This window comes from Perca flavescens, chromosome 2, assembly GCF_004354835.1.
Source record: "Perca flavescens isolate YP-PL-M2 chromosome 2, PFLA_1.0, whole genome shotgun sequence".
In the NCBI taxonomy this organism is placed as follows: domain Eukaryota; kingdom Metazoa; phylum Chordata; class Actinopteri; order Perciformes; family Percidae; genus Perca; species Perca flavescens.
The window spans coordinates 34,695,390-34,765,810 of NC_041332.1; the positions used below are offsets into that span (position 1 = coordinate 34,695,390).

Sequence of the window (70,421 nt, forward strand, 5' to 3'; positions counted from 1 at the left end):
GACACTGGGAGAGTCATTTCGAAGCAATGAGCCAGAAAACGTGGAGCCGCCACTGCCATTCATCCTCCTAAGCACGACACTCAGTCACCACCACGCCAAAATCGCATTCATCTCTGAGAGAATGGCTCTGGCTTAATAACATGTATGGCAGAACACTCATATTATAAAAACAGCCCATATTGAATGCACTGACTCATATTCATGAAAACAAAAATAGAAAAGTGGATTGGGATTGTGCGATACTGGCGGTGCAGCTCTCTCCTGCTCCACTTACACTGAAATTGATTTAAAAGAATAATTTGTGCATTTGTAAAACCATGATATAATAAAAAAGATAATAAATAGTAGGCTATGCCGTGCATATCTGATTGATTGTTTTATTGATCACCACAGGGTTCAGCAGGACACTGTCTTCCTGGAGCCGAGGTTGCAGACATACATGCCAAAGTTCTAGACCTGATACCCTCATTTCCCACATCCATCGAACGCATCGTGGTCCATTGTGGACACAATGACACATCTTACCACGAAACTGAACGCACAAGGCGAGATTTTAACATTCTCATACACACTTTAAAGAACACTGGAAAGTCGAAATTTTTATTTCAGGTCCACTCTCCTCTCTACGTCGCGGAAAAGACCTTTTTAGCAGACTATTCCAACTTCGTACCTGGCTAGAGTCTACATGTAGCAAACACAATATAGGTTTTATTGACAATTTTCATCTGTTTTGGAAACGTGGCTCGCTGTTTGGCAGGGATGGTATTCATCCCAGTGCATGGGGCAACCAAATTCTCAGTGGGAATCTGCAGTATGCCCTGCAAACACAGACCCGTGATTGACTGTGTACATTTGAGGGAGATGTGCACATGCGCACTCCCACACACCACCTCTCTCCACAAACTAGCTCCATCATTCCAGTCAGAATCAGTAACAGACAAACCAAATTGGTGAAGAGTCTGAAGACACTATGTAAGAACTTCACTGCTAAGACAGTGAATTTAGTACCCATCCCTTGTCAGCCGCAGTCTATCACAAAAAAGGACACAGCTAATACATTTAACAAACTGACACTTGCCCTACTAAACATTAGATCTTTGGCAGGAAAATCCTTTTTTAATCAATGATCTTATTATTAAGCACAACCTTGATTTTTTGTTCCTAACTGAAACTTGGTTGGACAATAATAACAGTGCTACAGTAATCATTGAGTCAGCTCCTCTGAATTTTCACTTCATGACTGAGAATAGACTTAATAAGAAAGATGGTGGAGTCGCTATTTTGTTTAATGACTCATTTAAGGCAATTTTGCTAGTTTTGAACATGTGGCTCTTTAGCTGAGGTCCTCTCCTCAAGCTATATTTCTTAATATCTACAGGCCAGCTAAATACTGTGCAGCCTTTTTTGAAGATTTTGCTGAACTGCTGTCTGCGATCTGTATTGATTTTGATTGTGTGATTATTGCTGGCGATTTTAACATTCATGTTGACAATCCCCAGGACAGAGGAACTATGTTGTGTTTTTGAGAACTATGGACTGACTCAGCATGTGACACAGGCCACACACAATAAGGGACACACCTTAGACTTGATTATCTCCAAGGGTCTGAACATTTCCAGTGTTGAGGTGACTGATGTTGCTTTATCTGACCATTCCTGTCTTTTCTTTAATGGCATTTTCTCTGTAAAAAAAAGTGCTCAAACAAAGGTAATCAAAAAATGGTATATCACTGAGAACACCAGTGAGTCATTTGTTCAGCTTTTCTCCTCCACACCTGCTCTTTCAGGGGTCTCAGTCACCGAGCTTGTAGATCATTTTAATTGTAAAATTACAAAAATGATTGATGCCATTGTCCCCATTAAGGACAAAACTGTCTCTTTTAAAAAATAAATCTCCATGGAGAAATGCCACATTGGTAAGAGCAGAAAAAAGGGAGTGCCGAAAATCTGAACGTAGATGGCTTCCGTATCAAGCACAGGTCCGGTGTTGTCACAGAGACCAAGCAATATAAATTCCTTTATGACACAATTTCATATGATCAACCACAATAACCTGGAGGACATTATACAACAATTAAAAACCTCCTCCGTTGCCTCGATATTTTACAAACAAATGTTTATAAAAATGTTTTTAACTGTTTGGCTTCAGATCTCCTACATATTATAAACACATCTCTTCTTACAGGTATTTTCCCAGAGGCCCCTAAAAACTGCAGTCATCAAGCCTCTTTTAAAAAAGAACAATCTAGACACATCACTAATGAGCAACTATAGGCCAATATCAAACCTTCCATTTTTAAGTAAAATCATTGAAAAAGCGTTTTTTCGACAACTCACCCTTTTTTTGTCAGTAAACAACAGTTTTGATGCTTTCCAATCAGGTTTCCGACCACACCACAGCACTGAGACGGCTCTTGTAAAAGTCTTTAATGACATCCACTCTAACACAGATAGTGAAGAAAAACCTCAGTCTTGGTGTTACTTGATTTTAGTGCGGCATTTGACACGGTCGACCATGACATACTAGTAGATCGACTGAAAAACTGGGTTGGCCTTTCTGGATCGGTTCTTAACTGGTTTGAATCATATCTAAAGAACCATTCCACTGGCTCAGATTATGGAAAACAACAAGATATATCACCATAGCTATGCTGACGACACACAACTTTATATAACTTTAACGCCAGGGGACTATAGTCCAATACGAAAACTGACTAATTGCATTGAACAAATCAACAACTGGATGTGCCAACATTTTCTTAAATGAAATTGAAAATGAAATGAAGAAAAAACTGAGGTGGTTGTTTTTGGAGCAAAAGAAGAGAAACTGAAAGTCAGTGCACAGCTTCAAACGGCCCTTTTTTAAAAACAACAGACAAAGCAAAAAATCTTGGTGTTGTCATGGACTCGGACTTGAATTTTAACAGTCACATAAAGACAATAACAAAATCAGCCTATTACCATTTTTAGAATATATCAAGGATTAGAGGACTTATGTCTCAACAGAATTTGGAAAAACTTGTCCATGTGTTTATCTTTAGTAGACTCGACTACTGTAACAGCGTCCTTACAGGTCTTCCTAAAAAACGAATTAGACAGCTGCAGCTGATTCAGAATTCTGCAGCAAGAGTTCTCACTAGGACAAAAAAAATGGATCATATCACTCCGGTTCTAAAGACTTTACATTGGCTTCCTGTGCCTCAAAGAATTGATTTCAAAATACTTATGCTGGTTTATAAATCCCTAAATGGCTTAGGACCAAAATATATCTCAGATCTGTTAGTGCATTATGAACCACCCAGACCTCTCAGGTCGTCTGGAACAGGTCTGCTCGTGGTCCCCAGAGTCAGAACCAAACAGGGGGAAGCAGCGTTCAGTTTTTATGCTCCACATATCTGGAACTAAATACCAGAAAACTGCAGGTCCGCCCCAACTCTCAGCTCTTTTAAATCAAGGCTGAAGACCTTTCTTTTTGATGATGCTTTTCGTTCATTCTTTTACCGAAAAGTGAATTTTATTCTTGTATTTCATTTTGTATCAAATTTGTAAATTTTATTTTGGGATTTTTATTCTCATATTAACTGTTATACTGAACTATATTTTTATTTATGTATCTTATATGGTATTAAATTTGTATTCATTAATATTTGTATTCTTATTTTAATCCCTATTTTGCTCTTTGTTCTTTAATGATTAATGTTTTGTGTAAAGCACTTTGAGTTGCCTTGTGCTGAAATGTGCTATATAAATAAAATTGCCTTGCCTTGCCTTACAAAAACCCCGACAAGAGGATCACATACCAAATTAAGCACAGGATCAAAAAATCCAAAAGAAGACATTTTGAAATATTCAACTTACACGACAGAGATGTACTCTTTCTTAGCAGACAACCAAAAGAAATCAAATTATTTAATTGCATTTTTTTTTATATTGGACCCCCAAGGTTACATAGGAAAAAGTAAAAAAATTTAAAAATAAATACAATTTAAGTAAATCATAAACCAATCATTTTAAGATGCTGCTAAACCCCTTTCTCTGTACATGTACAGTACAGGCCAAAAGTTTGGACACACCTTGTCATTCAAATGTGTTTCCTTTTATTTTCATGACTTTCATGTATTTGCATTGTAGATCCCCCCCTAAAGGCATCAAAACTATGAATGAACACATATGGAATTATGTACTTAACAAAAAAGTGTGAAATAACTGAAAACATGTCTTATATTTTAGATTCTTCAAAGTAGCCACCCTTTGCTTTTTTATTAATAAGGAAAAATATTCCACTAATTAACCCTGACAAGGCACACCTGTGAAGTGAAAACCATTTCAGGTGACTACCTCATGAAGCTCATTGAGAGAACACCAAGGGTTTGCAGAGTTATCAAAAAAAGCAAAGGGTGGCTACTTTGAGGAATCTAAAATATAAGACATGTTTTCAGTTATTTCACACTTTTTTGTTAAGTACATAATTCCATATGTGTTCATTCATAGTTTTGATGCCTTCAGTGAGAATCTACAATGTAAATAGTCATGAAAATAAAGAAACCCATTGAATGAGAAGGTGTGTCCAAACTTTTGGCCTGTACTGTATGACTGTTTCTCCACCCAGGATAATAACAACATCATCACATATGCCAATGATACAACTATCGTTGGCCTTATCAAAGGATATGAGTCACCATATATATATATATATATATATATATATATATATATATATATATGTTTTTGTGTCCCCGTGAAACATCATCTTCTGTGGCTGCCAAGAACAGTGAGATTTCCTGAAAATGTTTTTGACATGCCCATCTTACTGAGGATGCATTGTATGCGATCTTGTAGGAACCACCATACAGCACTGGTATCCCAACATTCATTTCAGCATTCAAGCAAGGATCGGGTCTCTGGTAGGTACAGAGACAGACCGGGTCTAAGGGGAGGACAAACACCTGGTCCTTAACATAGACAAAACAAAAGAACTGATTCTGGACAGGAGGTAGCACCCCCACCCCCCCGTGCAGCCTCTTAACATCAAGGGACCCGAAGTGCATCGTGCTGACAGCTATACACCTTTACATCTCTGCAGACCTGAGCTGGGCCAAAAACACTAAAAAAAAGCACAGTTGTACTTCATCACAACGCTGAAGAAGACCAGACTTCTCGCCCAGGCACTTTCACAGCAGCTTCTTTCCAGCCGCTGTCAGACTTGCACAGGACATTAAAGTGGGAAGGCCATATCACACCCCACACCTGCAATAATAGCTGTGGAAAAAATAATAATTCAGTGTGCAATAACAGAATGTGAAAAATCTCAGGTCAATGTCTGTATTCACAAGCAGTTTTTATAGTGTATGTTTCTGGTGCACTTTTGCAATTTTATATACCTTACAGCGGTTTTGTCTTTTACATTGTTCTTCTACTTTATATATTTTTTATATCTATGTAGTTTCATTTTGTATTTTTTTAGCGCTGACTCAAAGAAAATCCCAATTTACCTGTACGGCCCAGTACCTGTGCAAAAAAATGGCAATCAACATTGATTCTATTCTGTTCTGACTACATGCACGGCAGTAAAGTGTCACATCACTTATCCCTCTCCAAGTAGGACATCTTGTAATTGCCTGAATTGAATATTCATGTTCCAGCTACCAGCCCTACTCCACTTTCTCGTGCTCTCTACAAATAATCAAAAATACCATTTCATTTCCCCAGTCAGCCCCGGGTCATGTGCTGACGATGAGATGGAAAACACAGCGTGTCGTTAAGCTGCCAGCTAATCAGTGTTGGCTAGTAATCCCCCCCTCTTTCCGTCATGTCTTCCAAACGGCCCCTTCCCTCCCTCCCTCCCTCCCTCCCTCCCTCCCACCACTACCTCCACTTCTGCTGCTGCTGTAGTCAGCCTGAGAGATGGATGGCACAGTCCTAATCACCCCCTGCAGTGCTCTGTCAGCATGGCTGCAGGCCGCTCTTAACATTTACACCACATGATCACACACGCACACACACGATAAACACAAGCCAATAAGTGCGAAAATCTACACTCACTCCTCTCCCTTTCTCTTTTCTCATCCTTCAGCTTCCCTCCCTCCCAGCCTCCCTGTGCCGTGCCCAAGGCCCGGCACACACCACCACTCCTCTCGCTGTCACCTTGGATGGATGCAGTGGGATGCGGCTATGTCCTGAGGGCTCAGGGAGGTAGTCCTCCTCCGCCTCTTTCTCTCCCTCCGCCTCCTCACACAGCGCCTTCCTGCCTGTTATCTCCAGGCGTGGAGTCTCATCAGCCTGCACAGTAGCTCTGGCTTCCAGCTGTCTCACCACCACAGGAGCCAGGAGGGAGGCCGCTCCTACATATCAGCAGCCTCTCATGTGGTCGACTTCAAGGCCCCTCTCAGGCAAGCTTTCAGTCAAGCCTACATTGAGGCACACGCACACACAAAACAAACAAACAAACACACACAGTGGTTTGCATTCAGAGTGTAAAAAGTAAGAAGTGTAGATTTTAGCGTGACACTCAGATCGTTCCAGAGCAGCTACAATGGAAACATGTTCCGGTATCTGAAATATGAACAAGTGTCAGTCCCTCTGAATCAAAGACTAGGGCTCATTCTACAATTTAACTCTTTAACCTTAAACATTCACGCAGGGGGGAAAATCGGTCATGAATGAGGCACAGAAACTAGATCTTCCCTAAGAGCAGCCTCAGTAGACCAGGGTCTCTATTTATCGAAAAGCTAAAAGTGAAATTTTGAACTGAAGTGAAAGACCCAAGTCAAACCTTCCTGAAGATTTCTGGTGGTACCTCCTAAAGACAGGACGCCCCTGTGGAGGATGACTGGAGTGGCGTGTAGGACATCCCATAGAACAACTCTGGGAACGCTAAATCGGTGCAAGGGCACGAAACGGAGCAAACTCGGTCCACTGAGGAAGAGTGAGAGATTAGGCTGAAAGTTGTATAAAGGCTTCTGTGTAAAATAAGAAAAATAATCTCCGGTGATGAGGGGCCACAGGGGCCCAGGTTCCCTGCACGTTAAGTGGATAATTGTGAAGGAATATATCAACTCAGCCTTGTGTCAAACTCCTGTTTTAAGGGCTTTATGATTTCAGTTTTTAATCGTACAATATGGGGCATATTCCTCATTAAAGTTGTGTTAAATCAAATCACCAGGAAACTAACACAGATTCATTATTATTCCGGCTATTGGTTGCACTGGACTTATGGGACTTTATACACATTGCACAGAGGGAGGTAGGTTGAGTAACAACATTACATTTTTGCCCCCTAACAGGTTAATCTGGCCCTGATTTAAGCTTTGATTTAGAAACTACATGTATTTGACAGAAAGCACGTGTTACAAACTGGAGGCATTTACCAGAGAGGGAAAGTCCATGAAACATTGCATTATGGGAAGTGTACGATCCAGCATTTTTAGAGCTTGACACACAAGGTTATATCTCGGGCCTTTTTTTAGCTTTAATTTTGACAGTTCTGAGTTTGAATGTGTCTCTCACACGTCACACCACTTGAAACCACTGGAGTACTCTATGAATGTATAAATGTGTGTACCTGCTCTGCATCGCTAAAGCTGTGAGTACAAAAACAGCTGCCATCTGTGCAACTCTCATTTTATCCATAGACTAACTTACATACAGGCTGGGGTTTGCCACCCCTGCTACAGTGTGGTGTTACATGACAAGACATTTCTGAACCTTATTCAAGATGCTTTTCCAGAAGACTTTGATGATATCATTAACGGGAGCTACACCCAAAACATTTATGCAACACTCGAGCACTTTTCCCACTTCTGTCCCCCTACAGGTTGGAAGCGGAATTGTCCATTACCGCTGTCGTAATGTCTCATTATGTCTCATTCGAACTACAGATCCGCTACTCGATCTGGCAAACAGCGGTAATGGACAATTTCTGAAGCAGAAAAAGTGCTTAAGTCAAGGGGGTAAGTCTCTCCTCGGAACGCGTAGCTCCTATGGCGCCATTTTGATGCTAACGAGCCATCACCTCCCGTTAGCATCCCATTGACTGCCATTCATTTTGGCGTCACTTTGACAGCAAATAACATTACATCTGAAGCGTTTAAAGACTCTATTTGTACATTGTTTATTTTTAAAGAAACACGAAAATGTATAAAAGACTCCATTACCTTGTATTCCACGTTATGGCTCCGTAGCAGACGGTTTTGTAAAAAAAAACATTGTGTCATAACCACAAGACTGACTGTCGCATAGTAGAGGACAGTATAGTACAGGAGAAGCTCGCAGGCAGTTTCGACTTACATTAGCTGTTTAATTTAATTACTAATGTTAACTAGCATGTTAGTGATCAATAATTAGCCTGTGCCTATGTTATCTCCTTACATATACCTACGCTCTCCGTCTCTATAAAATTGGGAATGATTGAGATTTCTCTTGGCTCAGCTACCAGAAGACTTCCAACTTTCAGACACGTTGTTCGCGTCACATCTACGTCGTCTCTCTCAGTTGGAGGCTGCTCAGTAACGCTCAGCCAGCACCGGAAAAGTGACTTCTAATATCCTTCACTGGTCTCCGTCCAGAGACACGGGGTCTGTTGGTCCATTTTATATACTGTCTATGGCTTTAGTGTGTCTGCAGTTGTGAAGGGAGTGCCACCATTAGAGTTAGTCCTCCAACAGGAGACAGGATGGCTGGGTCACCTGTGGCCTCAACGTTTTGAAGAAAATTTGGATCGTGCAACAAGGTAGGCCTGCTTGTTTTTTTTTGGGAGAATGATTGTAAAGATTTACAAAGAATATGTTTACAGCATTTCCTCTCTAACTGGGACATTTTGGGACTGATTGGTGGGATTGCTGTGGACGAAGTACACGCGGTGATACACTGGTAAGAGCCAATGAATCAGCTAATTTAAATAGCTCACCTCACTGTATTGTGTGAGCAGTTAACTTCATTTAATATTGTATGTGGTGTGCGGGGTGCAAATGTTCCACCAAAACACGTTCCTTCCTGAGACTATTTTGCAGAGCCACCGTCCCTGCGTCCGGAGCTTAGCGCCGCCCAAGATGATTGTGAACGGTTTAAAGAAATGCAAACAACTCAGATTGTTGTTTTTCTCCTATCCTAAAATCTATGTGTGGTGTAACCAGACCTTACTCCGGCAACGCGATGCTACCTGTGGGCAAACTTTTAGATGCACAATGTTTCTTGCGAATAAACAAGTTCAGCCCAATCATTCAACTGCTAATAAATAGGAATGTAAAATTGAATAACTGAACCACAGTTTTTCTTAAAATATATTGTGAATTTCAGTCTCTCATTTTATGCAGCTGCGTGGGTCCAAAAAGCCTGCAGGCACATAGAGGTTCATATATATACATATATATATGTACTTTTCATATTTATTTCCATGAACTATTTTCAGCAGCAGTCATCCTGCCATCATGCGTATTCTTGTTCTTAAGATACCTGAAACTCTCTGATCTTTGCCAGCCAGTATCTCTCTGAAGCAGCTCCCTTTTTAAAGTCCTCCTGCTGTACACTGAGCTCGTTTTAGCAGCTCCTTTTCTAACGGGGGGGGGCTCCTTTTTGAAAACCTCCTCTGGCGGCCAGCTGCTGTCTGAAGCTCCTCTCCGCAGACAGCTCTCTCTGGAAGCTCCTCTCCAGAGTGTCACATTCGGATGTCCACTCGTCCTTTTTTCCAGTTCAGAGTTCCACCTTCTGGCTCAGAAGGGCCAGGTCCTGATGGTGGGCTTTTGTGTGGGGCTCCTAGCAGGTTCCCACCCTCTTGAAGTCCTTCTCTTTCACTTTCAGCTGTCCCTCCTTCTGCCGCCTGTCCTCCATCCCCTGCTGCTTTGCCACCTCTCTCAAAATCTCTGCCAATAATGGCTTTTAAAACCAACTGTTGAGTTTCTCAAATTCTTACATCCAAACACCTTGATCCTTGTGAGGGTGAATATTTTGCTGAAGGGTGCAGATCTTTCAGCATCAGTTGTTTCCTTTCCTTACAGGCCTGTTAAAAGAATAAAGAATTCCTGTTATGGATCATGAAAAGTGTTTCATTTTGATGGGTTAGTAACAGATAAGAGGAAATAAATAATATGATCAGAATCCTGAGAGAAAATAGATTCACACCATATAGGGGGGCGGGGGTGTCTTATTTTAGGAATTAGAATGTTATTTTCTTTTCATTTCTGAATATATTATTAGATCATACAAGTTTTTAGTTGACTTACTTACTTACTTACTCGCAAAAACAATTACAATCTAACCGGGAATGAATGAAATTAAAAACTGAAAAACTGCAATGAGAAAAAGTTAAGAGACCCTCCCCCTTTTTCTGACCCCCTCATATCAATTTTGATCAATTGTCCATTTCAGTAACAAAATAAACTTAAATGTAAAGCTGTAAATGCCGTTTTATGGTGTTTTTTTTTTGTGTTTTTACAATGATGGGAGAAGGCCAGGACTTGTGGGAAACTGTGTGTCAGCATAAAAGACATGTCTTTAGTTTTTTATAGGCTCTCTTTCAGCATGACATTCACATAATTCCAGTTTGCTCAGCTTTAAATCAATTGGCCGTCTGGTTATGACATATTATAGCTCCGTTTTGCTTCGTGTGCCTTCATTTTCCCCCGGATCTCTGCCGGTCAAATGAAGCCCCTGCCTGTTCTACTTACTGTATGCACACGCGTGCCTCTGTCTGTACGGTGCATGCACATGACTGCTCCCCTCTTGACCTGTTGACCTGACCGTTAATGAAACCATGTGCCCACTCCAAAGCTCTGCTGCTGTCGCTGTCTCACCTCCAGCCTCCCCCGCCGGCAACACACATGTCGCCTACAGCGCTCCCTGCCAGACACGCAGTCATATTCCCATGGGCACCGTTGGCAACGGAGGTGCAGCGGACAAAGATGCTGCTGCACAGAAATACAACTCCTATAGGTGCGCCTGGGTAGCTAATCTTGTTGAGCATGCGCCCCGTGCTACAAAGGCTCCGTCCGTCCTTAACACAGTGGCGGCAGGTTCAATTCTGACATGCATTCATTCCCCCTCTCTCGACCCCTTTTCTGTCTTCAGCTGTCCTGTCTAAAAAAAGAAAAGAAAAAAGAAAAGGCCTGCCTAAAACATCAGCCGAACTAACTAACGCCAGCCTAAAATGCCCAAAGAATATCCTAAAGAAAGAAAAAGAAGAAATACAACTCTCAGGAGCCATTTAGTGGCCAGTGAGCATGAATTTATGATTCAACTATGAGTCAAGCAGGAAAGGAGAGGCACTGCTGACTGCAGATTGAAAGTGTGTGTGTGTGTGTGTGTGTGTGTGTGTGTGTGCGTGCGTGCGTGCGTGCGTGCGTGCGTGTGCGCGTGCTTGTGCGCGCACTGTGTATAAGAGAGGCTTAACCCACGTCACTATCAACGCAGGATCCATTATGTACTTTTCAGCTGTGAGTCAGCGAGCACAGCGGTCATTGCTCCAGCACTCATGACTGGTACCTGCCTCTGATGCTGACACACACACACACACACACATATACACTAAAACACACTAAAACACACATCTCCATCAATGACACGTCTAGATAAGAGTCTGAGTCACTGTGGTGCACATCTTCCCCTCTCTCTCTCTCTTTTCCTGTGTGTGTCTGAGTGCTCAGGAGACGCAAACAGCTCGCGTCGTGAACAGGAGCACCGGTGACGTAAGCAGGAGGACTCTTTAGAAAAAGCTTGAGCAAAACCTCCCACAAGACTCATTTCACCCATGAGTCATGTGTACCTATTAACTCGCTATGTCGTGTCAGATTAAATATAACCTCAATATCAGGATTGCGTCTTGAATCTCTAATTGCATGCTGGTGATTTATGTGCTCTCTCGCCTTTTGAATTGCACTCAAAGGAGGGGATAATGAGTGTGACTTCATGAATCCCAAAGAATTGACTCTTGTCTCCTCGGCAGGTTAAAAACTTTTGTCACACGCCAGCACACGTTGGGAAATCTCATTCTTTTGAGGCAGCTCCGGAGATTAGATTTCCCTTTTGTGGCTGCTACAAAGACGAAACCCCCCTGAAGAAGTGAGATGGGAGAGATGTGCGTTCATGTGGCACAACGCTGCTGTTTACAATCAGTCTAAAGGACATTGTGTCTAGTGTCCAGTTTGGAAACAATGGACACTGTGTTACATTTTGAATACCTAAAAGCATATACTAACACGACATACAGTACAGGCCTAAAGTTTGGACACACCTTCTCATTCAATTTATTTTCATGACTATTTGCATCATAGATTCTCACTGAAGGCATCAAAACTATGAATGAACACATATGGAATTATGTACTTAACAAAAAAGTGTTTAATAACTGAAAACATGTCTTATATTTTAGATTCTTCAAAGTAGCCACCCTTTGCTTTTTTTGATAACTCTGCAAACCCTTGGTGTTCTCTCAACGAGCTTCATGAGGTAGTCACCTGAAATGGTTTTCACTTCACAGGTGTGCTTTGTCAGGGTTAATTAGTGGAATTTTTTCCCTTATTAATAAAAAAGCAAAGGGTGGCTACTTTGAAGAATCTAAAATATAAGACATGTTTTCAGTTATTTCACACTTTTTTGTTAAGTACATAATTCCATATGTGTTCATTCATAGTTTTGATGCCTTCAGTGAGAATCTACAATGTAAATAGTCATGAAAATAAAAAGGAAACACATTGAATGAGAAGGTGTGTCCAAACTTTTGGCCTGTACTGTACAAAGATCCAGCCCAGAAGTCATCCGATCAATATGAAAAAAATTACTGAAATGTGAGTGATCAATATTCCCATTGTCAGACATGTTTCATATACAAGTCTTGTGCCATCAATCAAGTTTTGTGCCATCAATCATTTTACAAAATGGCATGTCACATCAAATGGTGAAAGTCTCTGAGTCAAAGAAATGAATACAAATTAAACTTGACTTCTTTTTTAAACAATTCAATATATATATATATATATATATATATATTGGCCAGAATCTGCCCTTGTGGGCCGGGGGGGGTGGCATATCATAGTGGGAGGGTCTGGGAAGTTTTGAGCATCAACAACTTAATTTCCTGTATTCGGATACACTTTTATGCACCAATTTACAGTGGACATACCTTCATTTAGTGATTTTATGTGAAGAAGGAAAACACAGATAACAATTCAAAATATATCAAAAATATAATAGGGCATTTTTAAAGTGGGTATATGGAAATCCTGGAGCTTTCTTAGTGGGTATACTGCGTATACCTGCGTATCACGTAGACTACACCACTGAGTTTACAACATTATGAATCCAGTTCTCCTTTTTTTCCCCAATCACTATGCAGTACTGTTACCAAAACCAATAACATGACATCATACGTGCAGACTGAGGTGCACTGAAACCTGCAGTGGTGACTCACTTGTTTGATCTCTGTAACAGAAAGCTAAGCAGCTGAGAACATACTGTAGAGATTCTTTTTATACCTATGGCTGAGAATATAACAGGACCACCAGCGACATGGAGTGATGACAGTTTGGACCACAGCTGCACCTTTGCACTGTTCTGTCACATTTTCAAGAGCTTTAGATTTGAAAAGGGTTCATTAAAAAACAAACATGGCCAGGTCCATTTTTTCAGAGCTGATAGGGGAGTATCGTCCGGCCGATGTTACAATCTGAAAATGTCATAGTATGAAATGATTTGGTTTACATAACAGTGTTCCATTATGCTTTCTTTTACAGTCGGTGCTCGTCTCATCTTTCAGGATTATTAAATGGCACTTCAGTGCATTCAGTTCTTAATGAACCCCAACGGTCATAAGATTTGTATTCATGCTTAAGACAAAGTGACTCTCCTCTCCACTTCTTTCTCCTGAAGTTCAAAGATTCTTGCTGATTTAGGTCTACATTTCTGTGCTCCTTATGAGGAAATGCACGCTGTCATTATTCACATCCTTCCCACTGGACTTTGTTTCGTGACACCTTGTCTCCCTTTCCATCCTCCTGTTTTTCCTCTGCCGTCACTTGATCTGCTGTGACGCGGACAGAGCGTCATTTTTTCCTACGTGGAAATGTCATCTTAATCAGATGCCCTCACTCGCAGGGGTGGGAGCAGCGGCGTCATCCGATCCATGGGTCCAAGTATATATTTGTCCATAAACATCAGCTTGCAGGTTTGCCAGCTGTTGCTCCTCCTCGCTGTATTTGCAGCAACAACAACAATTTTTTTTTTTTTAAATCCCCTTTTACAGCCCTTCACTAACACTGAGCATCTTCAGTTCTTGGTATCCAATCTGGAACTGTGTTGTGAGTTTCTGTCCAGCACAACACATTTACTGTAATTTATGCTCTGCGTCAATACTTGAATTTTGCTTTGGGGATCAATAAAGTATCTATCTATCTATCTATCTATCTATCTATCTGTCTATCTATCTATCTATCTATCTATCTATCTATCTATCTATCTATATATATATCTAATATGATGCTCTGAACACAATTGTCTGAAATAATCCTGTAACAAAGACATTTTGAAAAAATTTGTAAAAAAGCAAAACCTCTCCATTTTGCTTCCTGTTTCACTCCTCACAGTGATGTCATTAACATTTTTCCTCCCTTCAGTCACTGTTTAAAATAATCCCTTTTCTGTTCCCTTGATGACAAAAATAATATTTAATATAGCAATCATGTGCTTTAGATGAGTTTGTTTGTGTAGAGGAGAAACTGAACATCACTGTCTTATCTAACTGAAGTCTAAAAGGTGCAAGTGTGGCGTTAGGTTGACGTTTAAAACTGAGCAAACCAAAATTCTAACAATTACAGAAGAGCTACAGCTGAACAAGTAATGGGCTAAATGATTTATTTTCCAATTGTAACGCCCTTATCTTAATAGGTTTGATATATTAATGTCAGGATATATAGTCTAATGTAAAAGCCGTTACAGTTAAATTCCCTCCATACAGAACAAGCTCCTTCCTCTTTCATTTCTTGTAAATTTCTCGTTCATCTCTTTGACTGTAGGGAAGTGATCACCTTCAGCGAGCCCTTTCGTAAAACGGGCAAAAGACCATTTTCATATCCACAAATTAAAGAATTAAGAGTCCGAGAGAGATCGTCATATTTTCCTGAGAAATTGGCACCTCTGAACTTCCATTTTAATTGATGATCTAGGGTGGAGATACATGTGCGGTTTTACATCGGAATTGTTTATCAGTGTTCTCAGAAGACACCAGACCAGTTTGTTCGCCTCCGCCGCGTTCTTTGGAATTTTGTTGGCTTGTTTTTTTGTTTTTTTTTTGGTTTCGTTTTTTAACAGCCTAGTTTCCCTAAACTATGCTCCATTTGACATCGAAATATCATGAAATGAATGGTGCTTTAAACAGCTTTGGCGCTGAATGGGTTTATCCTTGAACGCATCCAGCTGCAGTGTGGACATGTTCGCGAGACTCCGCGGTGCTTCCCGGGTCAAGGTTCTGTGCGCGCGGTACCATTAATAACGCACGCACGCACGCACATGCGGGATCACATTCCATCCGACTCTGGAGCACGTGCCGTGTTCCAAAAGCTCTTTAACATTTAGACCAAACTGTCACGTGAGCGCTGTGTATATATCAACCTTAGGCGTCGTCGGCCATCGTTCCAATGCTTAGATAAGATATATGTTTAGCCTAAATACAGTATGTCATGGTTACTGTTATCTGTTCTCTGGGTGTGGAACTATCATGTCTGGGCTCGGCCGCCGGGCGGACAGGGGAGCAGCAGGTGACATGAGGACGGACGTCTGATAACAGCTTCCTATAGCTTTAATAAGGGTGTAGATATAGCTTTAATAAGGGTGTAGAATTTCTTGAGAGTTTTCATTCCATCTTCCCGTTTAGCTTCTATAATTGACCACAGTGTTCCTTTGGCTCGTCCTTAATTTAGGAACGACGCAGCTGAATTAGCAGACTGTATGCGTGGCTCGTGCGCGCGCCGAAGCTGCTGCTGCGCGAGCCCCGCCGTGAAGAGAAATGGATGTTTGGACAGTCGTCGTGCTTAGGAACGGCTACTTAAAGCAAAATAGGCGAATGTGAACGTGCTGTGGTCGTCGATTCCGTGTGATATCTCACCGCCGATTAGCGCTCCCTGCCTTATAAGGAAAGACAGTCGTGCCTTCCTGCAATAGGCCGAGCGCTGCAGCCTGCGGGAAGCCTGCACTTTAACCCTCTCGCTGCTGAATTTTATTTGGTCCGACCGCATGAAACAAGGCAACCAGGGCTTTATTTGACAATTTAAGATTTTTATTTTGAAAGCAATTCATCGAAAATGTATCCCTGTTGTACATATAAGTCTAATGAACAACAACAAATAGCTGGATATAGCAGCCAGTGGCAGTAAGCAGGTGGATATGGGATTTTGTAACCCTCTCTTTGTCCAATTATAATTGGAACCTTCACTTAGCCTATAGGTGAAAACCTTGGGCTCTGTCATTTCCAATCAAAACTGCCAGAGGTGTGTGTGTGTGTGTATGTCCAGTCCACGTCAGGCCTTTAGCTGGTTCATAGCCTACCGTGAGTCACGTCTGCACGCACCGCGTGCCAAGCGATAACCGGCTGGTGCCTGTCATGCCGGGGCTCCGCAGTCAGAAATAACCCCGGCGGTGTGAGAGCCCCCGGCGGCCAGGGGATGCTGACCTACATTGGCTGCCAAACAACCAGGGGGCTATCACTTAACACTGCGGAGTGGGAAAAATCCATCAGAAAATCCCCGCGACACGGTGCCATGTGAAATGCCATGTCTTTGTGTGACCCTGACTCAGAGAGGATATGGGAAATCTATTCATTGTAATGCGCATAACAGCAGCCGGGCTCTCCCTGCAATTTAACTTTACACGAGCAATGATTCATGGAGCGTTATCATCCTACTGAGGCGTTTGTTCCCACAGGACTCCCCAGGACTGATAGACGAGGCCTTGTTAATATGGCGGCGGGGATGAAGCAGTGTCCAACAGGCTCTGGCCTTGACGTTGGTTGGGCCTAACTTGAGTTTTCAGGTAGAATAATTCGTTTTGTGATATTTATTGTCTTATAATTACAAGTGAACCCTGCTGTAGGCCTATCATGCGCCCGGCGCATAAATAGCCAACATTTTGGATAGCTCTGTAGGTGGTAGGCTATATGTGGCTAGCTCCAGATAGAAAAGAAGGCTATCCCTAACGACCCCAGCCTGAATGAAATAGAGAATAAAGCAGAAGGCCTCGACAGGCTGCAACGTTGGAGTTAGTGAGCAGCGCTTTGAGGCCACCGCGGTTTAGGGTAACCCGCCCTCTTCTTCCATAGCACCCTCTTGCAGTTGGATCTCGCGTCACATCCAGCTACACAAGAGGCACGCATGTTGCGTTCAGGGTCTCATCTAAGCTCGTACTTTGGAGAACCATATTCAGTTTTTTTTTCAAATGTGCTTGCCTTTGATTGATTCAAAAGAATGTAACGTATGATCATTATCTGTGTGCGGATTCCTGTGCCATGGAAGTATACGTGTAGCTTTTATTTTGAACCAAACACAACATTAGCTAGGCTAACACATTGACGCACCTTCTCAGCCAGAGAGGGTAGACCCTGTGAAATCTGCTGGAACAAAAAAAACGTCACATTCTTCCATGGTGGCCTACAAGTCTGGATAGCCTGTAACAATTGTGTATTCTGCATAGCAAAGAATAAAGTATAAATGTTTAATTTATGCAGAAACTGACTAAAGGTGAAATAAGGCAGTGGTTCCCAAACTTTTTCATGTCAAGCACTCCTAAACTGTCACAAAATTGGACCATGGACCCCCAAAGATTTGCTTTTAGATGTTTGATTACAGAAAGTGTATAAAAAAGCCAAATTGTCAAACATTCTGTCATTGTGTTACTTATGGATGGAATTATAGTGAAAATAAGCATCCCCTTTATTGCTGGGGACCCCCAGGAACTCCCTCAAGGACCTCTGGGGGTCCCTGGACCCCACTTTGGGAACCACTGAAATAATGAGTTCAAATACAAAGAAAGTGCTAATTTATTGGTCTACAAAAAAAAAAAAAAAAAAAAGGTCACAAAACAAGCTAAATAATCAACATTAATAGAATTCACTCATGTAGGCTGTAACCGGTTGTTGCTATGGTTTCCATGCTCCTCACTTATTCCCACAACTAAATGTTTTCATAGAAACGTCTGTCTTTTTCCATCTTTTCCCACAGTATAACTTTTTACATATTGTTAATAGGCCACCAAAGTCGTGATTACACTTTTTTCCAATAGCCCCTGAAAGCAGCAGGGGTGGGGTAGGGTGTGGGGGGGGGGGACAACCCCTTCCCCTCCCCCGCCCCTGTCACCTCCTCCTCGGCTGACGTCACGCCAACGGCTATTTGCATGAAGTGTTTTCTCGCTGCAGTTTGAGCCCGTCTGCAGAGCGAGTCTCTCCGAGGGGAAAGCGAGGGAAGAGGCGCAGTGAAAATAGGAGGAGGAGGAGGGGGGCTCTTGTGTTTCACATCAGAGGAGCAGCAGGAAGAAAAAAAAAAAAAAAAAAAAACGGCCTGGAAACGAGGATAAGGTGTCGGATAGCAACAACAAAAAAGAAGCAGAGGGGAAAAAAACACAAGAGCCGCTACTCTTGTATCGGAAAATGGAGCTACCCGCCGCGGGAGAGCACGTCTTTGCGGTGGAGAGCATCGAGAAGAAGCGCAGCAGAAAGGTTTGTCACAAGAGCACCGAAGGACATTTTTAACGCACCGTGCACATGGAAACGAGGGCCGTTTCTCTTTGCTTTAACCTTCACCTTGTTACCGAACCACATGTTTTTTGTAATTTGTAAATGTGACGGTGCGATGCAGAGTACATTTTGCTGCGTAAAGTAACGTTGCGCTGATGATCCCGTTTCTCTCCATTCACAGGGGAGGTCTGAGTACTTGGTCAAGTGGCGAGGATGGTCCCCAAAGTAAGTCCGCCCCCTTTTTATTTTATTTTATTTATTTATTTTTTTAACACGTAACAATACTCATAATGATAACATTCAAAAAAGAAGTGTGTCCACCAGTGCGAGCGTGGGCGCGCATATGGGCGGTTGCGCGTTCTTGCTTTGGGCGCTCGACGCTTTGGCCTCGATGATGGATGTGGTTTTACAATGTATGCAATCCCCAGTGTGCCAATTAAAGGAAGACGTGTCTATAATTGAACCCTGTGTTTAAGAAATGCCCATATATCTACAGTTGAGTGGAGGCTAGGCCATTGTATACCCCCCACCCCCACTCCACCCACCACCACCACCACCACCCCGACAGCCGCGCGTAAAAGTTACTCATGATTTATTACACGTGCATCCACAGGGAGCGCAAGTGTCTCAGCATGTTGTTTACGCATGTACATGCCTACAAATATCAGCTGTGGGAGGATTTATAAGACCAGGGTCGTTTTGGGGACAAAAATAACTATCTATCTATATTCTATCGTCAACCAATGTGTTCTCGCTGCTCACTCTGTGCTCTCTGAATAGATACAACACGTGGGAACCAGAGGAAAACATCCTGGACCCAAGACTGCTTGATGCTTTCCAAGACAGGTGAGTTTAGTTGGATAAACAAACCTCACACGTGTCGAGACTCACAATGTGAATCACACAGTAACGCAAACCGGTTTATAGTCCCAGTTTCCTACATTTCCAGTTTTTTCACACGTTGTCTGTTACTCATTCACATTTTTAAAGTAGGAACTCTGTATGTTTGTAGTTGGGAACTGCGCCGCCTGGTCACTCTATCTGGATCATCCCATGTTGATAATAAACTAGCTAGCCTACACAATGTGCAGAAACTCAGCAGCTGGGGGTGAGGTGGTGGTGGGGGGGGAGGATTAGGATTAACACTGCTGTCATCAGAAGGTCAGGTTAGGGTTAATCTCAGGTCAGGGTTACCAGAGCAAACTGTGACACTCTGTTGCGTCTACTTTCTGTCACCTGATAGTTGTTTGAGTGTCAGCATCAGGTTATGCCTAAGTGCTCCCTGCTGTCCCACCATCCTGTCACCAGATGCACCTGTGTCATCTCCCATAGGACATGGCAACCCATTACATTACCCAGAAACTAATTATTATTGATTATGCTAAATGCTAAATTGCCAAATTGGTTATTTTTTCAGACTTTACTCAATGTGCACCATTATGTAAGGTAGATACTGAAACTTCAGACGCCCAGCAGAAATGTTCGAAGACATGCAAAACACTTTCAATAGTAACGGATGTCTGACGTTTCTTTTTCACACAAAAAAGTTAGTTACAAATGATAAAATGACTACCTACTTCTTCTCCCTCATTGAAAAATCAAAAAAACTATGACTATATGAACATTGTTCATTTCAAAAGTTCAATATATGAGACACAATATGTCTCCTTCTTGACTAAAAAGTTCACTGTCTTCAAGTTTCCAAATGACCCTATTTGTAAATTGCACATTGCACCATCATTGGCTATATTAAACCAGTTGTGTCACAACTGTGTGATGTCACAAATTCTGCTTATATGTCCACATCTTCAACTCAGATTTAATTCATAGATAGATAGATAGATAGATAGATAGATAGATGGACTTTATGAATCCCAAACTGGGTAATTACTGTGTAACAGCAGCAAGTTACAAGAACATACAGTACAGACATACAGAAAATACAAGAAATAATTAAGATAGGAGAACAACTACTCAAAACATATACTTAGAGCAATGAAAACAATGTACACATATATACAAGTGTAGAATACAAATACACAACCTAAAAGAAATATCCTACAAATATATTATGGTGAACACAGAAACGTTCTCCCTTCAGCAGTTCTTCTAGTGTCAAACTCTGCATATAGCCTACATCATTCTGCACAGTGAAGGTCCAACATCTTAGTGAAGTAACATTAAGCCAAACGGGGGGCTTTAAATTATGGTGCACGTCTTTTCTTAATTTAATCATGATGTAGTGAAAAGGCAAGAGGAAATGGAGACTGTGTGAACTCGCGGGGAACTAAATAGCAGCTTAGTTGTTATAAATCAAAGGTGCATGCGCCGTCTCAATGTCTAACTGGAGCAACTTCCTCATGTTCTCTATTAGTAAAAGGACAATGTGTCCATGGTCTTCAAAGTGGGCTGCTATGGTAAAATGAGCCGTTTGGCTAATTGCTAAATAGACTGTTGAGTGACCGACCACCAGCCAGCGCCACATGAAGGACAGTGTAAGTGGATTTCTTTTGATGCACGGCGTGTTAAACTGTCCCTGGCTTTTCTCCTTGCCTCCCTCACCTTTTGCTTGCAGCAACCTTTTTGGGCGCAGGTCACACGTTAAAGCGAACCACCGACGTCACTCTGTGTCTGTTTTTGCAATTACCTCTCTCTCTTTTTTTTTGTTTTTTGTTTTTTAAGAGGAGAGATTTTATTGAAACTAATTGCGCGTCTCTCCGGGGAGCCAAATCCTCTGAATTCCAGGCTATGAAAATACACCGAGTCGTCATTGTAATTAGATGTGAGGGAGGAGGGTGGGGGAGGGGACTGACATCACTCCTGTCTGCGGTATTGAGTTACTGCCTCGGAGAGACTTGCATGGAGACGGAGGAAAGCAAAGGGAAGTCAGAGAGGGGCTGGTCTTTATCTCCTCCTGCGGATACAGACATTACACGGGCTATTAGTGTCATTTAGGGTGGAAGAAGCCTCATTTGAAGCCACGTTTGAGCTTAAGTGTAATGAGGTAACAAACATAAAGAAGGGTATTGTGACAAGGTAAATGCATAACAATGGGGGGGTATGCTCCTTTAATGCATGCTGAATGAATTTCACTTTGCATCAGGAAGTGTAACTGCAACCTGTAACATGGACTCAGTGTTTCCTAATTGAGCCTGAGGAGGACACCCGTGACGTTGTGTTGCCATGCAACGGCAACTCATCTCTGCTAGATGCTTTCACTGATTGGCTGCTGTTTTCCTCTCCCACAGGGAACGCCAAGAGCAGCTGATGGGATATCGCAAGAGAGGACCCAAGCCCAAGCACCTCCTGGTTCAGGTGAGAAAAATACTGACACTGAACACTGACGTCAATAATGTTAACGATGAATCGCAGCTACGCTTAAGATCCGTTTTCTTGCACAATTCCCTCTCAAATCCCAGGAGGCAATATAGACAAAGTGTTGAATTTCAGATATAGGGGCAGATTTAATATTGCACTACCATAAAGTTGGAGGCCCGTTTATACAATAACGGTCCGATTTTAAGCAGCAAAAGGCCGAGATATCCTGACTTTTAGTCACAAGACTGGGTCAAGCTCTGGAAATGCTGTATTCTCAACACACCTAGTCTGTACCGCAGGCGTTTTGTTCTAAATGTATAAACCGAATCACTGCAATGTCGAGCTAACACAAAAATCACTTCTGGGTAGACAAATGGACGTTGAGTTGAAATGCGGAGATATGTGAAATAGGCAAAAGTGTCTATTTCTGTTGTCATTTTCAGCCGTAACAGTAACCTTTTAAAGATATATAGTTAAACACGGTGCTCGGAGCTATCTGAAGTCTCTGCTGTGATTATTTCCTGTCCCGTGTTGCTTTGCTAGCACTTTGATAAACCAAATCTAGCGTTACAAACAGCAACATGTCACCTGCCGCTCTGACTGACTGCTAGTCTGGGTGGTGTCAGTTTCTTTAGTATGTGGGCCAACAGTTAAATGAGCTCTCCATTAGTGAATGTGTTGAAATAAATAGCATCAAACATGCATTTTAGATGAATGAGATGGGAGGGTAGCCAGTTCTTCCTTGTTCCCGTTTGCTCATTACCGTTAAATTGTATGTACGGGAGTTTTCTACATGGAAGTTCCTGCTAACAAACATTGTCACTGGGTCTACAGCTTTCAAAGCACCTCCAGAACCACAGAAGTCATTAGGTGTTGGGAGTGCTAGAATATGTATTACAAACCATAGATCTAGTTATTTTTTAGGAACCAGTTCCCTGACCTAACAGTGGCAGCTAACTGCCTGTGACTCGTACATTAAGCGCATCAATCAGCGATCCAAAAGGCCAGGGGAACCCCTCAGAGGAGCCTTTTTGTTCCTCCCAGGAGGGTGTTGGTGGTAACACATGGGCTAAAGTCAGCGACGGGACACAAAGCAGCCAGTGACATTCCTCGGAGCTGAGGTCACAGCCACAGGAGACGCTTTGAAATGGCACTGTGATGGCCAGGCCGGTGGCTGAAGGAGCTGTGGGAGGCCTGTGTGAACATGGAGCGAGGCCCCTGAAATAAGAGCCCCGCACACATTCCAAGCACTGTTTCTTCAGTGCAACTCACGGGCCCCAATGAACCATGGTTTTTTTTTGTTGGTGCCTGACACGTGTAGATACTGTAGACAGTTTAACCATTCGTCAAATGCCCCACCGAGAGGGATGTGCTTTAGGGCTGCGCCATATGAGGAAAGTATGCGATAACGTTGAATATCGCGATAACAATATCACTTAAGATAAATAAACAGATATTAAAGTGTACTTGTTTAATTTAAAACTAATGAAAGGACATCATTTCCAGCATTCTTTCATTGAACACATTGATCCTTGAGCTGAATATAAAAGGCACCATTTTAATGTGGAGTTTTCTACTAATATTTTCTTTCAACACACACTAAAAGTGTCTCTCGCGATATGTCCCAGCCTTTCGCGGCGTGTTTATTGAGCCAGTAGATACTGTGATGACCATAAAAAAAAAAAATATATATATATATATATATATTTATTTATATAGCGCAGCCCTAATGCCCATTTAAATACGTCTGTAAAAAAACACCAGAAAATCCACAATTCTTCATGTAATATTGATGATGTATGTTACTGTGCTTTTTTTTAATAAAACTAATTACCGTCCGGTTGCACAGGTTCCTTCTTTCGCCCGGAGATCCAGTATTCTGGCGGACCTTCATGAGGCATCCCTGGACGAGGACAGCTGTCAGAAGCCCAGCCCCATCCAGATGCTCCGCCCCCAGGGCCAGCAGTACCAGCTCAACAGCAAGAAGCACCACCCGTACCAGCCGCTGTGCAGGGAGCGCGATGCCGAGCAGCAGGCACACGGCAAGAAGCTCTACTATCAGCTCAACAGCAAGAAGCACCACCACTACCAGCCGGACCTCAACGGCCACGAGCCCTTATTCGCCAAACCCAGAGAGGTAAAAGCTCCGGAGCTGGCTAACAAGGGCTACAACCTTCCCCCTGTGCTGCAGCAAAAGTGGGTCCGGGACAAGGACTCAGGCTGCCTGACCAAAGTCAAGGATATCACCATGGAGCTGAAGAAGCTTCCGGCAGACCTCAATGGCCACAAAGAGCCGGAGACGGCCAGGCCTAAAGAGGACGCTTTAGCGCAGTCGAACGGCGTCAGCAATGGCAAGCTAAAGATCGTGAAGAACAAAAACAAGAACGGGCGGATTGTTATCGTCATGAGCAAGTACATGGAAAACGGAATGAAAGCGGCCAAGGTTAAAAACGGCAATTCTGAAACCGGCGAAAAGCCGGCGCAAGGAACGGACACCGGTGCGGAGAACCACCTCGAGAAGATGAAGCTCATCAAGAAGCTGGGCCTCATGAATGGATTTTCCAAAAACCCCAAAGACAAACCGAGGGTTTCCAGCTCTGGATTAAACGGACACTGCCCCAAAGAAAAGGAACAGTCCCCCAAATCGGAGCCAACTGTGACTGAACAGGATAAACACGTCGGGGTCGGGGGTCAGGGGCAGCTTTCAGCCGATCAGCCTTTACAATTGACAACCGAGCCTAATTTGCTCGCCCTGCCTTTGGATGGGGGAGTTCCCTCCCCACTGGACAAAAGAGGAAGCCAAGGTGGATTTCAAGGACTGAAGCGACACCTCTGTGACACAGACAGCGAGGAGCATGGGAGTAGTAAGAGGTTTGGGACTTCCAGGAGCACCGGCGCTGCCAACACGGTGTCTTCACCCACCCAAAGCGTCAGCATGGACCAAAACGGACACCAGAGTCCCATAGGACTGCAGGACTGCGGGTATGTGGACCAAGAGGAGCCGATTGACTTGAGCATTGTCAAGTCCAGGCCTAAAGCTACCCAGCCTGAAACACACCCACAGGCTCAGACTGTAACGCAAGCTAAAACACACACGCGGGACGAAACAGACACGCAAGCTCAAACACAAACGGACGCACAGACGGAAAGTCAGCCCCGGACTGAAACACAAAAAACTACAGAGGAGGAGAACGTCACTTCTTTGTCCGTTTCCGACCCGGAAAAGAGAAAAGAGGAGACATTTCCCTCTTTCCAGCCTTTCCTTGGGAATATAGTGATCACAGACATTACTACAAACTGCCTCACAGTCACATTTAAGGAATACATCAAAGTGTAACTCAACTGGGTACCAACTGTATAAATGTACATAAGAGATATTTGTATTTTCAGATGTTTGAATGTACAACTGCCCCCCTTGATGTTTGTTTTCATTTTTGTATAGTTCAGATATAAAAAAAAAAAATCCTTTTTATTGCGTTATTTGCATATTTCTTCTTCTAAGCTCTTTGTTGTTACTGCTGGAGCTTTTGTCACATGCAGTATCTAATTTCAGCTATTTCGAACATAGTTTAAAAAGCCAAATTAGGTCAAATAAATGTCTACACTTTGATTAAAGATGCACTTAACTCTTGTAAATACTCAATAATTTGATTATACACTCAACTGTCTGCATCTCAGATAAGGATAAACAAATGTAGGCTATATGGGGGAATTTTGTAAGGAAGAAAAACTGTATTGAAACATGGTAATTTACACTGTGTGTGTGTGTGTGTGTGTGTGTGTGTGTGTGTGTGTGTGTGTGTGTGTGTGTGTGTGTGTGTGTGTGTGTGTGAACAGATGGACAGATTTAAACAAGGATGCATGCTGCTTGGACAGATTATGCCATTAGACGTGCTTAAACAAGCAGATAAAGTCGAATGAAGCGCCTTTCTGTCGATAAATGTGATTTCCATTGTTAAAAAGGAAAATGAAAGATTATTAATGGTTAATGTTTGATTTATGCTCCTTTTTATTTGACCTCCGTTCAAAGGGAAAGTGTGTTTTGCGTCACGCATCTCGAGATCCGATACTGAGCACAAGTCACTTCCATTAAGGCGGCAGATGTACAACTCTGTGACTCTATTTATTGTATGTTTTGTAGCAGCGCAGTGACTAAAAACTGGCGTTTTTCACTTGATTTATATCAGTCACCAATCTCTGTTAACACTGCCTGTCTAGCTGTGTAATCCAATAGATTAGTACCACCAGCTGCGTGCTCCATGATTCACTTCTTCGTTTTTTCTGTTCTCTGCCTCCCTGACATGTTAAAAGGCTATACACAGTTACGTATGGGATTGAATGGATTGTCTTTGTGTCATATTTTGAGTGACTTTTGCAACGTCGCAGTAATTAAAAGTATGTAAAAGCACACATGCCTGTCATAACCAGATCTGTTCCCTTGTGTCATACATGCCCCCTGTCCTTTTTTTTCCCCCAGCAATCCCTTCCAGCACTATATGATCTGAGGTGTATCGAACTGCTCTGTGAGAACAATGATCAGATGCACTTTTGATGTTTTGTGTGCAGACTAAATAAAATGAAAGCTTCCTATGATACATTTTGCAATAATAAAATTGTTTGCAAGTGACATATGGACTTTGTGTGTGTGTGTGTCTCCTTGGTTTTCCACGGAGAATAAAAGTGTTTAACTGGAAAGGGCGGGCGGCTGCTAGAATGGCAGTGTATGTCTTTCCCCTCTTCTTTAGAAGGGAACAGCTTTTGTAACACGGTTTTATAGCCCATGTCATATCTTTCCATTTTCTGTTTGACTAAAATGAACTAAAGAGCTGCTAAGGCTGGGCAGCATGTGTAACTTAAACATAAATCTGACTAGTTCATATTCATTGCCATCCTTACCTCAGAAGTTGCTAAATCTGTAGCCTACATGGCTCTATTTGTGTGTGTGTGTGTGTGTGTGTGTGTGTGTGTGTGTGTGTGTGTGTGTGTGTGTGTGTGTGTGTGTGTGTGTGTGTGTGTGTGTGTGTGTGTGTGTGTGTGTGTGTGTGTGTGTGTGTGTGTGTTTTGCGGGCTGCAGGCCGTGAGGATTATTACAGAGCCTGTGAGTTTATTTTCAGATGGGCTGCCCGGACCACGCAGCTATTTGCCCGCTGTGTGTAGCGACAGGCCGGGACTGCCACATATGGAAAGCAATGTCTTTTCATTCACGTGAAACTTTTACAACAAAGTCAGCGGAGGGTTCAAACCTGAAATGCCAATTTGAGGTTTAAATTCTGGACTATAAACGCAACTGCTAGTGTGGTAAAATAAACGTTACAGGTCTGTGTTAACAGTGTTAAATATAAGTATAGGCTATTAGGCCTAGCCTATAACTCCGAGGAAAAAGGTCAAGATCTCGACATGATTGGATAATAATCGTTCTTAATTGCTGTTCGTTAAACCATAAAACCCACGAAATCTATCCATTGTAGGCCTAAGCTGGGAATTTTTTTTACCAACACTTAGCCTATATGTGCCTTTGAAGAGGATTTCAGTCGTTTAAAGTGCATCATTTTGACCCGAACAGCTGGTTATGTCAGATGTTGAATAAATCCTCCTGACATGCTGAGAGAGAGCCAGCGGGAGGCGACTCGTTTCTTTAGCCTATACACTTGACCTACAGCTTTTCAGGTTCATCTTAAATGACAACGTAGGATACTCTTTCCACGGTGTCCTATTCCAGCCATTCATGTAGCCGAATGAATGAGGCAGACACAGCCTATGGTCTGAAGAACTGGAGGGCGCTTTAAAAGGACACGTGCCGTCAGAGGAGGTCCGCAAACCTCCCGAAACATCGCTCCTGTTGGCTAGCATTTGGACGTCACATCAGCCTGTGAACGGTTGATATATAGCCTAGCCTAGGCTGCGTAGGCTCCCCGCCTTCTCCGACGCTGGAGACGGGTTAAACGTTTACTTTGTCGTGTCATTTCAACGAGCGAAATGACAGACACGGCAGCTCTCGACCATTTCCTGGGCTGCAGCCCGCCAGTAAAGTGCTCTCTGTTCGCGTTGTTTAATGTGAGCTACGACACGACAGAGAAAATGGCTGTCGGTCTCCCCCCCCTCTCTCTCTCTCTCTCTCTCTCTCTCTGTCTGTCTGTCTGTCTCTGCTCCATCCACTCTCTTCTTTTCCATGGCGTAGGCTACGTCTCTCTGAAACGACTCGCAGCTGCTGCAGCTGACAAACAATTGCAACAATGTTTCAGTTCAGCGGTAAATTCCCCGCAGGATGGACGACATTATTCCCCTACGTAGCCGACACGGATATAGCATACCTGTGTGCGTGTGTGTGTGTGTAGGCAAACAAAATAAACTCCGAACCAGTTGGTTAGGTCATCCCCTAAACAAAACAATAGCTAAAATAATAGCACGTCTTCTGTGTGATCCACCCTTTTTTTCCCCTCTTCTTCATACCTGCCATCTCATGCTGAATGTGTGCATGCATGACTGGAACAGGCCTGAAAAAAGCTCTCTGACTGACCGATCGACATAGAGCTAGTGTGCTGTTGATTTCCAAAATCGCAGATAAATTCAGCATCTTTATTTTTATTTTTATTTTTTTTTAAAAAGACATTATGTAGCCTAAAGTCTGAACCAAACATGTAGCATTCCAGAGTCCTCTTCAGTAGGCCATACACTTCCAGATGCACAGAAATGTAAAAGTGCAGCAGTGCAGATTTGAAACATTTCTAAATCAAGTCATCAACATCCTTTATTTAATTATGAGTAGGCTATTAGTCTACTCCAATGAAGTCGTTTTAACTGAACACAAAATAGCCTATATGGGCCTATAGGCTACTTGTGCTTAAGAACGACTAAGTAGGCCTACAGATGCCAAAACAAATTGCCGAACTTGTGAGCTCAACGGTTTAACCCGTGAGCTGTGGAAATAAATTAATTTTTGTCAAAGAAAAAAATGAACTCAGGATCTCTGTCACAAAAGCACCACATGGGTCCACTGTTATGATACAAAATATAAATTTCAAATTCATTAAAAGCTTGTCTATCTATTTAATTTGTCACAATCCTTTGCAAAGGCCAGCTGGCCTACAACGCCTAGGTAGCCTACTGTATGTCCTTCTATTTGTCAGCCTCATTAGTACCTCTGTAAACACAGTTACATTTCCAGTCACCAACCTGGCTGGATGGATCCAGTTGACTAAACCCTCCAATCATCCAGCAGGGTCTGATGCATGAGTGCTGACCTCAGTCCTACAGACACAGGTGGTTTACGGGCTGCACTGGTGATATTATCCAGACATCATCTAGCTGTTTCCCGGTGTAGGTAGGCTAATTATTAGAGAGTTGTGCCTGGCACGCGGACCAGATAGATTCCATTATTTTTGTTATCCTCAACACCATACAGCCTATAGTGTCTGGTGCTTTTAGAATGGGATTTGTAGTTCCATGGAAATGTGTTCTTTCTTTGGCCAGGGGGATTCAGGGAAAGAAACTCCCGTTTTAAACCAACTGCAAATAATAATAATAATAATAATAATAATAATAATAATAATAATAATAAATGCATGATTAGTGTATGGTACGAGACCCTAACTAAAACTGTCCTTCATCACATTTGCTTTTATAACCTATAAATACGTTTAGTAGCCCTATGCAACCTAAAGTGGGGACCGGCAGAGACGTTTGCAAGAAAGACAAAAAAGAGGAATAATGTATTGGTTGGTAATGGTAATGGTAATGTAGCGGATCACAGTTGCTTAATGAGAACTAAAAATACTCCAAGACCTCTCTACCTTTCTCTTTCCATATGACATGGCCGGGCTTTGCCAGCGTCTTGCCCGGATACAAGCCAGCCAATGGTGTTTAAACGGCGGCAGCGCTGCTGCAGTGCAGGCGCGCCGAGACCAATCGCATCCAGAGTCTGAGGTGCGCCCATCTTCCCTCTCTTTCTCTAGGCTGAGTATTTGTTTTTTGGGTTTTTTTGCGCTGAAAAATACGACAGGGAAGAGAAAAGTGTCAATCATAACTACATCCTAAAATCATATCGCTAATAATTAGACAAACGTCCTTCACTGAGAATTAAAGCTTCCAAAATGCATTGCTGCTCTGCTTCCCTTCAGAGATTCCGATATGGCATTTGGCCACCACGTTACAATTCCATATGAAATCTTTATAAAACGCGGATATCTTCTAAAAAAAAAAAAAAAAAAAAAAAAAAAAAAAAGAACAAAATCAAATGCCTGTTAAAAGGGCTTTAGCTGGATTTACTCTTCCTCTGTGCGACATTTCCCTCATGGCTGCAGCTGATTGAGAGAAAGAGTCTGGCTTTATTTGGTTAATTGCGCACGCAAATGAACAAAGCCTGTGAGTAGAGACATTGTGAATATGATTTATCTCTGTTAGGCCGTCGCTTTGCTCCCTGCAAACGAATGGATTTGGTGTTATAATTAGTTTGGAGTGATACCTTGAGCAGAAACAAAATAAGAAACAGTTTCAATATTGGCACCACCATCCGCGTCTAAATGGAGACAATTCAATTCACCGTGGCATATATGTGTGTAGTTTAAAGACACAATTCCTCAATGGTTTGCACCTAACGAACTCATAACGACAACTATTCTCTGATGACAAGTGAATTTGACAAGAGTGTAGCTAATATCAATGGCCCTTATTTGATTCCACAGTGTGCATTGTCATGGTCTTTAAATAGAGCGTTTTGTCTTCATCTCTGCGCTCATTTTTTATGACAACAATAAAGGCGTATATGCTGTTTATTAGGTGTGGGCCTTTGAGATCTATCGGAGTCTCATTATTCCGTCGGTCAATGCCGTTTGTTCTAGTCTTGAAATCACGTAAAAGCCTTTCATTCATTCATTGCCAGCATCTACGTTCATCTGGCTGCGCACTGGCTTTACCATTCATTAAGAGGAGCCTTGTCATTGGTTCTCTTGAAATGCATGTTAACATATTGCATTATGCTATCTCTAAATGGAAGCTGTTAGGCTACTTTTGTGACTGACTGTCTAACAATAATGTTGTAATTTCTAATTCAGAAATGCACCAGGCCTATTCTTCCACACAGGAGAGAGAGAGAGAGAGAGAGAGAGAGAGAGAGAGAGAGAGAGAGAGAGAGAGAGAGAGAGAGAGAGAGGGGGGGTACATTCCATTTAAATAGACATTCACATTTTGGACTTTTAATATTTAATGAGATTGCTTATGCATTCTTTTAAATCGATGATACAGGGATTCGGCTTTGCAAGAGTCTCATGCATAAGTTTCATTTACATGTTTTGACATTTTTTCGCAGTGCATATGTTATTTGTAGGCTGTCTAACTCCTCACTGGACATGGGCGTCAACTCTTTTAACCCAATCTTGACTGTCGCTGTGGTCTGTATAGGAAGGGGAGGCTCGTTTGATTTAAAGTGGCACTCTATGTTAATCCAATCTGTGGTCGTTATCGCTGGGCTGGGGAAAGGTCTGAGTCCAGATGACCGAATATGGATGTTCAATATAGGCCATGTAAGCCCATCAGTGATCGGCTGATCGATTCGGGCTGCATGCAGAAGTCGCGTCGTTAGACTTTGTTATTTGTTTATCCATTTTTTTGCCCTCAGTTATATCTTCTGTTTATTTCATCGCTTGGTTAATAAATGAATAACTAATCATTTAAAGGTTTGACAAAGACATCTATTTTTCACTCACCTCAGACAATTAAACTAATATCTAGTATAGGCTGTTGGAAATACTTTTCTTAGCCTATAACCATACTGATTATTTGATTATTCTGTTGAGCCATAACTTTCCTATTTTACAAAACTGATAGATCTGTTGCCGAGCTGATCGAATTATTATTATTATGCTTAATATAAATGAATTATTTAAATGCATTATTATATTGCCTATGTATATTATATTATTATTTTTTCTTAGCATAAAAATAGGCTGTATCGGCCTGTGGATTGTAGACTGAGCAAAATTCATGACATTAATTGCCACGTCATTGTCACTCATTTTTTTAACTTTTTTTTTAATCACCATTATGGAAATGGTTATGATATATGATTTTGTTTTATTTTTATTTTGTTAAGTCAAGTTTTAGATTTTCAGGCAACTAACATTGTATTTTTCCTGTTTTTTGTCTTATTGCGTCGGCTGGTGCAATGGAAACATATGGCCTACAGATTATTTCTGCATTTGCAGATCATTTTGCTTGAGTAATGTCATAGGCATGCGCAGAAAAAAAAACACACCGACATAATAAAAGGCTTTTAATGAAGACTAACAGAAGCAAACCGCAGCCTGTGTGTTATTGTGTTAGCCTGTATTGAAAAGACGAATCAGAAAGAGACAGAGAGGGAGGTGACAGGTAACGATGGCCGGACCTTCATCATAATAAATAGGCCTATATGAAAAGCTTTCTTGACACACAGTTCGCCCGATATTAACATGCGTCGGCTGATATTTTCTTGCTTTTGGGTCATGACATCAAACTTCGTTTCTATAACATTTTATAAATCGAAGACAGTAAACGTCTTGCATAATGGTCAGTGACAGAAATGCCACGGACTGTCATTTTACCCGCTTAAAGCCTTTTTTAATTTTGTTTAAATGGACCACTTAACCCAGGCCTAAGTCTCTGTTTAACATAAATGGCAGCTCTTTTGATTTAAAGGCCCTGAACACACCACACAGGTATTTGGAGTATATATCTGGTTGCTTAGAGCTCTTCCTAGACTTTGTGGGTATGGTTAGACTGATTGGTTGACATCTTCCTGAGTCTCCTGTTAGTTTTGTTCCGCCTGAAATAAAATTTAAAAAAATGACAGCTTTATCATTCTTATTGGTAAGAAAAAAGAAAAAGATTTGTGACCTAATAAGTTGCCACCAAAGGTCCGGCCCACTCAACCTGAGAAGAGGTCTAATCAGCCACAATAACTGAAATCACCTGTGTGGCTGTTCAGAGGCTTTAGCCTACATGTAATGCCCCATGCGAAGAGATTTTAAACTGCAAAGCGCCATAACATACGCAACACATTTCAGACACAGTTTATGCCTTCAACGTTAAGCTAAAAGGAGTGTTATGAATATGAAAACAACCAGACAATAATTGTGCCTGACAAGATAGAACAGTGCGTTGATCCTGTGCTTGGCCTGAGACAGCAAGGACAAACTAAATGAATGCGGGCTGGCGATACACGAGTTTACACAGACTGCCACAGCGAGCTTGTGTGCTTATGGACAAATATGCATATAATAACGTAACATGCCAAGCGAGTTGATTGCATTTTGCTGATCGATGCATCGCTGAATAGACTTTAAGGAATGTCTCTTATACGCTATATTTCGCGCTGTTGCATAAATCAAACGCCATTTGTTATTTCCTGGTTTCTCTATTTGCTTGACTACACTGTCGCGTGCATATAACTACACTACTTTTGATAACCACGTGCATTTTTGAATATCTCGCATAACTTGTGCGAAATGATTCACTCGCCGCGCGGGGAAAAAAAGCCACCATTTCCCCCCTGAAAGAATTCACACAGGCGCACGCTCCTCCCTTCACTTAGCAACCCGAGCACGTAGCAACGGCTGGACCAATGGGCGTTCTTCTAGAGGTTCCACCGACTGTGGTTCCTTAGCAACGCGGGAAAAAAAAATTGCGCTGACGTCCATTCTATTATGGTCTGTCGGGAATTCAGAGTGACTGCCTGGGACTGGAGAAAGATATCTGCTCTGCTAGCGTTAGCGTCCACTAAGCTAACTGTAGGTAGCACTGGAGTAAACATGGAGCTGTCTGCCGTCGGGGAGAGGGTGTTTGCTGCCGAGTCTATAATCAAACGGAGGATAAGGAAGGTAGGCGCGAGATGTAACGTGCCCCTTTTCTCCCAGAGCGTTGAATATAATGCACCAACACCGCACTATAATACTACTGTTGCCCTGCAAGCTAATTAAGTCATTTCTGTTTGTTTCTGATGGCATGTAGGGTCGGATTGAATACCTTGTGAAATGGAAGGGCTGGTCTCCCAAGTAAGTCCTGCTACATTGTGTCTCGTGTATGTTTTCAACCCACGGCCGTGGTGTCTGGACTGTCTCGGCTGTGGCTGTCGTTAGCTCGCCAAAGCTAGCGAGACAGCCCCGGATTATAGCATGATGGAGAATTTAGCTCGCAGGCTAGCGCTTTGGCCATCCCCACAGTGTGTGTGTGTGTGTCAGCGCTCTCTTCCTCAATTCAATGTAACGCCAGTATTTTAATCACAGATACAGCACCTGGGAACCAGAGGAGAATATTTTGGACTCCCGCCTGTTTGTCGCTTTTGAGCAGAGGTAACGTTAAGATATCTGGGCTGGCCTTTATGGGCAGAGCCAGTGAATGTTAACATGTCCAATAAATATATGGCGTCCTCGGTGCACTTGCGCTCCCGTGACACTCAAAATGTGTGTGTCACTATATTTTCCCACAGGGAGCGTGAAAGGGAGCTCTATGGGCCCAAAAAGAGAGGACCAAAACCCAAGACATTTCTGCTTAAGGTAAATAGCAGCGTTGTTACGTGATTTCTTCTTTTTTATTATTTTTTATGAATTGCATGCTCATCCCCAATAACAAGACTGTGTATCGCCTCGATTTCTCATATGTTTTCATAAACATTGTCTGTGTATTATATTGTATTGGTTTCCTTAAAGCTTTCGAGAATTCATTTCGGCCTCACTGTATTTCACCTAAATGCGAAAGATTCCTTAATGATGCTAATTCTGCATACCAGCGTGTGTATTAGCCAATGGGGAACTGTTGACATATACTAAAGGATATACCTTAGTCATTCCTGTTTACAAGCGTCAGTGAAAGCGTCTTGATCAAGGTAGGCCTACGCCTACTTAATGTTGTTTTTTTTTTGTGTGAATCCGTTTGTATTACTATATCCTTCATTAAATTCAGATGCATACATGTTACTGTCCTATGGGAGTGAAATCGTAGAGTAAAGCATATGCCTGATGCAGTCAGCAAGAGGTTCCAGCCTTTCACGACAATGAACCGTGAAAATTGCATAATGACCGACAGTTTATCTTGAACTAAATACCAGAATCTCCGTTGACAGGAGTGTTGTTAAAAAATGAGGTTGTGGAATTTCCCCACTAAATACTGTGGCCCAACAGGAACCATTTGCTGTTGTAGTTGTCAATGCAGTAGCCTAATGGTAAATGTTTAAACTTCAAACTCCATACTCATTTTCACCTTTTTTTAAATGTTGGATACATTTAGTGTGTAAGCTGAGCCCAGTGTCAGGCACGGCCCAGTAAATGGAAAAAACTTTTAAGAGAAGGCATGTGGACATGTTACAGTAGGAAGAGCACAGGTGTGAATAATAAAATGGCTAGATTCCATGTAGGTGCTCAGATTTCAGGATCCTGGCATGCTGTCATGACAAGTCAAAATAACTGCTGTGAAAAGGCCCAATTAGTTTTACTATGAAATAAAAATTTAAAAAATCTGGATTACTGTTTTGTTTTTTTTGTTTTTTTAAATATAATTTGGAATAAATATCTTCCTATATTCTTACCTTTTGTAATAGGCTCAGGTTAAAGCCAAATCCTATGAGTTCAGGGGTGATGCAGTCCAAGGGATGCACATCACCTACCCAACCCCCGAGCCTGTTGTCACCCCCAGGGCCAGAGAGGGCCTTAGAGCCGTCGTTCCCACCATCTTCCCGCCAAGTACTGTAAACCGCGGAGAAAGCGTACGTGTCCGACCACCAGAACTGAGCACCCGTGAGTACCGGCAGCCTTCCCTTCAGCATATCGGTCCAGACGGACTACTCCACGTACCCAAAAAAAGAGGCCCAAAGCCTAAACCCCGCTTCAAGGACAGCAGCTGCAGCCCTGTGGTCTCCGAACCCCACAAGAGGAGAGCGGAGGAGCAGGTGAGCCACAGCCATCACAAACTGGCTAAGCTCCAGGGGGGGGAAGAGACGAGGCTGATCAAAGTGTCCCACAGACACCCAGAGAGCCATGGTCACAAACCCCACCACCATCACCACCACCACCACCATCACCATCACCTCACACACAACCGGGGAAGCTCCTACAAGCAGCTGTACTCTGAGCGCAGCTTGCATCCACACAGAACCGACCCGGACACACACAGGACTAAGGACAGCTCCACGTACCTGGCACCTGTGCACTTTAAGCACCAGTCCAAAATGAGCCAGGGCTCGAGTCGCCCCGCTGAGCTTCCACAGATGGAAAAGCCTTACTTTTTGGACAGGCCGTCCCCGACCAGGCTCGACGTCGACTTGGATGAAGTGGCGTGGAGGCCCTCTATCGGCGACGTGGAAAAGGTCTTAGTGACGGACGTGACCACAAACTTCCTGACCGTCACCATCAAGGAGAGCAGCACTTCGAAAGGCTTCTTCAAGGACAAAAGATGATTTTTTTTTTTTTTTTTTTTTTTTTTTACTGATTTCTTTATGCAACGCTTTGTTTTTCTCTGACAGAATAATTCTGAAGCTTATAGGGCATAGTGTAATTATTAAGCAAAGCCGTTTTTTTTGTATGTAATGTATAAAAGCAAATTACATAATGTGCATACTGTATGTGTATATATTATAAAGTCGGACATCTGTTTTAATGTATTGACCAAATCAAATGAAGTCCATTTGACATCTTGCATTGGTTAACATGAAGGAGTTGGCTACTTTTCTGTACAGAGCTTGTGAATTTAACTATTCTGCAATTGTTACTAACTAGAATGTATTATTATTATTTTATCTTTTTCTTCTTCTTTGTTGACTCTCATATCTTCCAGCCTGAGCACATTATGGGAAGTGAGGCTTAGATATTAAATTCAGTCTATGGATTGGGTATCTCTCTATAATTTGAACTGATTAGACTGACTATACCCTGTTCAATTCAATAGGGTTGATATTTAAAAAAAAAATGTACTCAAGCACTTTGAATTCAAAATGTATTAAGAAATAATCCGTTTGTGTTGTATTCAAAGACCGAGTCTGTCTCGGATATTTTTTTTTTTTTTTTTTTTTAATGTCTCTAACATTTCTAATTGTAAGATAAGTTAATACATTCAAAACAGAAAAACTCGTTTGAGTTTTCCCAAGGTGTGTGTATAACTACATATTTCCATTAACATGGTATATTTTACATGTTCATAAAAAACCGTTCATAAAGCTTTAATGTAAGAAGATAATTACAGAGTTGGTGTCCATTTGCTTTTTAGACGCTTTACAATAAATCCTTTGACTTTTCTCATTCCGTTGTGTGTTACTCTCAGTTGTTATCAGAGCGCCGTCGGACTCTACGTTTTAAATCATCTTTGAAGGCAACGCCCAAGCCCATACAATTAATATAATAAAGGCTTTTATCAAAACATGTTACACGATTAGGCCTTTAGGCCGTCCGACCTAGACGCTCAGGTTATTTCCTTATTTCAATAGCCTCAATTTGTGTTCTAGGTCATAGGGAAATCTCTGAAAGAAAAATGCGTCATTTTCGATTCCTGCAAGCTAAATAAAGGGCCACGTGTGCTCCGATTAGATAAGTTAAAGGCCTCAGGCCCGGATCACAACACGGAACCTTAGAACGCCAATACACACACACACATACACAAGTTAGGATCAGTTCTTCCTTCTCTACACGGAGTCTTAATGTAAATATTTCATTCTACATCTCAAGTCTGCTTTTTAAAGGCCACTTCAAGTTCATTCGAATAATTATGACAAAAATGAGGCTATTCATTCTCATATTTCTCAACCGCTTTATTCAGGTTTTTTTTATTATTATTCCAGTTTGTATTGCATTTATATTATTTCAGTAGCCTGTTGCAACCTATACAAGCGACAATTGTCTGTATTTGTTTAATGTTTATTTCTATTAGGCTACATGAACCAATGCAGCAGCATTTATAGCCTAAGCTAGTTGGCAGATGGGCTTTTAAAATAGCTACATATTTCAAAGTAGGCCTAGGCTATTTACTTCTACCGGCCTATTTGTCCTGAGTGCGCAGCCTGACGGATCTACTTTTTGCTGCCCTTTGCACACGCGACACTGCCCTGTTTATCCATGACACACATTAGGTCCCAGGTATGGGTGTCATAAGTTTCGGTATATGCACAGGACTATAGGCTGCATATTTACCCCCAAACAAAGGCCGTCTTTTTTTTGTTCAGAAATGATATAGGCTAAACGAAATTATTATTATTAATTCCTACTGTGCCTGAATCCGTTTAATGACATAGCCTAAACCTGGTCCTGAGATCTTCTAACCAATCACAGTTGAGTCACAGACGTGGTAAAACAATTAGATAAAAAAATCCCTTTAACTAAACGCATAACGCCATACACTCCTCGTTACGTCCCTTCTGTCACTGGGCCTGAAGCTACAGCCTCACCACGAGAATATCCAGAATAAGAATAAGAAAGAACACAACCATGGGTGCATGCACTTTGATTTATTTTTGATAGTAGGCTACTCACTATTAAAACATTTCACTCTGTGATGGTGCAGGATACAACAATTCGGGGGAACATTTATAAACTACTGAAAACAGCAAACTACACAGCTGTAACAGGCTACATTATATGCATGGCCATGTATTCTTTACATGGTCATATTTCAGGAGAGAGAGAGAGAGAGAGAGTCTATATATAACTGTATATATTTCACTTTACTCAATTAGTTGTATGTATTTATTTCTTCTCACATTATTATCCTTGATGCTTTGGCAATATTGTTTTTATGACATTCATGCCAATAAAGCAATTTGGAATTGAGAGAGAGAGAGAGAGAGAGAGAGAGTCCATCTTTTTATTCTTCAAGAGTTTTCATTGTTGAGTCCGTGCTGTCCCCTCTGGTCCTTTACTGGGAAGAGAAAAAAGATAAAGAACAGTTTAAAAAGTGTAAAATGCTCATGTGAAGTCAAACCTTGTGTGTGAATCACACAGCAGCACGTTTCAGCACAGGCGTAATTTACTGGGGTGGGGGGGGGATTACAACCCCCCCCACCCTCCCACCCCCATTAATCAAAACTGGCTGGGCTAATGAAGTCAAAGAGTTTAAATGCTGATTTGTTTTAAGATGTGCATAATTCAAAAAAACGTGTAAGGTTTTGAATCTGCAGAACATTTTGAACAATACGGCAGATTCATGAATGAATAATAATAATAATAATAATATTTACATGAATAAAGACATTTGCATGCAGAAAAGGCACACATTGTTGCAAAAATAAGGAATTCAGAATGCAGGAAATGAAGCATTCGATGCTCAACATGTCGTTGAAACAAACGTTTTCGCTAGATAAGTGGAGATCTCACAGGCTGACTGTGTATAGAGTATTACATGATGTGAGGCTGACTGTGTATAGAGTATTACATGATGTGAGGCTGACTGTGTATAGAGTATTACATGATGTGAGGCTGACTGTGTATAGAGTATTACATGATGTGAGGCTGACTGTGTATAGAGTATTACATGATGTGAGGCTGACTGTGTATAGAGTATTACATGATGTGAGACTGACTGTGTATAGAGTATTACATGATGTGAGGCTGACTGTGTATAGAGTATTACATGATGTGAGACTGACTGTGTATAAAGTATTACATGATGTGAGACTGACTGTGTATAAAGTATTACATGATGTAAGACTGACTGTGTATAAAGTATTACATGATGTGAGACTGACTGTGTATAGAGTATTATATGATGTGAGGCTGACTGTGTATAGAGTATTATATGATGTGAGGCTGACTGTGTATAGAGTATTACATGATGTGAGACTGACTGTGTATAGAGTATTACATGATGTGAGGCTGACTGTGTATAGAGTATTACATGATGTGAGGCTGACTGTGTATAGAGTATTACATGATGTGAGACTGACTGTGTATAGAGTATTACATGATGTGAGGCTGACTGTGTATAGAGTATTACATGATGTGAGACTGACTGTGTATAAAGTATTACATGATGTGAGACTGACTGTGTATAGAGTATTACATGATGTGAGACTGACTGTGTATAGAGTATTACATGATGTGAGGCTGACTGTGTATAGAGTATTACATGATGTGAGGCTGACTGTGTATAGAGTATTACATGATGTGAGACTGACTGTGTATAGAGTATTACATGATGTGAGACTGACTGTGTATAGAGTATTACATGATGTGAGGCTGACTGTGTATAGAGTATTACATGATGTGAGACTGACTGTGTATAAAGTATTACATGATGTGAGACTGACTGTGTATAAAGTATTACATGATGTAAGACTGACTGTGTATAAAGTATTACATGATGTGAGACTGACTGTGTATAGAGTATTACATGATGTGAGGCTGACTGTGTATAGAGTATTACATGGTGTGAGACTGACTGTGTATAGAGTATTACATGATGTGAGGCTGACTGTGTATAGAGTATTACATGATGTGAGGCTGACTGTGTATAGAGTATTACATGGTGTGAGACTGACTGTGTATAGAGTATTACATGATGTGAGGCTGACTGTGTATAGAGTATTACATGGTGTGAGACTGACTGTGTATAGAGTATTACATGATGTGAGGCTGACTGTGTATAGAGTATTACATGATGTGAGGCTGACCTGGGAACTGTTTTGCAACTTTCTATGGTTTCCTGCTGTGCAAAAACAGTCGCGATAAAAATCTGAAAAAACAGGAAGAGCTAGAACACGACAGCAGTGAGAAATGACCAACATAGAAACAAGTGATTCAGTATGCAAATGAGGATCAGGTAATAAAGAGACTGAGTTGGAGCTGATGGCCTCGGAGCAGGGATTGCTTGTTTGTTCTTTTGAAATGTGAAAAAGGCCACATTAGTGCTGAATGGATCCTTCCAAATGTGTGTGGGGAAATGATTATATCCAGGGTCCAAAAAGGAACTTTTCCATCCACCAGCCAAATGGCTAGTGAATCTTTTACCAAATTTGACCAGCCACTTAATTAGATTATTATTATTATTATTATTATTATTATTATTATGGTGCTAATTTTGAACCCTGATTATATCCTGGTGTCTTCTTAGTCAAATATGAGTTCAATGAAAATGGAGGATTATGTTGACGTGTGTGTGTGTGTGTGTGTGTGTGTGTGTGTGTGTGTGTGTGTGTGTGTGTGTGTGTGTGTGTGTGTTCACCACCGTGATCAGACTGGGTGTCCGTAGTTCCTGTCACAGCGAGGGTAGCAGTGGGGGTTCAGCCAGTGCTCCAGGTTGGTCTCCTGGGCCCTCTGATCCAGAACCTGCATGTGGAGCAGATGCTCCTGCATGGGGGGGCAGAAGAAAATGAAATTGTAAGAAACAAGAAAGCTGATGACTGTAGGACTGGAAAAGAGAAGTTACACAACAAAAAAATGAGGCTTGATAAGCGTTTTCTTGAATTTCCTGGAGAAGAACAATATGGATGTGGATGGTTGGAGTGATAACTAGCTGGACTGAGCTGAGTTTTATTATTTTTTATTTTTTTGTCCAAATGAGATAAGGTACTTCTAATACCTGTAGTGTGCCATCTGTACTATATGGTGTTAAGATAAACAACTGCTGTATGTTTTTCTATGGATGTACAGATTTATGACTGTGGGTACTACAGCTACTACATTTGATCCTTGGTCTCCTTTCTTGTTTTTGTCTGTCAAATGTACAAAAACTCAATAAATACATGTTTAAAAAAAAAAAGAAAAAAATGAAACCAAATGTTTGAGGGGACAACAGCACTATAATACACAGCACCTGACAGCACAGAGTGAAATTACAGAGATGAGTAGAGTGAAACAAACATGCCTGGACTTGTATATTGATGAATTCAAAGCATTACAATACACAAACACATGGAGAGAGATGACTTTAGAGATCAGATTATATTATATGATTAGCTGATTCAGACAGATTTGTAATATATCTATTCAAAAACAGTTTTTTTAATAGATATATTACGTTTTGGGGTGAATATTTTCTATAGCAAGTCAACAATGCCTTCTTTTCAGATAGGAAGTAATGACTAGATGACATCATTAGTGTGAATTACCTTATAACCCTGAATGTGCTCAGAAAAAAATCCCTCTTATTCCACAATGACATGGTATATGGTATGGTATATACAGGAATATACTTGTGATTGATACACAAATTAGAATTTCAATTATAGATTATGTGCAGTTATATCTTACTTTTTCTCCACAAAATCTCCAACGACTTCAATTTTTTTGTACTATTTGTATTTTGGGGATTTGTTCATTCATTAATAGTATTCTAGGGTTTTTGGTTGTTTTTTTTAAATTGTCTTTTGGATTTGTGTTTTGTGGTGCTGCTCGCCTCTTTGTTGACCGGATTTTGATTTTGCACGTATCTGACAGTCTCATCAACACAGATCAAACACTTTAGAAAAGCAAATTCATGAAGAATAAATTTATAATATATTATGTTTCTACAAATAAACTGATGAAGTATGCAGTAACGCTTTATTTTAAAGCTTAAGTCTGTATAATGCCGTACAGCTGCATGACAGTGCGTTAGAATGTATTGTTGATGTAGTGCTCATAAGGGACGTTAAAAGTAGAACTCAGTATGATAATAATGAAGTGGATCTCCGTCTTGTACGTTGTCTCTGAGTGAACCGTACCCTCATTGGCTCGTCGGGGTGGCCGGCCTTCCTGGGCCGTTCCTGCCTCTTGCTGCGGAGCAGCTGCTTTGCGAAGCTCTCCTTGATGATAGGGTTGGCCTCTGAGGAACAGGGAGACATGAGAGTCAGAGACGGCAAAGAGACCAAATGTTTGCTTTTATGTCGTGTGATACACACATCCAGTTCTTCTACTGGCGCTGGGAAAGAAAAGATTCAATAAAGTTGATAGATAGGTAGATTGACATAGATATATGTGTGTGTGTGTGTGTGTGTGTGTGTGTGTGTGTGTGTGTGTGTGTGTGTGTGTGTGTGTGTGTCAGGGGCGTAGCACAACATTCTGGGCTCTGTAAAAAGGCATTTTCTATGGGCCCCTCCCAGCATCCACAGCTATTCATTCTAGCATGAGGGCCCTGCTCCCCCCTCCTCCCCCCGTCCAACGCTTCTGGTGTGTGTGTGTGTGTGTGTGTGTGTGACAAACAAGTTAATTAGTGAGCTTTAGAAGTGTGGGTAGAATTATTTTAGAATTTTGTTGAGAGTTGTTTGTGTGTGTGTGTGTGTGTGTGTGTGTGTGTGTGTGTGTGTGTGTGTGTGTGTTGGTTGCTCTCAGCTATTTCGTTTTTTTTCTTCTTCCTATGAACGTGACAGCTGTTTGCTTCATGGCTTGGGATTGGCTAATCAGGATACCATTCCTCTCACTGAAAGCTGTGTTCAGACCCATGAATAAACCTCTCACCACTATCTGCTGCTGGTGAGCTGTGGCTGACCTGATCTGTTTAGCTAGTCCATGTGAGGCTGCTCATTCTCCCAACGCCCAAGCCCCAAGGGAGCTGTAGAGACACGCACACGCACACGCACGCACGCACGCACACACACACACACACACACACACACACACACACACACACACACACACACACACACACACACACACACACACACACACACACACACACCCTGGCCTCTCTCTCTCTAACCCAGGCGTGTATATTGGGAGGCAGAAGGTAACAAAGTGCCCATTCATCCTCCTCGGTCCCTGGGGAGCCAGGCAGCACGTGACCCCAGCAGGCAGCTCGGCTGGCTCTCTCTCCCTCTCCTGCCAGAGGAAGCTGGATCAACCCAGCTCTATCAACACAAGGCCAGAGCTGCTGCTGCTGCTGCCTGGGCCCCTCACAGCGACGTGGCAAAAAAAACCTCTCACATTCTCTAGCCATCTCATTAGGAAAGATTTGATTTTCTGAAAAAATCTGGAATTGTGCAAGTTGTGTGCAATTTCACTCTGCGTTCAAAGAAAGAATGCATGCTGAAATGAAATCAATTGTACATGGAAATGCACTTGCATGCAAAACTCATCGTAAAAAAAGAAAAAGAAACACCATTTCCCTTTCTTGATACAGAATCTACATGTACAGTCATGGGACAAAAGAAGGATGCACTAGGCTAAATTCACGCAAGACTTTCCTTAATGAGATCATCATTATTCTGTCATATTATTCTCTTTACTCAACTGACCTGAATCCACTGACTTACTCACTGCTGCAGGAGCTAATGGTATTCTTTGGATTCAAATGTCACCCCAGAATTCATTGTGAGAGGCTCCTGCTCTCCTCGGGTAAATCCCTGAGAGTTTCCTACCTGTGGAGATGGTCAGCAGGACCAGGCACAGCAAAAACACCACCAGCGTCTTCATCTTCTTCACCTTTTTCCTGCCTGAGCCTTCTCTGCTCTGAGGTCCCGACCAGAGTGTGTGTGGGGGTTATCATCCGCCTCTTTTTGCACCGTCACCCGCAAACTGTCCCATACCTGCTCATGTTACTGAGGAGATATTTCAAATCTAAAGCAGTGGTGGAATGTAACTAAGTACATTTACTCAAGTACTGTACTTAAGTACAAATATAAGGTTCTTGCACTTTACTTGAGTCTTTTCTTTTCATGCCACTGTCTACTTCTGCTCCACTACATTTTTGATTTGATTTATTTAGCATATGTAAAAAAAAACTACAGTGTTACATTATACGACAAAATAAGGAAAAAAAAAAAGGCATGCAAAGGAAATACAGAAAACCCTCATGGGGCTTGGCATGTTGGGTTCACAAAAATAATTCAACGAAAGGTAGCATATAGAAAATAAAAACATAAAAAATATAGTCTATAAAAAAGGGACAGAAAAAAGTAACAATTAAATGAAGAGAGAGGAAAGGTCATAAAAAAAAACATGAAGAAAAAAAAAGAGAAATATTGTACTTTTTTTTACTCCACATTAATCTGACAGCTTTGCACACAAAACACATTTAGTTTTTAAAATACAATGTATAATTATAAGATAAACTACCCAACAATATAACGGCCTACAAGTCCAGCTGTAATGACTAGACCATTAATCACTTGACTTAATTGACTGACAGAACTGTTTGGACCATTTCCAGTTTCTAAAATGGGACTTTAAGTAGGCTACATTTGAGGTACTGATGATACTTATATACTTTTACTTCAGTAATATTTTCAATGCGGGACCTTTACTTGTAACAGAGTATTTTTACAGTGTGGTAGGCTATTAGTACTTTTACTTAAGTAAAGGATCTGAATACTTCTTCCACCCCTGCTCTAAAGTTGCAAAATATATGTGGAGCAAGAATCAAAGCACTACTGTGTAAGGTCACTAGATGGCGATGCAAACACAGCCGTGTGATGGGAGAGGCTTTTGTGGCTGTTTGAACCATTTCAATAAGTGGTGAGCTCTGTGTGAAAGGGTCAGGTATAGCCTATTATATAGTCTACAGTTTTATCGATTCAAAAATGATGATTAGAACTCCATGGCAACGGTCGGTTATACTTAGCGACGGCCAGTTATACAGAAATAACAGACCGAAGAATGCTATGACAAATCAGAATCAAGTATTAAACAAGGCTGTGGCCAGGTTGGCTCAGTGGGTAGAGCAGGCGCACATATATTGAGAGGTTTGTGCCTCGACGCAGAGGTCCAGGGCTGTCAAAAATGAAAGGGGGAAAAAGCCACACAAAAAATCTTTAAAAAAAAAATAAAGTATTCAAGGCTGTTAGAATGTAGCGCGAGCGGGTCATTATTGCGAATTGAACTTCTTCAGGCTGATACAAGAGCCCTCCTGGGTTTCTAATTTGCTCCCTTACATCATGTTTCAGGGTGGTTTACCTGTTCTAGCAGGGAACTGTTGAACTACTTTTTTGAGAATAGGTTATGTCATACAGTCATGTGAAAAAATTAGGACACCCATGCTAAAGTTGACTAAAAAGAGCAATAAAAAAAATCATCTTTTGGAAATAAAAAAATATTTATCATAAATAAATAAATGTTCTTCCTTAAAATGCAGGGTGCATAAGTCAGTACACCCCTATGTTAAATTCCCATAAAGGCAGGCAGATTTTTATTTTTAAAGGCCAGTTATTTCATGGATCCAGGATACTATGCATCCTGATAAAGTTCCCTTGGCCTTTGGAATTAAAATAGCCCCCCACCACATCATCACATACCCTTCACCATACTCCTCCCCCAATCATCACATTCCCTTCACCATACCTAGAGATTGGCATGGTTTTATGTCGGTTATCCTTATAGCTGGTTTGATTTGCATTGAGAAATGATTTTATGGAAAGTACCCCATGCCAATCTCTAGGTATGGATGGATCCATAAAATAACTGGCCTTTAAAAATAAAAATCTGCCTGCCTCTATGGGAATTTAACATAGGGGTGTACTGACTTATGCCCCCTGTATTTTAAGCTAGAACATTTATTTATTTACAATACATTATTCATTCACAAAGAAAACTGGTGTCCTTAAAGATTGGATTTTTCCTAATTTCTTTAATTAAGGCATGAAGATCAATTTCCAAAAGATGATTTTTGTATTCCTCTTTTTAGTCAACTTTAGCATGGGTGTCCTAATTTTTTCACATGACTGTATTTACAAATGAAGGATAATAGGTAGGAATAGGCGGTCAACGATACAATATATGCTATATCAAATGTGACATCCATCCATCCATCCATCCATCCATCAATCTATCGTTGCACTGGGATTTATAACCTGGAGGTAACAGGGTAAAACAGTGGCCCATAGAATATGATATATCTCATGTATCAGTCCGCCAATTTGCTTTATCCCATTCATAATGGCTGATATTGTTTGTGGTAATTATTTTCTTTGCACCGTTAGCTTGCTGTTATAATGGCCACATTTCCGGACATTTCAACGATCATTAAGATTTGATCTCATTTCAAAGATATCAACTCATTTATTTTTAATAATGTTCTTGTTACTGTGTTAAATAACTTCCCTGCCTAATTATCACCCTACAATGTTGTTTATGTTTTATTTATTCCTATGATGGATTTGGAGCACGAGGAAGACGTCATGTGCGTCATTGTTTCCGTTTCCGCTTATGCTGCCCCCTCCTCCTTGTGCATTGCGCATATGTCTCCAGTAGCGTGCGCACTTTATTGATAATATTTCGTTGATTAATTCCTCGGGGACAGAAAGCTTTTGTTCCCTCAATGTGATTATCTGACACGCCATGAACTCACGATGCAGCGCACGACGCATGCGTGCTGTGTAGCAGCAGTAGGCTATGCGCCTCATAATCAGAGATGATAGAAAAGTTGAGATGTAACTTTGTGTTATTTTCCGTGTTCGCTTAAATATAGATTATGTATTATATTAAGTAGAAAGAATATAGCAACTTTAAGTTATTCGGCCTTCATTTTGTTCGACTACAATTGCTAAACAGTATAGTTTCTGTATTGTGTCTGTGCCTGATATAATTCATTAACACATAAAGGCTTATCTGTAAAGCATATGTCATTAGCAGCGGCACTGGCCATGTTAAGTCCTAAATACATTTGAGAAGGTAAGTGCACTTGGCCATTGTACCACTGGTGGAAGTAACTAAGTACATTTACTTAAAGATCCCCTCCACTCAAAAATTTGCGTTTTCCCCTGTTGGTGAAGTGAATCATCTTGGCATTGAAATACTCTCTGATGAAGCTAAAGTAGCGAGGTAGCTCATTGGCTCAACGTCACATCGCAGTCTTCTTGTTCGGAGCTCGTTCGTTCTACATCTGGATGTTTAGGTCTGAAGTTCTCTTGGTGTCCGTGAATATGCGTGTCGCGGGGAAAAGTTCGCGTGTGTCTCGTCCCCACCCGTTGTTGTTTACATAGCTCTGCTGTTTACTCATTTCCGCTCGTTAGCATCACCCGTCGCATCCGTCTAGCAGCGATGTACAAGGAGGGGGAAGAGGTGCACGACGACTGCGGCTCCCGGGAGGAGTGGACGCTGCTGTTCTGGACCTCTCTGGCCGTCGTGGTCCCGGTCATCATCACGCTGTGGTGCAGCGCCCAGCGCTCCAAGCGGAAAACACACATGAAGGATTTCTTTCGCAAAAGCAAGCACGGCTGGCACTACACAGACCTGTTCAACAAGCCCACCTACTGCTGCGTGTGTAACCAGCACATCCTCCAAGGGGCTTTCTGCGACTGCTGCGGCGTGTGCGCCGACGAGCAGTGCCTGCGCCGGGCCGACCGCAGCCTGCAGTGCAAGGAGATCATGGCCCCCTGTAGCCCCGACGGAGCCATGGAGCATCGCTGGGTCCGCGGAAATGTCCCCCTCGCCAGCTACTGCGCAGTGTGCAAACAGCAGTGTGGGACCCAGCCGAAGCTCTGCGACTTCAGGTGTGTGTGTGTGTGTGTGTGTGTGTGTGTGTGTGTGTGTGTCTCGTTGGGTCCACAAACCGGGAATACAGTATACTTGTGGGGTCCGGACAGCTTTGTGGGGCCAAAATGCTGGACCCCACAACATTAAAGGGCAGTTTGAGGGTTAAGACTTGGGTTTTAGGAATAGAATTAGGTTATGGTGAGGGTAAGGGTTAAGGTTAGGCATTTAGTTGTGATGGTTAAGGTTAGGGTAAGGGGCTAGGGAATGCATTATGTCAATGACGGGTCCCCACAAAGATAGTGAGACGCACTATGTGTGTGTGTGTGTGTGTGTCAGTCATAGTCTGTCGAATAGATGATTACCTACACACTAAAAGGTTGTCATACCATAATGGGGTGCACCAACATGTCATTTTAATCTGTCTTTAATTTCCTCTAATGGACTGCTGCTGCTCTCTGGCATTGCTAGGGCATGAGCTGGCATAATCTCACATTGTCAGATAAATGACTCTGCTAATCCTAATGCCAGTTTCAGAGGTCAGAGACAGACCAGCACCCCTGCAGCTAGTGAACATTCAGGGATTTTCTTCCTTCAGCAGGAACTGCTTTTGTGTGAATTTCCTTGTCATTCTAAACGGCTTGTGTCCCTTTTACCTTCAGGTGTGTGTGGTGTCAGACCACAGTGCACGATGACTGCATGGACAGCCTGACGGATGCAGACCAGTGTGAGCTTGGCGAGTTCCACAACCTCATCATCCCTCCTCACTACCTCTACCGTGTCAACAAGCTCCGCCGCAGGCAACCGGAAGAGTACAGCAAGGTGCTGCACATACAGTCTGCTCATACTGTAGTGTCCTGTTTTTTGTTGTTGTTTTTTTTAAACTGTGTGTGTGTTTGTTTGTTTGTTTGTTTGTTTGTAGCTGGCATCTTCCTGTGGCAGTGGCTGGACTCCAGTGTTAGTCTTGGCTAACACGCGTAGCGGTAACAACATGGGGAAGGCTCTGCTGGGAGAATTTCGCACCGTTCTGAATCCTGTGCAGGTTAGGCTGAAGCTTCTCACTCAGTTAGCCTAAATCATCCTTTAGCTCTTTTTTTTTATTTATTAAAGCCTGGGGATGAGTCAAGATTAAAAGGGCCCGTATTATGCTCATTTTCTGGTTCATACTTGTGTTTTGGGGTTTCTACTAGAACATGTTTACATGCTTAAATGTTTAAAATAAATCTCAGTTTTGGCGCCTGTCTCTTTAAGCTCTCCCCCTCTCCCCCTCTCCCTCTGAAAAAGCCTCCTGTTCTCTGCTCTGATTGCTCAGTGTTTCCGGGTCTTCCGCATCTGTGCTCTCTGAGTCTCTGCACTGTCATTGCAGCCGGGTAATGACTGTAACAGCACTGTAGCGGCACTTTCTACCTATGTATAGTATCGTTGTGACATCACAATCGTAGTTGTAACAGTATTTTTATATAGCACCTCAACCTGCTTTATAATAAACAAACTAGATGGAATTCTCACTTTTTACATTATGGGACCTTTTCAATTTCTGCACAAAACATGACTCCCACCCGTCTTCTCTCCCCCCTCTCCTTCAGGTGTTTGACCTGTCTGAGCTGACTCCCTCCAAAGCCCTCCAGCTGTGCACCCTGCTGCCCCCCGGCAGTGTCCGGGTGCTGGTGTGTGGGGGTGACGGCACAGTGGGCTGGGTGCTGGATGCCATCGATACTATGAAGCTGAAGGTCAGATGGGACTGTCTCTGAGCAATGAGAATGATTTTATTTTATTTATTTTTTTATTACAATTTATTTCAAGTGCTGCAATTTCTTTATCCACCTGTGTGTACCACCTCTCGTCTGTGCCGAGTTAATAACATACCTGCTGCTCTTCTACTCTCCTGTGTCAGGGCCAGGACCAGTTCATGCCAAGGGTGACCATCCTGCCTCTTGGGACAGGAAATGACCTGTCCAACACTTTAGGCTGGGGTGCTGGCTATGCTGGGGAGATCCCTGTGGAACAGGTTCTCCGTAACATCCTTGATGCCGAGGTGGTCAAAATGGACAGGTGGGCCAGTCTTTGATTTGGGATAGAGCTGCAAAGATGAATCAATTAACCGATTAGTTGTCAACTACTACATTAATTGCCAACTATTTAGTAATCGATTTAATCGGTTTTATGTAAAAAAATAAATAAAAAAAAAGGTAAAAGAAATCCTTTCCAGCATCTTAACCCTTGTGTTGTCTTCCATTTGACCGTGCGCTTGTTGTCCTCACGGGTCAAAAAATGAATGAAAATCAACCCTTTCTCTGACGTTTTGGTCTCTTTTTTTCGACAGTGTTTTAGGTGCTTTTTTTTTTTTTTTTCAACATTTAGTGCTTCTTTTCATTACCATCTATATCCACCACTAACACCAACTTACTACTAGTTATACACTTAGTTTTGAAATTCATGGTCAATAAACCTCATTTATAGGAAATTATACCTAATCATTGAGTTAAAAAAGCAAAACGTTCAGTGAGGATACTGTTAAAACCATTTAAAAAAAAAACTAAATCAAATGCTACAAAATTGAATAAAACACCCCAAATGCAATGAAAGTATAGATCTGATCTTTTGTTGTACTTGCGAAGCGCGCTGTATAAACTGTCGTACACTTACAAAGTTCTCAGTGCCTCGGTTGTAGGGACCCTCATTATGCTACTGTGGAAGTCTGGTGCTATTTTGAGCCTTGGTAGTGGTATAAAATAGCATTTTACCATGTGCCCCGAAAGCTAGCGTTAGCAGCTAACCACCGGTTTTGCGGTAGCTTGTTTAAAGCACAATCGATTAAACATGTCCCAGAGAACGTTCGACTCGGTACACATATGTTATTAACCCCTAGGTTCATTTTGCGCCGGAATTGTCCTTTTTAAAAGTCTTAAAGTTGAAGGAACTTGCTTGTTTAGCTCATTTTTGAAACTGAGGTCATGTTCTCTCCATTTCTTCCTGGGAAATCGAGATTTTGACGGACTAGTGGGAAGTAATTTTAGACCCAATATATTCAAATTTGACTACCTTTTGAGGCAACAATACATAATTAAAGGATTCAGTATTTCTCCACCAGAATTGTTTTCATGTCTGTCTGTATTTCTAAAATCCTAGCTATCTCCCTGTCTTGTCTTGTCTGTTCTGCTTATTTCTTGCGTACTCCTTTTCAGATGGAAGGTGCAGGTGGCTTCAAAAGGCCTCTACTTTCGTAAACCAAAGGTGAGTTTGACCTTTTTGTTTTGAATTCTTCAGTCCTCTCTTTACCTGCGGATGTGTTAGGATTCAGGCTCACTAGTCTCGCATTGCCAGACCTTCCTCCACAGCGCTGCGGAGGAGGGTCTGGCTAGTCCACACAGCATTCCAGGATGGGAGAAAAACGTGCTCTGGTTTATTGGCATTTCTTTAAACCAATCACAATCGTCTTGGGCGGCGCTAAGCACCGGGCGGAGTCACGGTGCCTCTGCTAAATAGTCTCGGAAGGAAGGAACTTGTTTTGGAGGAACATATGTACGTTCAAAAGTAGTTTTAGTCATGCAGCAGAAAATTCTGATTGTACAGATAGTCTAGCTAGCTGCCTGGATTTACTCTGCAGAGATTTGAGGAGCAGTTAACCATAGTCCTCACAAATCCACCAGAGGTTAGAACGCCAACACAAAGAAAGAGGAAGGGGACGGACATCCGGCCGAAAAAAGAGTGACGGCGGAATGTCTGGCGGCAACGAAGCAATCCCGGAAGTGGAACATCGTGGATATAGACTACAGGCCCACTGAAACTCAGCAGTACATAATACATACATATATTCATATCCTGCACGTCCTCCTCAGGTTCTGTCCATGAACAACTACTTCTCTGTTGGGCCTGATGCTCTGATGGCGCTCAACTTCCACGCACACCGTGAGAAAACACCCTCCTTCTTCTCCAGCCGCATCATCAACAAGGTCAGAGATGGCATAATTAACGTGCAGAGACGTTTACTGAATTAGAATTAGCTTATCAATACAAAGGCATTACCTCCGAATAGGCTGGCTTCCTCTTTGTCCGAAGCATCAGAGAAATAATGTGCCTTATATTAATGCTTCCTTCTCTGTTTGTTTGTTTCCCCAGACTGTATATTTCCTGTATGGCACCAAAGATTGTTTAGTGCAGGAATGTAAGGATCTGGATAAGAGGATTGAGGTACAGTAGCTGTGTGCGTGTGTGCGTGTGATGAAGCTTCATGTTGATTCTTTGTTCACCTTTGTACTTCATTGAGAGGATTGAACCGAATTGGCCCACGTTTTTCTCTGTTTGGAACATTCCTTGCTAAAAATCACGGACTTGTGGCCTAAATTATTCATCAAGAGGCTCTCTGCCTCCTACCAAGCTGTCACTATAAATGTGACTTTCTTCTTGTTTGTTTCGCATGCTAACAACAGTAATGAAAATGGCCCAATAGTGTTAGGGAGTTTTCATATTCCGTCATACTCCGCCTTCCTTGTGACAAAAAAAAAACCTTTTGTGGTTGATGAAAAAAATTATCCACTTCTGGATTTTACTTTTCTGGAATGGACATTCACCAATTAACCCTCAACCTTTTTATGTGGTTAATTTGTTCATCCTGTCTCCTTAATGTTGTTGACATAAAGACTGGAAGCAGAGGAGGGACAGTTAGCCTAGCTCTCACTGAACTACATCTACCAGTCCCCATAAAACCACAGTTTGTCACTTTTTATGTTCCTGTTTAGTCAAGAACACTCCTGTCAGATTTATTGCAACCCATGGAAATACAGTTACGCTCGGCGCTGATGGCTCCGCTCTTTACGATGCTCCCTGGATTAGCCAGGCAGCATGCTGAGCTGAAACAGCTGAAGCGCGATGCCGAAACCCCCAATGGGTATGCAAGAGTGGGACTAAAGCAAGACACTGATAACCATTTTAACCTTTGAGTCATGTTAGTACTCTGAACTAGGAAGGTGGAGGCAAAGCTTTGACAACAGCAGCAGCGCTGAGAGAGGCCTTAGGCTGGCAGGGATCAGTGAGTCCTATTTACATGGACCGCCTCAATGTGAGAGTGTGTGTGTGTGGGTCTGATAGAAATGATAATTCAATCAGCGGCTGTATGGCTTCCGTGTCCTGCATGAACTAACTGTGTGTGTCTGTGTGTGTCTGTGTGTGCGTGTGTGTCTGTGCAGTTGGAGTTGGATGGCGAGAGGGTGGCGCTGCCCAGTCTGGAGGGCATCATAGTTTGTAACATTGGCTACTGGGGCGGAGGCTGCAGACTCTGGGAGGGAATGGGGGATGAACCCTGCCCCCCCACACGGTAAGACTTGCTAGGGCTGAACAATGTGGTTTTAAACATTTTTTTTTTTTAAATAAATTGTCATCACAATGTCAACTTGCGCGACAAACGTATGAGGGATTTTTTGAGTTACACAAAGGGGAGTATCAGTAGGAAACTGCACTTTAAAATTATTATTTTTTATTGTATTTATGCCTTTTGTGTTCAGTTTAAATATTCTCAATAAAAAAAAAAGTAACGTAATAATTTACTTTCAGTTTTTTTCTTTAATTCAACAAGCAATTTGTTTTGTGGCAGTGTACTGAAAGCAGCAGGAAGGCAAAACGTAAATATTTGTTTATGTATCGGGTTGTGTTTGGAGACCTACTAGCCATTGGGTTAGGGTTAGATCTGTTCCTACTCCTCTACCCCTATCTGAAAACTTCAGCTGAATCTGCACTTTATCCGTCCCTCCCACAATCCCATACAGGAGATGCGCCATCTCCCAAAACGGGCCTCCCCTCTGCCCCACACTTGGCCTGCCTTGGGATTCTGACATCAAAGCTGTGTGCTTCAGCAGGGTTTCCGCGGGGTCTAAAAAGTCTACAAAAGTCCATTTTAGGCCTTTTTAAAAAGTCTTAAAGGTGCTCTAAGCGATGTTGGGTGATGTCACTTCTTGTTGACGTTTGAAGTATATTCAAACAAAACGGAGGCTAGCTCGCCCCTCCCTCCTCCTCATCCCGTCCCCTCCCCCTCCTTTCCGTGCATCCGCGCACTAACCGCCCCAACCCCTACCCCCAAATCCTTCTTGTCGGTTATTTGCTGGAACGCTAACGTTTGTTATGTTTGGTGGTGCAGGATGGCACAGTTTGTTTTTGTTGGCCTTTTGTGGAACCTGAGCTGTCTACAGAGACTGCGTTTTTTTACAGTGTGTTCATCGGACCGGCAGCTAGCAGATAGTGAGGAAATGTTTTTTACAGTGTGTTCAGGGGACCGGCAGCTAGCAGATAGTGAGGAGATGTTTTTTACAGTGTGCAGGGGACCGGCAGCTAGCAGATAGTGAGGAGATGTTTTTTACAGTGTGTTCAGGGGACAGGCAGCTAGCAGATAGTGAGGAGATGTTTGCTGTATGTGACAAAAACATGTTGTAGCCTAAAAAACGCGTGACATCACTTAGAGCACCTTTAACCCTTGTGTTGTCCACGGGTCAAATTTGACCCATTCTCAAAACGTCTATAAGAGAAATATGGGCTTCTTTTCCACCAAATTACCCAAAACGTTAAGTACAGTTGGAAGTACTTTGTCACTACGGTCATTGAATTTTGGGTATTCAATACCATTTCAAATGGTATTTCAAATATACTTTGAAAAAAACTAAACTAAACTTTGAGATTATCCATCAACATAGGTTCCTCTAATATTAGTCAAAATAATTCAGCATTTCAAAATAAGGTATAATTTCCTATAAATGAAATGTATTGACCATGTATTAAAAAACATAAGTGTAAAACTAGTGGTAATAAGTTGGTGTTACTGAACAATAGCGTCGAAAACGTCGGGGGAAAAAAACGTAAAAAAGTGTTAATTTTGACCCAGAAGGACAACAAGTGCATGGTCAACCGGAAGACTACACAAGGGTTAAATTCACCGAAGTAGTGTGTTCTAGGTATGTGTGTGTGTGTGTGTGTGTGTGTGTGTGTGTGTGTGTGTGTGTGTGTGTGTGTGTGTCTGTGTCTGTGTCTATCTATCTATCTATCTATATATATATAAAATCTATATTATATATAATTTTAAACAGGTCTTAATTTTTCTACAGCCATGTAATGCTACCTTTAATGCTCATCGAAAGAAAAAAAATATTTTCTTTTTTTAATTCTGTGTTGTAGTTCTTTCTTTCGCTCGTCCAAATATAACGCTTTAAATGTACATCTCATTATTACTCTGTGTCGCTTTTATTCAGTTTGAATACATTTATTTACTTTGCAAGTACTTTTGTGACTCTGCATTTCGTTGTACTTTTATGTTGTAACATAGGTCTTAAATTTCATTCATAAAGCTCTTAAATTTGACTTGGTGAAACCTGTAAAAACCCTGTTCAGAGAGAGAAATGCAAAGACTCCCTTTTATCATAAACCATAAAAGCCATATAGCTGGCAATGTAAAGTCCTAGAGATTAGGTTTAAAATCACACAGCCTATATTGTCATAAAGTTCCACAGTTTTTATTCCGGATTTTCTCACAACGTCCGCAAGTATAATATCGTTATTGCGATATTCAACAACGTTCTCACGTGTCGCGCAGCCCTGCTGTGAGCCTCAGTTCATAACTCACCAAAAATGTCAAATGCCCATCAAAAGTGAGCCAAATTCATCTCTGGTTATTGTTTATGCTGTGGTGTCCTTACTGAAGTGTTTATAGCAAGTGCTCCGGGAAACCGTGGCAACTAACGGTGAATTCCCGTCTCCCGCTGCAGGTTGGATGATGGTCTGCTGGAGGTGGTGGGCGTGTTCGGTTCCTTCCACTGTGCTCAGATCCAGGTCAAGCTGGCCAATCCTGTACGGCTGGGACAGGCCCACACTGTCAGGGTGAGGCCAACACACACACACACACACACACACACACACACACACACACACACACACACACACACACACACACACACACACACACACACACACACACACACACACACACACACACACACACACACACACACACACACACACGATTTCAACATTTGGGGAAGGCACATTGTAACCGGGGCTCTGAGGGTCCTCCCCTTAGCATATGTTGAGCGTCAAACACTTGATTTCCTGCATTCTGGTGAATTTTTATGCAACAATTTATGGTGCAAATGTCATAATTCATGTAAAGGAAATGATTATTCTCCTGTAATGTTCTAAGCTACATAGAAGACATGAAATCACATCTTTAGTTTTCCCGCTCCTGTTGTGTTCTTTAACTCCCCACCCAATGTAGCACAAGTAACGTTAGACACAGTTCTTGTTTTCTGTACGTTTTGAGTCCCGTGAGTGGTTCTTTTTACCTTTTTTGAGGGGGACAAATCTACCTCTTCTAAATATTATGAGGGACAAATCCCCTGCATCTCCCCCTGAAATCTACACACACACACACACACACACACACACACACACACACACACACACACACACACGGTCCTGCAACAGTGCTTCTGGTTTACCTCAATAAGAAGATATGGAGGAACACAATAAGGGATAGGGCTGGGCATTATATCGATATTATATCGATATATGTGGCTAGATATCGTCTTAAATTTTGGATGTGGTAATATCCTGATATGACATAAGTGTTGTCTTTTCCTGGTTTTAAAGGCTGCATTACAGTAGAGTGTGATTTTTCTGAACACACCAGACTGTTCTAGCTGTTCTATTTGCCTTTACCCACACAGTTATTATATCAACATAACTGATGATTATTTATCAGAAATCTCATTGTGTAAATATTTTGTGAAAGCACCAATAGTCAACCCTACAATATCGCCGCAGTATCGATATTGAGGTATTTGGTCAAAAATATCGGGATATTTTCTCCATATGGCCCAGCTCTAATAAAGTAGTCAAATTAGTTTTCACTGCCATTTGTCTCGTCCCACTACTTGAGAATCTAATTTGAAACTAATCTGATTTAGCTTTTGCTACTCTGCTCTTGCATGTGCTCATATCTTTAGTCTTGTTTCCTTATTCTGCTCTTTAACCCTTCAGAAACAATGGGTTTGTGTTGCCACTGCAGCCTGACTGTGACTATGACAACAATAGGGGAAAAATAATTTGAATATTATTTGAATACCATACATAGTTATGTACAAGGTTATTAAAAACATTGCTGGTAACCAAGGGTGTAGGTTTGATGTTGCAGGTGGGGGAACACAAAGTGAAGGCTTAAAGCTATAGTGCGTAGTGTCTGTCTCCCCCATGAGGAATTCTGAGTAATGACAACAACACTGTCGGCGTGTCCCCCTGATACAAGCCTTCCGGGATTGCACACCGACCCCCCCGGACACCCCAATCTTCTGAACATAGTCGTACTGAGAAATCCAGAGAGAGTTGTGTGGAGCTGATATTCTTAATTAGCTTTGTAGCAACTCATCTGGCGATGGCTTGAATGGCAAAAAAGTTACGCACTAAAACTTTTTTTTTTTAAGATGATTTTTGGGGCATTCTAGGCCTTAATCTATATAGGACAGCCAAAGACATGAAAGGGGAGAGGGGGGGGGAACAACACGCAGCGGGGGGGCTGATGGGCGGACTCGAACCCGCGCCCGCTCCACCAGGTTAGCCACCCTGGCGCCCCGCACTAAAGCTTTAAGCAAAAAAAGAGAAGAAGAAAAAGATTTCTTGCATTTGTTGTTATATCAGATCAGCAAATAACACGTTTGGATGGAATTGGTCTCTAAGCCTTCCATAATGATGGCAGTTAAAAGAATTCAAATTGCTGAGTTAGTTTCTGTGTTACTAATGGCCTAACCCAGGGGGCTGCAGCCTGCGGGCTAACCCCGCTCCAGTGGCTCCCTGTGGATTTGAAAAAAATTATATGGAAATGAATTGCGCTTATTTTTAAACATTTCAGTTTTCATTTATCATTGATGTAGGCTTAAAGTGATTCTTACTATTTTCCTATATTATATAAATATAATATTAATATACATATTTATTTATTTATGAATAATATTTCCTATTCTTTCTTTCCTATTCCCTATTTACAAGTATCTGGCTGAAAGTGAGATAGATAGATAGATAGATAGATAGATAGATAGATAGGAACTGCTGCAGAAAGCAGAGCAAATGTAATTTTAAGAATGAGATCAGCTGGTCAAAAGGCCATAAAACTGGCCACAAACATCCCCATAATAATAAATGCTCATTTAGACATATTAATATTGATTGGCTAATTTAGACTTAATAGGCTGCTACCTTTTTTATTATGAGGCAGAAATAGGTTTTGCGGCTCCAGACAGATTTTCATTTTTTTATGGCCAAAAATGGCTCTTCTGAGAAAAAGGCCAGACAGCAATAGATGATAAACCAAATCACTGCGACGTCAGTTGATTTGAATTGCAGAAAGATGATATATGATATATTTGAATTGCAGAGAGATGTGACCACGGCAAACTTGTTTTTTTTTCCTGTGGTCATTTTCTGCAAATCCTAACGGAAACCAATCACCGATCCCTAACGGAAATGGCAGCCTTGCAGCTGAGCTGACCATTCTCTGTTTTAGACTATCTAAAGCAATTTGAAATATTACACAAGGAGGTAAATTCCGGTGGATAACCGCAACATGAAAAAGATGGCTGAACTCGGACGGGGTCGTAGCTACAGAACCGAAACAACAGTGAGCACCAGATATGGAGGTAACCGCCATTGCCGCCGTTATCGACAAGATAAGCGCTTATCTCCTGTTGAAGTTCTCTCTCCCTCCCCCAGCTGGTTCTCAAGAGCTCCAAGATGCCCATGCAGGTGGACGGGGAGCCGTGGGCCCAGGGTCCCTGCACCATCACCATCACCCATAAGACCCAGGCCCTCATGCTGTACCACAGCGCCGAGCAGACTGACGACGATGACGACGAGTCCAGCGCCTCGGAGACAGAGAGCCCCACCCCCCACGACTCGCCACGGCCCCCGGGGCCGGCCTCCGCTCGAGCATGACCCAGCCCAAACGCCATGTGATGTGGAGCTTCTCCCCCATCTTAGGTTCTGTATTGTTTTCTGCAGCCCAGTTTCTTAATCTTAATCCCTCCATTGCAATTGGCCCTTAAAACGTGATTTATGGTTCTGGAGAGGCTCCACGCAGAGCTCCGTAGCCTACGTAAGTGGCCTGATGTTTATACTTGTGCGTTGGTGTGTGCGTCGATCTCTTTAAGAAAATAGCAGGGCCGTGTGTGTGTGTGTGTGTGTGTGTGAGTGGGGAGTGTGTGGTAGAGTGAGTTAGAGAGTGACGGCGATTAGCTTCAGAGTGAGTAGTGACTCTAGAGTCCTAGTGAGAGAACCAAAGAGTCTCCCCTGTTCTTTCTGACCACGGTGGGAGATCTGGAGCAGGAGAAGTTAACCCTCTCCTCGATTTCAGAGAGAGAGACGTGCGTCGCTGCGACGTGTAGTTCGATTTTTCAAGAGGTGCACGTCAGGCTCCGGCGTAGGTTCGGCATCTCATAGATTTTACGCAGAAGCATAAGTCACGCTTTACTCTTTGAACACGTGTTATCCTCCAATCACGTTGATGAGAATAGGGGTTCTAACTTTCCTGTGTAATCCTTTCATACGTTTTCAGAGAGCTCATAGTATGTTGGAAAAGGTTAGTTTGGAAAGTGGCTGGTTTAATTTGATTTTTATTTTTTTTTTTTTTCTTTAATCTCCACACTCCTCGTTAGGGTTGGGCATCGAGAACCGATTCCTAATCGGAATCGTTTCAAAAATTACGATTCCATCGGAATAGTTTCTGTAGTGGAATCGTTTTGGAATCGTTTGGAGGATTTGGTTTCAAATCCGATCATCACTTCCCAATTTAACATGCGCAAGTTTTGGTTTCCATAGCGACCAGGTGCTTGTTGTGTTGCAGCCATGGAGCACAGTAAGCGGTGCTCTAGTGTGGCTTTATTTTACGTTGAAAAAACTGTAAAACGGCAAACCACCACTGAATCAAAATAAAACTTTCCTCTTATTTGTGAAAATAGGCATGTGACCCGTTTCAACTCCACCCCTCAAAGAATCGGAATCGAGAATCGATAAGAACCGGAATCGAAAGGAAGAATCGGAATTGGAATCAGAATCGTTAAAATCCAAACGATGCCCAACCCTACTCCTCGTATATTCTAACCCAGAGGTCAGGCAGTTCCCCCTCCACGGGTGGGACAGTCAAGAAGAGGTGAAGGTTTTGGAGAAAGGTTGCTGTTTTTATTTGCACTGATCCCTTGTGCCATAAATATATATACGTAGTCAACTAGACTGTATTTATTATATGCTGTAAATGCAACTGAACGCCCAGTGCAGCCCTGCAGGTATCACTGATCGCCCTGGTTCAATGGTCTGAAACTCCTACAAAGCCATGTCTAAACCAACAGCAAATGATGAAGCATTGCCACCGGAAAGAAGCAGCACTGTCATGACGACTGTGAAGTGAACGTTCATCCAAAGCTTTATTTTCCTTTCTTTTTTTTTACTCCACGAAGAGCACTAAGAAAACACATTTTTCTGTGTGTGAAATGTTCACCTGCACAGAATATCTGTTAAATTCCCCCTTTCAGGGTCCTCATCGCAAAGTTTTTAAATGTCTCGTGCATTTGTCACCTAGGACCAGAGCTGCATCTCATAGCCCTTAAAGCAGTCCCTCCAGAAAAACGCGATTATGCGATCGCATAATTCAATACATAATTAGCCAAAGTCCGCATTTTTATGCGGGGGCCGCATTTTTTCAAATACGCCGCACTTTCGCAGCATAAATTGCCGATTTCCACGCAAAATATGCGGGGCTTGCATGATTTCATAATCCCCACATTTTCGTTGCAAAAAAGTCCCATATATCTTAGCAGAAAGGTGAAAAATGTTGTGTTTACTTCACACAAGTTGCCATGTTATGAAGTGACGTAATTACGTGACGTGAACATAATCGAAAAGCAGGGTGTTGGGGGAATAATTTTTTTTCTCTTTTTTTTATCAAACCGCAATTTTTGCTAGTTCCCGCAATTTCATCGCATAAAATTGCATAAATATCCTGCATATTCCATCGCATTTTTTAAGAAAACGTGCTGCATAATCAGGGATTTTTGCCTGCAGCAATCACAAATAAACAAATTTCTCTGGAAGGACTGTCAAAGGTGCCCTGCCACACGTATTTCATTACTTTGTGGTAATGTCTGAAGTTCTACCATGGACTCTGTAAAAAATATTTTGTGGAAAAAATGCCTTGGTTACCTTGTTTCAAGCCATTCTAGCGTGGTATAGAAAGCCTGCAGGAAGACTTCTGCCAGTTCTCATTAATATTCAACGAGCTAAGCTGCTTGACTCTTATTGGCTAACAGCTAGCCAATGACAGCCTGGCTATCAGCGTCCTTTACCCAGCGCAACTGGGCGAGCTCATGAATAGTAATGAGCTCAGGCAACATGATGTCACACTGACCAGCTGTTGTAATCGGCCCGATTACTCCGCTTATTTCTGTTCAGTGGCTAGAGCTGACAGAGGAGGTAGCAGTTCATTTTCACATTCACCACATAACACAAACACACGGTTTTGTGTGGCAGGGCACCTTTTAAATTGCCTCCTCGAGTCCTTGACTCGCCTCCCTTCCTCGAGGAAGTCCTGGGAGGAGAGAGGAAACGAGCAAATTGTTTTAGAGGGATGGGACGTCCTTTCCTCTGAAGCGTCCCATGAATACGTCAGCTGTTTGGAGTTAACGACTCCTTCAGCTGCGAGGCTTCCGGGAAGGCTACTCTCGCGTTTCCTCGCCTATAGCTCCTCCATGATCCCTCCTCCTTGCTCGCTCCTCGGGGCAGAAATAAGAGCTGTGAGACGGCCTTCACCGAGGAGGGACAGAACAACATCCTGTTCAGCCCGAGGACCGAGGAGCTGTCAAATAAGGGCCGTGAGATGCAGCCAAGGCTTTGAAATGTGTGGCTGTGTTCGCCAAAAGGTGAATCTGGATGAAGGGCTCTCGTTAACAACCGCGGCGTGTTGTCGATCACTGGACCTTGATGTTGGTTCGTTTTGACTTCACGCCCCCCTTTCTCAAGGAGCTCGCCAAACGGCCAGATTGTACTAAGATACAGTCTTGAAACTTTTATTTAACCTTCCTGTAAGCGCTACAGGAAACGTGCCGTGTTTTTATTTTGAACGTACTGCTAAGTAACCGTTGTACTTGAGAGGATTGGTCATACATGTAAATCCTTTTGAGTCCTTCCTCTTGTTTTTCATAGTTACTCCTATTTACGTATTTTTGTGTTGCGCTGTTTTGGCATTTGCACTGATGAATACCTTCCACTGCTTAGGATGTAGGTTATATACATGAAACCATAATGCTGACCTTTTGATGTTGCTGCCGATAGTAATAACTGCTGATGAGATTAAGCTGTCCCATGTTTTATTTATTTTTTTTTTTTCGTTACTGGAGTAATCTCCTTACATTTCCTCATTTGTGGTTTACCAAATAGTCACCACAAGGTGGCAGGCTAAAGACAGTATTTTCTGTAGACGGGTCAAGTAGAGTTGGTCTTCTCCTTAAACCTCTACAGTTTAATATTAATACCATCAGAGTTACTTGCATGTAACTGTTGTGTTTTCTTTGTTGCATCGCTGCTGTACTCCACGTGTGCAGACGTCCTTTGTGTTTCTGTGTCAAATAGCCTACCCGTCAGGAAATTTAATTTTGCCATTTGAGGTGGTCCTGTTTTTATTGCAGAAGGGGTTGCCTGTTGCTCACAGCCATATCTGAAAAAAAGTAAATAATAAAAAAGTCTGTAGAATGTTAGTTAATGCTTTCTTAATGAACGTGGACCCAACTCGCTGCTCCATAAGGCTGACCAGGGATCTGTTTTTAGCCGTGTGATGCCTATGCTTCTGGAATATGCACCTCCTTGGCAGGTAACCAAGCCTCGTGGTTTCATCGCCCTCTCGATTTGTTTGGTGAATGTCTTCTTGCTCAAGGACACCTGTTTGAACTTTAACCTTATCCTCCATGTTTACCAGAGTTGTGTGTGTCATGTGTTTGCACTGAATTAGCTTACATGTAACTGGGGTTTATTGGCAGGTTTTCAGCCACGCTAGCAGCATTGGCCTATATATAAAAAAAGAAATACCTCAATATAGGGCTGCCTGATTACGGGAAAAAAATCCTAATCCCAATTATTTAACAAGATTACTTATTGACTTTTGGCTTTTTGATTTATTGAACTGAAACAGTGAAATAGTTAAAGAAACTAACCGTGAAAACACCTTGAACTGTGAAATTTCCCTTAATCCTTTTCCGTTTGAACCTTTTTTTTTTTTCTCATTCAGAACACAAGACAAAATAATCGTTTTTCACAATTACACTGGGACATTACGTTGGGAGCAAAGATCAAAATGATGATTTAAATTTGATTAACGCGCTGATGCGCCGACAGTGTTGCTGTCATTACTTAGAATTCTTCACGGGGGCGACAGAAACTACGCACTATAGCTTTTAAGCTGCATTTACAGATTGCTTTTGCAATTATTATTGGAGGGCGGGGGGGGGGGGTTGAGATCTCCACTTTTGAGCAAATTTGAATTTTGAGCATCAAACACCTTTTTTTGCATTGCAGGTGAATTTTTCTGCAACAATTTGTGCCTTTTCTGCATCAATTTATGGTGCAAATTTCTTTATTTATGTAAAGGAAATTATATAAGGTTCTTCGGGGGGGGGAGTTGTAATCCCCCCTGTAATTTCCTATCATACAATGACGGTTGCTAGCGTGGCTAAACACTTTGACATGTTGTATTGTTAGGGGTGGAGGGACATGACTGATGTTTATACGTTGTTTTTAGATGTTCCCAATTCGAGTCGGTCGAATCCGTTATTTGTTAAATCTTGGCAGATATAGAACAGTATTTGTATAGACTCAATTTATCAAGGCAAATTTCACTGTGTTGTGTACCAAACTGTTTTCATTATTAATTAATATATATTTAAATAAGCTTACTTTTTTGCGGTCAAATATCTGTGAAAATAAGAGAACCTTAAAGGCGTATAAGAATGTGCAGATAACAAATGATAATTCATTTAGATTATGATTTGATCAATAAAGAGGAAGCCGTATGTGGTCACTGCTAATAATAAAAGACAAAGAAACTGTATCTGGGAAAGAATATGCTGTTATTGGTAACAATCATGTAAAGCAGCTGTTTACACAATGGCAGTAAAGAGGGTTTGGTGAAATGGTTATGAAAAAAACTGATTTTTGATTGAACTGAATGTAATGAAGTGATTTGAAGACATTCCCATAAATATTTTCATATACAAGCCACATGTCTCTGTGTTTTAATTAAGGTCTATTCTAAGTCACTTGAAGAAGAAACTGCTGCTATGATCCCTGGTCAGAGATCATAAGGGCTGGGTTAAAATAATTCATTCTTTTTTTTTTTTTTTGTGATCTGATATCTATTAATTCATCTGAAATTCCCCTAACCTGATCGACACTTCGAGAATGGAATTGGAATGGAATTGATTTGGGAAATCATTGGCGATACCCAGGCCTAGAGATCATGGCAGCTATGCTCCTGTTGGGTAGCATAAAACAACCCCACTGACATCATTACACTGGGATGGGTTAATCATTTACCAGTTAAACAAATACAAAAGTCAAGCTGCTTGAAAATCTCATGTGCATTTTAAAGCAACAAATTCAAAACATATATTGTGTATATTGTATTATTTATGTACAAAAAAAAAACAAACACACCGCATAGATCCATAATGACAATTATTCAAAGTCATGCAAACAAGCGCAAAAGTGTGTGTGCTGTTTATTTAAGCACTGAAAAAGCAATGTGACCGTGCCATTCCCTATCATGTGATCGACTGATAAGACTTGTGCATCATGAAAATGGAGCTTAACAGTGCCTCGTTGTATCAGGACTGCAGCAGGGAATGCGTGTGCTGTGTCTACTTAGTTTTAGGCCGTGGATGGTGCTTGGTTGTTTTCTCTGATGGAGGACGGCTTCTGGCACTGTCTTTCTTAGTGGAAGCAGGTCCTTTGGCATCTGGGTTATTTCCTCCTGGCTTAGGGTTAGGCCTTCTGTCTTTTTCTGAAGGAAAATATCAAAAGAGATTTCTGTATTGTGAGAGTTATGCCGCTTACCAAACCGATAGGAATTTTCTGAACTAATTTATGCTCATATTGCTTAAATAAAACCAATGTCTAAAATCTGAAACTTCTCTTGAAGCTACAATTATAAATGCAACTTGCCAAAAGCCTTCCGTGTTTGCCAACATCTCGGCACACAGGTAATTCGGGAAGTGCAGGTATAAAGGGAAGGGCTTTGAGCTGTTGTTTGTATTGGAAGGCTCCCTGTGAACTTTAGACCGTGTCACGCTGCTAACTCGACTGACAGATGCACACAGCTGTGTGACGCACTGATATTGTTGAGCTAGCTAAACTGATCTAATCTGCAAAAGTCCGAACATTTCTAATGAAAACAACCGCACGTCAAAGAAGCCCTGCCCACATACAGTACCTGGAGCTCATTATATAGACAACTTTAATAAAAATTAAACTGGGGTACAAACCCACAGCATTACATTTCCAAACTGCTTGTACAAATGTAGAACATGGTTCCAATTTGATTTATATGACCAGCGGTACAAGTTCAGAGCGGCTGTTCAATGTTATGTAACAAATAATTGGCTCAAACACTGGCACAAAAACTGGAAGAAGCAAAACAAAGCTTTTTACCCACTAAGCCACTCCGTTTCTTATTGGCCTTATTGTAATGGCAATATTATTAAAATTCTGCACAAAAAGCATATTAATAAAATCTAATTTCATTGTGCAATATAATATAAATGACATACTTTGGGAGGGTTGGTGACTGGCATCACTTTTCTTGTCTGTAAGAGGACAAAATGCACAACGCATTAAAAAGACGTGACACATTTGTTTTACGAAAGACAAAACAAGGAAAGTATTTTATAGTTTTTTTTTAGTAGCAGTGTAGTTCTATGAATGGCAATGTCGGACTCTACATTCTACTCTTTCATCCAAAATGACCATTAAGCTCAATTTATGGTGGCCGCGGTGTTCCCAGCGTGAGGTGCGTGGGCCATAAAATGACGTCACCACGGCTGTCGTTTCCCGCGCGAAGGCTCCGCAAGCTGAAATATGGCACATCTGTGAAAAATGCATTCTTGCTTACAAAAAATTTACTTCTCTTGTACCTTTGTTTTTGACAGTATGGCTCCTGTCGCCTGATTCTCCAGCCTTTTTTGGGACGGCTTTATGAGCTGGCTTGAAGACAATTTTCTTCTCTTTTTGTACTTGATCTTTCTGAGGGTCTGAAGTTTGGAGAATTCTGCAAGTTTGGCTTCGCAGGGTAGGTGTTCAATTTGATTGTGTATTGCATGTCATCGTTCTGTCGGTTGATTGGTTAGTGGGCTGATTGATTGATTGATTGATTGATTTCGGTGATTCCATCAATTCATGTTTACAAGATGCATGCTTAATTACATTAATGTGTAGAATTTGTATGTGATTAAATCATCTTTAAAATCCTTCCGATCAATATAACAATTTAATCATGCGTTTAGGACTGTATGTTTGTATCTTACTTACTTGTCTTTTGTCCTCCAGTAAACCGCGGCCCCCTATAAGGGCCTGGTGGATGATGGGCTGGGTTCCAGCCTGCATGTGAAGGCTGGAATCCACCCCCCATATAAACAGGAACAGGAACTGGCTGGTAATACGTCTGCATGGGTGGACAGGCTGGTCTGTGGGACACGGGCGGTGGAGGTGGAGGCTCGGGTAATTCTGAAACAGGTCAAGTCAGAAAAGCCTTTCTTGCACCCATGAGTGCTTTCATCACATTGTAAAGAGTTGTGTTACAAAATGCTCATCAAATAGTTTTATCAAAACTTCAGAGAATTTTGACCTGCAAAAATCCACAAATTTAGCATTTTTGTCTTTGAATTTAAAGCTAATATGGATGTGAAGATATTTAATTATACTGTGTTCTACTGTATTCAGAAACAGAATCAGGTGGTTGGTGCATACGTAAACATAAATATGAAATATTTAACAATATAAAACAAGACAAAATCTGTTAGATAATATCTTCATAGAGAGAGATGAACATACCAAATTCTGGCTGAGATCCAGTACTTCCAGTACTTGCAGCTGCTGAGACAGGAACTGCTTTTTCATCTTACAACAATTAATACACAAGGGAAATTATTATATTTTTATACTCCGAAAGTGAAACAGTTTAGCCCGCCACCACAAGACAAAAAGCAACCACAAAGTCAACATTTGACTCCATCTCCCAGGATCTCCCACATGACACAAACTCACCAGGCGCAACAATGCCAGTCTTAAGTTCTGCAACAGAAGTTGGACACGATTGCCTTCGTTATAATTCCATAACACATCTCCGGATGTCAAGCCTCCCACTCACAACGTACCTGCACACTTACCTGGTTTAAGTTTCAGCAGTCTGGCGTCCAGCGGCTGTTTCAGGAGGTCTGTCAGATGCTCCTTCAGGGCAGCAGAGAAGGCCTGTGCTGCCGTCACCTTCTTGGAGTCCAGGTTGATTCGAGGGGTGTGAGGTTCAAACTTTGTAACCCTAGGCAAGTCAAACGACGCCTGTGAGGAACAAGGGACGAGAACCAAAAAAGAAAAATACTTATTAAAAAGGGGATGTGTTTTTTCCCCAAGTTGTGCAAGACATGGCTGTGATAGGTGTAGGGTGTAGCAGTAAGATTGGGCTGCCAAAATCAGAAATGTTAAAATAAAAAAATGAAAGCTGCAATTAATCATTTTCATCATCAATTAAAAAGGTATAGTAGGTGATGTTAATCCAATACACTTTTTGACAAATTCAGTGAATATCTCCTCACGGTCACCTAGCTCTCTATTTTCTGTGTGCGCTGGAAAAGAATCCGGTGTTAGATAGCCCTCAGTGTTTCCTCTATGTTGATTTGATCGTGGCGGCCCCCCATGGCAACATTTCTGCCCCCCACGGTATCAGAAATAGGGATGCATTGTTAGAGTGTCGGAGAACGTTTGTATTTTAGGAGCATTATTTACATGCTGGAGTAGTTTACACTGCATTAAGATAATGTAATTAATAGTGGGTTTATTGTTATTTGCTACAGAATGCTTAGCCTGTATGTCAAGCTCAAAGTTGGCCTAGGTTGTATTTGTTTGGCAGTTTATATATCAATAATCCTTGCACAGCATCGCTTACTGCACCTTCTTTAGTGTGCATATCATTTTCTCAATAATCACTTTGTTAAATAGTGAGAAATACCTGTTATACTATCGATCACCAAAGCTGATGTATTCAAATTGCTTGTTTATTTCAAGCAACAGTCCAAAAGCCAAAGATATTTAATTCACTAATATATATGACATCAAATTCCCCCACTTGAGAAGCTGGAACTGGGAAATGTTTTTACTTAAAGTTTTAGTGCGTAACTTTTTGATATTAATGAACGTCTGTTACATTCAAGCCATTGCCAAATGAGTTCCTACAAAGCTAATTAAGACTATCAGCTCCACACAACTCTCTCTGGATTTCTCAGTAGGACTATGTTCAGAGGATTGTGGCGTCCAGTGACTTTCCCGCGCAGAAGCTCAAGTGAAGATAATGACCTCCTCTGAAGAGTCTGTCATGTTTTTTCAATCCTCTGTGTCTTCCTTGGCTACTAGCAACTGTGTGGAGGAAGGGGGGGGGTCATGCAGCCGCGCCAACAGTGTTGTTGTCATTACTTAGAATTCCTCATGGGGGGCGACAGAAACTAGCTTAGCTATAGCTTTAATAGGAATTGCATTGTGCGTTCAGCACGCACCCAAACAACATACAGGCCAACTCCTCTGTCTCGCCTCAGCCATTGTTCTCAGGTTAGTCTGGATCCGCAGAAGTACATTTCTAGGATAATCGCCTGATTCCTTCCTGAGACTATTTTGCAGAGGCACAGTCCCTGCGTCCGGAGCTTAGCGCCGCCTAAGACCACTGTGATTGGTTTAAAGAAATGCAAACAACCCAGAGCATTTTTTTTCCCTCCTATCCTGGAATGTCTCTGTGGTGTAGCCAGACCTCACTCTACAGCGCTGTGGAGATGGGTCTGGCAATAACAAACTAGTCTCAGGTATAAAAAAGGTCTTTTAGAAACATAAGTATTCCTGGACTTAAAGAGGGCATTCAACACTGTAAATCATAGCCGTCTTATCTCGAAACTATCATCTTATAATACATCACACCAGGCATTATCATGGTTCGAGTCATATTTACAGGGTCGAGAACAATGTGTAGTTATTGATTATGCAAAGTCTGCCCCATGTAAAATTACGACCGGAATCCCGCAGGGAACCATACTGGGGCCTGTTCTCTTCAGCCTGTATGTGAATGAGCTGCTTGAAGTATGTCCTGAAGTTGGCATTCAGATGTATGCCGATGACACTGTGGTTTATGTGTCTGACAGGAGCCCTGTTGTTATCGGCAGTACATTGACTAAAAGTCTTGAGAAAGTGTCTGATTGGCTAAACAAATCATGTTTAACACTTAATTTGAGGAAAACTAAATCTATGTGTTTTTCTATAACAAGAAAGCGGATAATAAATAACCTTAACATTAAAATGAATGGTGAACTATCGATCAAGTAGAAGAAGAAAAATATTTAGGAGTGATTTTAGATTCTCAGCTAAATTACAAAAGTCATATTAAAACCATCTCAAGAAAAATGAAGGCCAGTATGAATAGTTTCAGATTGATCAGGAGCAGTTTAACATTTGAATGTGCTCATGTCTTTCTGAACACTATGATCCTGTCCCATCTGTCGTACTGCACCACTGTTTGGTCCCAGGCTAGCCAAACTACCCTAAAGCCTATTGAGGGGCTTTATAACCGTGCCCTAACATTTTTTAGATAACAAGCCCATTCAATTCCATCACTGTTACATTTTAAATAAATATAAAATCTTAAACTTTAATTTTGTTAATCTTAGATACATACAGTTGTTTTTTAAATGTTTAGCTGGACTTGCACCTGAGCCACTTTGTAAATTTATGAACAGGTTGGAATCTTCCAGATCCACA

At 41.7% G+C, this 70,421-nt stretch overlaps 5 protein-coding genes and 1 long non-coding RNA gene across 9 annotated transcripts in view; 3 read left to right on the forward strand and 3 right to left on the reverse strand.

The window, feature by feature from the left end:
- Positions 1-16,025: 16,025 nt before the first annotated feature.
- On the forward strand, positions 16,026-26,650 carry LOC114546081 (E3 SUMO-protein ligase CBX4). The gene is made up of 7 exons (XM_028564748.1): positions 16,026-16,800; positions 16,902-17,009; positions 18,388-18,687; positions 18,887-18,930; positions 19,486-19,551; positions 21,954-22,020; positions 23,873-26,650. Exons 3-7 carry the CDS (start codon positions 18,619-18,621, stop codon positions 25,358-25,360), a joined length of 1,734 nt encoding a protein of 577 aa, XP_028420549.1. The 5' UTR covers positions 16,026-16,800; positions 16,902-17,009; positions 18,388-18,618; the 3' UTR covers positions 25,361-26,650.
- A 6,849-nt stretch (positions 26,651-33,499) lies between these two features.
- On the forward strand, positions 33,500-37,279 carry cbx8b (chromobox homolog 8b). The gene is made up of 5 exons (XM_028599428.1): positions 33,500-33,875; positions 34,006-34,049; positions 34,281-34,346; positions 34,484-34,550; positions 35,591-37,279. Exons 1-5 carry the CDS (start codon positions 33,702-33,704, stop codon positions 36,443-36,445), a joined length of 1,206 nt encoding a protein of 401 aa, XP_028455229.1. The 5' UTR covers positions 33,500-33,701; the 3' UTR covers positions 36,446-37,279.
- Positions 37,280-38,813: 1,534 nt separating this feature from the next.
- c2h17orf67 (chromosome 2 C17orf67 homolog) lies at positions 38,814-44,381 on the reverse strand. 2 transcript variants are annotated; one of them, XM_028588080.1, is made up of 4 exons: positions 44,306-44,381; positions 42,674-42,774; positions 41,197-41,318; positions 38,814-38,892 (listed from the first exon to the last, which is right to left on the reverse strand). In XM_028588080.1, the coding sequence occupies exons 1-3, from the start codon at positions 44,358-44,360 to the stop codon at positions 41,202-41,204; spliced, it is 273 nt and encodes a 90-aa protein (XP_028443881.1). In that variant the 5' UTR covers positions 44,361-44,381; the 3' UTR covers positions 38,814-38,892; positions 41,197-41,201. The 2 variants fall into 2 exon arrangements, with proteins under 2 accessions (XP_028443881.1, XP_028443888.1); XM_028588087.1 differs by having other exon boundaries at positions 38,820-38,892; positions 41,194-41,318.
- Positions 44,382-47,621: 3,240 nt separating this feature from the next.
- Positions 47,622-59,493, forward strand: dgke (diacylglycerol kinase, epsilon). Its single transcript, XM_028588107.1, has 11 exons — positions 47,622-48,373; positions 49,016-49,175; positions 49,276-49,395; positions 49,940-50,083; positions 50,248-50,405; positions 51,539-51,587; positions 52,193-52,306; positions 52,473-52,544; positions 53,540-53,667; positions 56,099-56,210; positions 59,091-59,493. The coding sequence occupies exons 1-11, from the start codon at positions 47,922-47,924 to the stop codon at positions 59,310-59,312; spliced, it is 1,731 nt and encodes a 576-aa protein (XP_028443908.1). The 5' UTR covers positions 47,622-47,921; the 3' UTR covers positions 59,313-59,493.
- Positions 49,791-56,215, reverse strand: LOC114561940 (uncharacterized). Its single transcript, XR_003693413.1, has 3 exons — positions 56,030-56,215; positions 50,220-50,433; positions 49,791-50,100 (listed from the first exon to the last, which is right to left on the reverse strand). It is a non-coding gene; the product is annotated as an uncharacterized LOC114561940 (long non-coding RNA).
- Positions 59,494-64,467: 4,974 nt separating the features above from the next.
- Positions 64,468-70,421, reverse strand: part of LOC114564149 (E3 ubiquitin/ISG15 ligase TRIM25-like) — a 9,681-nt gene continuing 3,727 nt past the window's right edge. For 2 of the 3 annotated variants that reach the window (XM_028591365.1, XM_028591358.1), the window contains 6 exons: positions 67,799-67,967; positions 67,677-67,703; positions 67,464-67,529; positions 66,942-67,136; positions 66,185-66,220; positions 64,468-65,418 (listed from right to left, as the gene is read on the reverse strand). In XM_028591365.1, the coding sequence (XP_028447166.1) occupies positions 65,276-65,418; positions 66,185-66,220; positions 66,942-67,136; positions 67,464-67,529; positions 67,677-67,703; positions 67,799-67,967 (636 nt within the window). In that variant the 3' untranslated portion in view covers positions 64,468-65,275. The remainder of the gene's footprint in view (positions 65,419-66,184; positions 66,221-66,941; positions 67,137-67,463; positions 67,530-67,676; positions 67,704-67,798; positions 67,968-70,421) is intronic. The other variant, XM_028591373.1, reaches the window with a different exon arrangement.

What these genes read in the sequence shown, in the direction of transcription:
- c2h17orf67 (XM_028588080.1), bottom strand. Translation starts at nt 44,360, where the DNA reads ATGAAGACGCTGGTGGTGTTTTTGCTGTGCCTGGTCCTGCTGACCATC. An exon ending in CCTGCTGACCATCTCCACAG is followed by an intron (nt 42,775 to 44,305) that starts GTAGGAAACTCT and finishes CCTGTTCCTCAG; the next exon opens with AGGCCAACCCTATCATCAAG. An exon ending in ACCCCGACGAGCCAATGAGG is followed by an intron (nt 41,319 to 42,673) that starts GTACGGTTCACT and finishes CCCCCCATGCAG; the next exon opens with GAGCATCTGCTCCACATGCA.
- dgke (XM_028588107.1), top strand. Translation starts at nt 47,922, where the DNA reads ATGTACAAGGAGGGGGAAGAGGTGCACGACGACTGCGGCTCCCGGGAG. An exon ending in CCGTTCTGAATCCTGTGCAG is followed by an intron (nt 49,396 to 49,939) that starts GTTAGGCTGAAG and finishes CCTCTCCTTCAG; the next exon opens with GTGTTTGACCTGTCTGAGCT. An exon ending in GAGGTGGTCAAAATGGACAG is followed by an intron (nt 50,406 to 51,538) that starts GTGGGCCAGTCT and finishes ACTCCTTTTCAG; the next exon opens with ATGGAAGGTGCAGGTGGCTT.
- cbx8b (XM_028599428.1), top strand. Translation starts at nt 33,702, where the DNA reads ATGGTCTGTCGGGAATTCAGAGTGACTGCCTGGGACTGGAGAAAGATA. An exon ending in TGGAAGGGCTGGTCTCCCAA is followed by an intron (nt 34,050 to 34,280) that starts GTAAGTCCTGCT and finishes TTTTAATCACAG; the next exon opens with ATACAGCACCTGGGAACCAG. An exon ending in CCAAGACATTTCTGCTTAAG is followed by an intron (nt 34,551 to 35,590) that starts GTAAATAGCAGC and finishes CTTTTGTAATAG; the next exon opens with GCTCAGGTTAAAGCCAAATC.
- LOC114546081 (XM_028564748.1), top strand. Translation starts at nt 18,619, where the DNA reads ATGGAGCTACCCGCCGCGGGAGAGCACGTCTTTGCGGTGGAGAGCATC. An exon ending in TGGCGAGGATGGTCCCCAAA is followed by an intron (nt 18,931 to 19,485) that starts GTAAGTCCGCCC and finishes CTCTCTGAATAG; the next exon opens with ATACAACACGTGGGAACCAG. An exon ending in CCAAGCACCTCCTGGTTCAG is followed by an intron (nt 22,021 to 23,872) that starts GTGAGAAAAATA and finishes CCGGTTGCACAG; the next exon opens with GTTCCTTCTTTCGCCCGGAG.